This window comes from Bombina bombina, chromosome 3, assembly GCF_027579735.1.
Source record: "Bombina bombina isolate aBomBom1 chromosome 3, aBomBom1.pri, whole genome shotgun sequence".
Lineage (NCBI taxonomy): Eukaryota > Metazoa > Chordata > Amphibia > Anura > Bombinatoridae > Bombina > Bombina bombina.
In genome coordinates, this window is record NC_069501.1 from 474,379,176 (window position 1) to 474,451,264 (window position 72,089).

At 36.9% G+C, this 72,089-nt stretch overlaps 1 protein-coding gene across 2 annotated transcripts; it reads left to right on the plus strand.

Annotated features, from left to right (window-relative positions):
- The first annotated feature begins 16,588 nt into the window (after positions 1-16,588).
- On the plus strand, positions 16,589-46,130 carry LOC128653467 (uncharacterized). 2 transcript variants are annotated; one of them, XM_053706781.1, is made up of 10 exons: positions 16,589-17,063; positions 20,977-21,090; positions 21,203-21,265; positions 32,173-32,349; positions 35,567-35,726; positions 36,724-37,587; positions 37,909-38,033; positions 42,960-43,015; positions 43,190-43,226; positions 44,133-46,130. In XM_053706781.1, exons 1-9 carry the CDS (start codon positions 17,016-17,018, stop codon positions 43,221-43,223), a joined length of 1,641 nt encoding a protein of 546 aa, XP_053562756.1. In that variant the 5' UTR covers positions 16,589-17,015; the 3' UTR covers positions 43,224-43,226; positions 44,133-46,130. The 2 variants fall into 2 exon arrangements, with proteins under 2 accessions (XP_053562756.1, XP_053562755.1); XM_053706780.1 differs by having other exon boundaries at positions 36,724-38,033.
- The last annotated feature ends 25,959 nt before the right edge of the window (positions 46,131-72,089 follow it).

A 72,089-nucleotide genomic window follows, 5' to 3' on the forward strand; every position in this document is an offset into this window, starting at 1 on the left:
AGTAAAAGGTTTTGAGCCAGGAGACCCAGGTTTGAATCCAAGAAGAATCAAATTTCGCTCTTACTGCCCAAAACTTTTTGTTATTTACAATAAACAATACCGTTTTACATTTTTCATAGGACGAGTTACATTAGACTGTAGTTAAGATAATCATAATTATATATGTTATTGCATAAACATATGTTTATAATATGTTCAGTACTTTCACCTCTTTAAGATGACAAATCCAAATCAACCGCGTTGTTTATTTTTATTGAGAGCTTGCCAAGTCTTGTTATTAGTAATAAAGATTAATACATTCAAAACAGGCCCAACCCAAGTGCTGAAATACCAAAGAGCAGATAATACAGAGCAACACCTCATGAACGAATGTTTCATGTATAGAAAAATCGAAATACTGTATATAAATTTGTTTAATTATACCAATGCACAATTTATCTTATAAAAAATATACTACACTTTAATGGGGGATGTTATATACATTGTATCAATATAAATAAAGGACTTACAATAGTATCAGCATTATGAGCAAGAGAAAAATAGACATACAAAGCTTATCTATTAGAGTAATGTCTATGTAACTTGTGGAATTGTTTGTATTGCAATGTAAATTATCTATATGCAATAAACTAGTTCCATTTTAATAAAAGGGTATAATATAATTAAAAAAAAAAAAAAAAAAATTGTTTTCTGTTTTGGAATATTCCATAAACCTTTTACCTGCTCAGTGGCATATTGTTAATTTCACCTCTTTGGTACTGGGAATTTCAGAGAAAAACTTGCCCAAAATAGAACCTTTGTTTTTTTAATTACCTATGAAAACTATATGCATTTTTTTTTTTGTTTTCCGAGGATGACAGTTTCCACTAGCTATTTATTCACCGATATCATAAATTATTGTAAATTACACAAAAAAAGTAAAAAAAGAAATATCTAAAAATATTAATTATTACATTTCACAAAAGTTTTCTAACTGTAGGGAAAATATGTTCATTAGCATCCTCTGATTCATCTAAGACCAAATGTATATATTTTTTAGTATTTTCGATAATTTATAGTCTTTTTCTGCAGCTATATCTAAAGTGATGCAATGGGCTAACTCTCATTTGGTATAACAGAACTGCCCAAATTCTCAAAATTAACCCCCCAAACTATATATATTTCTAAAGTAAACAACCCAAGGTGTTGATGTAGGCCCGTGTTTGGTATATTTGATGCCACTATTTGGATGCCAGATACGATCATATAAAAAACGTTGCGCTTCTCACTGAAATTATTTACACACAACTACTGCAGTCATAAGACAAATGGTTGTAAAAGCTTCCCTGGGGTCTCCTTTGTTCAGAAACAGCAGACATGCATGGCTTTTCCATTGTTTTTGGCAATTAGACGGCCGCAACACACTTGTGAAATTCCCAGCAGTGAAGGTGTTAATCAAGTAGCTTGTAAGATTAATTTTAGCTGTAGTGTAGAGATTACCCTCCCACCTGATACTTCCCACCCCCTGATCCCTACCTGATCCCTCCCAAATAGCTCTCTTCCCTTCCTCACCCACCACTGGTCACCACCATCTTAAAGTGATATGAAACTCAATTTTGTTTATTTTGTGATTCGGATAGAGTTTGTGATTTTAAGCAAGTTTCCAATGTATTTCTGTTATCTAATTTGTGTTGTTCTCTTGGAATCCTTTGTTGAAAATGATACCTAGGTAGGCTCAGGAGCTGCTGATTGGTGACTGCACAAATATGACTTGTGTTATTGACTCACCCAATGTATTAACAAAGGATGCCAAGAGTATGAAGCAAATTAGATAATAGAACTAAATTGAAAAGTTGTTTAAAATGTTTTGCTCTATTTGAATCATGAAAGAAAAAAAAATTGGATTTCATGTCGCTTTCAAGGCAAGTGCAAACATTGACACCAATATTAAGGGCTTTTTGTATACACTGCAACCAATGTCTACATCTGCAGGGCTACCTGAAAATCTAACAATAAATGCTCATGTGCTGGACAAAGTATTGCAGGGTCAATAGTCTTAAAATTACACACAGATTAGAGCATGTCATTTTTAGACTATAATGGCCTTTAAAGGGACAGTATACACCAATTTTCATATAACTGCATGTAATAGACATTACTATAAAGAATAAGATGCACAGATACTGATATAAAAATCCAGTATAAAACTGTTTAAAAACTTACTTAGAAGCTCTCAGTTTAGCTCTGTTGAAAAGGTAGCTGAAAAGCCCACTGCAAGTGGGAAATAAGACACTCCCCTCCTCCCCCTTCTTTTGCATATGAAAAGACCCTTTACACCAGCAGTCGTCAACCAGTGGTCCATGGACCACTGATGGTTCACAAGAAGATGTTGGTGGTCCTTGACATCATCAAGCAGGAATTAATCTCCTCTGATGGTGTCACCCCCATCGCGCTGCAACTCCCTACAGTGCCTGGCTGGACATCAGTGAAAACCGGCGGAGGAGGAGTTAAATTACAATCTCCCTACGCATGTGGAAGATTCTTCCATTTTAAAGCCAGCAGAGGTTGGTATAGTCTTGGCATGAAATAGTGGAATTAAAAAATATAAAAAAAAGAAAATCTTTAAAAAAAAAATCTCTCTTATATTTCATTTATTTTTTTCCCTTTACCTGTCTCTTTGTAGTAGTTTTCCTTCAGATTGACTTACATCACTTCCTCCCCTCAATCTTCTTTATTAAATATGAATTATTTTTCATTCTAATAATTTTCCCTCACACAAAGTCATTTCACCTGAATTCAAGTAATTGCCAACCAGCAGATCAGCCATATCCCACAAATATTATAGTAATTGCCAGTAACATCACTTGTGATTAGCTCACATCCATATTGAGATCTTTCTGATAAACTTAATTTATCACTCCAATGTTTGTCCATGATCATAAGTAGTTTTGAATAATTCCTAACTGGGGAGGTAACTTGGAAGTCTTGTGGTCCTTTTAAACATTATTCTTTTTCCCACTTTCTGCCTGTTTCCAGCTCAAAAGTTGGCACTCACCCTCCATCTGTCATTTGGAAGTATTCTCTCAGTTCTGTCATTCAGTTAGTTAATTCCAAAATAAATCTTAAAAATGTGTAAATATATACATAATGTAAATTTAGCAATGGTTATACTAGTTATGTACAGTATATGTGTATATATATAATGTGTGTGTGTGTATATATATATATATATATATATATATATATATATACACACACACATTATAGAGGGTTATACCTTTTATAACTTTTAAAAAAAATCATGTTAGTGGTCCACGGGATTCAAAATTGTGAGTTTAGTGGTCCGAAAGGTTGGAGACCCCTGCTTTACACAAACAGGAGCAAACTGGAGTAGGTATCTGTCGGTATTCTCCTAACACGTTGGGGCTTGGTTAGGAGTCTGAAAATCAGAGCAATGTTATTTAAAAATAGGCAAAATTATACATTCTTTTTAAAAAAAACTTTATTGGCTATATAAAAAGTTAATCTACAAAACATTTATGCAAGGAAAAAAATAGTGTATAATGTCCCTTTAAGTGTCTTTTTATTCATTGGGCTCACATTTAAAACTCTCATGTATATCCCAAACAGCCAAATGTGTAACTTCACTACGTTTATTACCTTCCAAAGTCTGGATTTGAGGAATTGCTGGGGTTACACACAACTCATGAATTTTGATTAAAGGGATACTGAACCCAAATTTTTTGTTGCATGATTCAGATAGAGCATGCAATTTAAATAGGGTGACCATATTGATGCTTTAAAAGGGGACACATATGAAAAATACAAATGTCAGGGTTCTTATAATGGACCATTATTCAAAACATTTCTTTAAAAAGCCCTGACATGTATTTTTCATATATGTCCATTTTTAAAGCGGCAATATGGTCACCTAGCAACTTTCTAATCGAACATTTGATAATAGGAGTAAATTAGAAAGTTGCTTAAAATTGCATGCTCTATCTGAATCATGAAAGAAAAAGTTGGGTTCAGTATCCCTTTAAGCTATAATGACATGCTACAATTAAAACAATAAAAGCTGTCTTTTCATGCAGATATCAACTAATGTAAAAAGATTGTAACTTTTTTTGCCATAATAAAGGGCTTTATGGTATCTAAAATACTATATTTGCAGAAATGTTTATAAATGTTAACAAAGGAAGAAACAAACCAAGCAATAAGAATAAAGTTAAGTACTTGTGAATAATATATCAGCAACATAAATAAAAACATTTCCTTAAAGGGACATTCTAGTGTAAAAATAAAATATTATATTTCATTAGAAGATGTTTTGCTATGTGTCTAGATCCCAATTTCCAAATAAATCCAATCAATAGCAGCAGCATGTCCTCCAATTACAGTCCATTTAATAGTCTTAAAGGGATATGAAACTAAAAAATTATCCTTTGTGATTAAGACAGAGCATACAATTTTCAAACAGTTTCCAATTTACATCTATTATCAAATTTGATATGATCTTATGTTATTCTCTGGTGAAGAGATACCTAGGTAGGTGCCTGGATCACTACATGGCAGGAAATAGTGCTGCCATCTAGTGCTCTTGTAAATGGATAACATTCTTGCAAAACTGCTGCCATTTAGTGCTCCAGACACAGGCACACCCCTGAGCTTACCTCCCTTCTTTTTAACAAAATATATGAAGGGAACAAAGAAAATTTTATAATAGAAGTAAATTAGAAAGTTGTTATAAAAGCACATGCTCTATCTGAATCATGAAATATTTTTTTTAAATTTCTATAGTGTAGGGAACTCTCCTCACCCATCCACCTCCCTGTTTCCCCCCAAACAGCACTCTAGCCACCATCTTTGTTACTGGCATACTGCCAGTAACAAATTAACTCTTTTTTTTATGTAGTGTAGTGGCCCCCCTACCAATCGCGCCTCCAAGATCCACTTTTCCTGTAGTTTAGGGTCCCCCTCCCTCCTCCAGCTGAGTTAGCTTAATCAAATAGGGACCATCCCTCTCTCTCCCTTCACAATTATCTTTCCGTAGTGTAGGGAATCCTGTCCCCTCCTGCCTCCCTCCTTCCCTCCCACCACTATAACTTGGCACCAACGATGATCATTACAAAGAGTGACACTAAAAGTGTCACTCTGAGTAATGATTGTGATCAGACTTCATATAGAAAGGGAGCCCTATCAGATGCCTCCTGCCCCCGCCTGCAGTCTCCCCTGCCTAAGCTGTCAGTGGGAACCACAACATGATCCACAGTGTTGGACGTAGGTATTACATCAACACAGCACGCTGAGCAAAGTACTGTCTGACTGAGTACCTATGTCCGATTGGCGCAATCGGTTCAAGGGACATGAAACCCCAAATTGTGTTAGCAAACAATTTTAAAATACGTTTCCAATGTACTTCTATTGTCCAATTTGCTTTGTTCTCATGATATTCTTAGTTGAAGAGATACCTAGGTAGGCAGTGTGAACATGTCTGAAGCACTGCATAGCAGGAACAAGTGCTGCCATCTAGTGCTTTTGCAAATGTATTACATTCTTACCTTTTTTGCTTTTCAACAAAGAATACCAAGAGAATACCGAAAATTTGAGAAAAGAACTAAATTAGAAATCCATTCAAAATTATATGCTCTTAAATATTAAAAGTTCTGATTTTAATATAATTTTTCTTATCATTATGTGTAATATATGTATGAAGCAATGGAATTCTTGACACTTTTTGTTTTGCAGCCAAAGGGTTAATTAACTAAGGAAAAAAGCTGAAATATTTAATTAGCATCCATTTTTGGAAAATTCCCTTTTTTATTGCTTTATTGTCTTGCTCCAGTTTTATATATCTGTGATGTTGGATTTACAATTATTCAAGGACGAACTGTTGTGAGTCAAAACTCTGTTGCAAAGTCTGCAACAGAAAACGGTGTTTTGCTAAAGGAATAATGCGAGTATTACATAATTTAACCCCTTAAAGACCAGCGACGTACCCTGTATGTTGCTGGTCATTCTACAGGGGGGTACATTTTAATAGCGACAAGAATGCGCTATTTTAACAAGCCTGCAGGAGGGAAGGAGGGTCTAATAGCGGAGTCTTGCCGCTCGCAGCAAGACCTGCGCTATAGCAACCAGGCAAACCCTTAACAAACGTCGATGTACAGGGTACGTTGCGGTCTTCAAGAGGTTAATTGATTAGAGAATGTGCCTTTTGCATTATTGAGCCTAGCTAACTATTGCATAGGTTACAAGTGAAGTGCAACATTATTGTGCTCTCAGTCCATTAGAGCAATCAATAACGCTTGATCAGATTACAAGTTGTAGGTTAAAATGTTTACCAAAGTATTATAACAAATCAGATACATATATATATATGTATATGTATATGTAGATAGATAGATAGATAGATAGATAGATAGATAGATAGATATAGATATATATATATATAGTGTTGCTCATACTTTTAATGGATGTGCAAAGCTGTAGTAGGATGCTAATGGCGCTTCTATTGCAAGTTAAATACATTTTGCGATTGCGCAAATCTATTCTTATTTTTTGAAAACCTGGTATTTAAGGAAAAGAATAGTCAAAAAATGACATACTCTAATCCTTTAGGGCATGTAATTTTATGACTATTGAGGCTGCTCTACTATGTATAGAGGGCTTGAAGTTTCTTCTTGGGAAGTTGCAGTGGGCAAGTAAAAAAACAAAAACAATGATAAATAGATAGATAGATAGATAGATAGATAGATAGATAGATAGATAGATAGATACATAGAAAGATAGATAGATAGATAGATAGATAGATAGATAGATAGATAGATAGATAGATAGATAGATAGATAGATAGATAGATAGATAGATAGATAGATAGATAGATAGATAGATAGATAGATAGATAGAGACACACACATACATAAATGCCCAAATATAGATTTCTAAAATCCAAGCTTTTGAATTAGTATTATTAACCCTTTAAGGACACAGCTTTCAGTTTGCTCAATTGTTTTATGACGGAAAAATTCCGTCATATGTCCTTAAGAGGTTAAAAAAAATAATAATAATTTGTTTTTACCTCCTATAAGACACAATCTTTTCTGCCCGTGTCTTTGTTTCTGTTTTTTGTTATTCTAAAATGCAAATAGCCTATATTTATTTAAAACAAGAAATATTAGCTTTCTGATTGCAGTACTGTACTATCTTTCTGAGGGTACTATGTATACAAAAGTATTAAAATGCTATAAAATGACCTTAAGCTGACAGGTAGAAACTGTATTATGACATGTAAATATTAACTAAATGACATTGATATTGTTGTTTGCACTTGGTTCCATCCCCTCACCAAACTGTACCATTTTACAGAAGCAACTATTCCAAAATCCAAACTATTCGGAAATCCAAACCTCTTCCAGTCCCTAGCAGTTTGGATAAAGGTTTTTTTTTTTACCTGTAAATAAAGCAATTAAAGGGACATGAAACACAAAATTTGTATTTCTTAATTCAGATAAAGCATACCATTTCAAATAACTTTCCAATTTATTTCTTTTATTTATTAATGTATTATTTTGTTTCATTCTTTGTGTAACCTTTGCTGAAAAGTATACAGAAGCTGCTGATTGGTGACTGCACATATAGGCCTCTTGTGATTGGCTTTCAGCTAGCTCCCGGTAGTGCATTACTGCTCCTTCAACAAAGGATACCAAAAGAATAAAGCAACTAATTTAAGTAAATTGGAAAGTTGTTAAAAGTGGAATGATCTATCTGAATGAGGAAAGAAAAAAATTGAGTTCCATGTCCCTTTAAGTACTGGATTTCAAAAGACAAACTATATGCCTAAACAACATTTATAACTGTCACTTTTTTTAATTATTCCTAAAGCTAATTGATTATAAAATCTGGTGAATATATTTACATTCTCTTGTGAATTCTGACAAGTTATAGGTAACTTTTATACATTTGCCCCCTGTTCTGGTATGATGTGTAGGTTAGCTGATTAAAGGGATACTAAACCCAAATTATTTATTTCATGGTTCAGATAGAACATGCAATTTTAAGCAAATTTGTATCTTACTCCTATTATCAATTTTTCTGCGTTCTCTTTCTATCTTTGTTTGAAAAGCAGGAATCTAAGCTAAAAAGCCAGCCAATTTTCAGATCAGCACCTGGGTAGTGCTTCCTGATTGGTGGCTAAATGTAGCCACCAATCAGCAAATGCTACCCAGCGGTCTGAAACAAAAATTGAACAAAGAAAAATTGATAACAGGAGCAAATTAGAATGTTGCTTAAAATTGCATGCTCTATCTGAATCATGAAAGAAAAAAAATTGGGTTTAGTATCCCTTTAAGGGATTTTGAATGGAGCCTAATCAGGCTAAATAAATAATGAATGTCTATTACATTTTTTAACCATACATAGTTAAACAATTTATATTTACAATCTCAGAATTGATGATCTTTGAATGCTAAGTAGGGTTGCAGTACATTGCTATGCAATGCTTTGCAGATCTCTGGCAGATAAGGGGTAAAAAATGTTCTAGCTTGTTTTACATTATTTTGCTTTTTTTCTTTTTTTCAATCCAAAAGACACCAGCTAATAAATGTGAAGCCTAGAGGTAAAGTGCTGGTGCATGGGACTTTCCTTTTTTACTAAAATGTTGTCTCTACATTAAGACTACATGTCAGCTGATTTTGTTGAACTCACCTGTCACATACATGATCTAACATGTCACTATAGAAAATGTACTCTCTGTGCCTGAGGGGGCACCACAAATAGACTGAGTGTGTAATAGGGAATCCCAGTGCCATGTCAATTATTTGAATAGTGCTGTAAAACACCATATTTACCCTGCTGATGTTTGTCCAACTAGGGGACTAAAAGAGAATAATTGACAAATAATTCTGAACTTGTTTTATAGCCTGAAAAATAAAAGGAATTGTGCAACAGAAGCAAGACTTTCCTGGGGAGCCAATAGAGCTTGGCATAACTCCTGTCAAAGGGTTTTGGCTCCCTAACTATGAGCCAGATTACAAGTTGAGCGCAAAATATTGCTTACGCTAATGGGATATTTGCACTCAACTGAGTAATACCAGCGCACCTCGCGTTCACATATCACGGAAGCATTGCGCTCACGAGAGCGCGCTTCCATAGGCTCCAATGGAGCCTCGTTCTGATACCGTCATACACAGCACAGAACTCAAGCGCAGCGAAGGAGGCAGCAATTTTAAATATATATGTATACGAATATATACATATATATTTATTTGTTAATATGTTTATATATACATATTAACACATAAATATATATGTATCTAAGCATATACATATATATTTACTTGGAACACACAGTTCCCATAGACCGCAATGTAAAGGCACTTTTCAGTGCGTTTTTTTTTCTAACACCCCACACTCGCCAATCTTTAACCCTCTAAAACTGACTAGTGCAGTATTTATTTAATTTAAAAATGCTACTTTTTTATTCATAAAAAAAAAATTAAAGATCCTATATTTTGGGGGGCATTTGGGGTACGTTTAGAAAATTTAGATCTGATATCTGGCTTATTTTCTTAACGCGCTAATTGCTACCGCAAGTTTGCTGTAGCAAAAACCAGCCACTTGTAATGGCAAGTTATTTATTGCACGTCCGCAAATGGGCACATTTTCCTGTTTGCGGGCGAGTGATAGAATAGCGCTCCACTTGTAATCTAGCCCTATATGTTAAAGCTTTTTCCTAGATTAAAGGGACATTAAACGCTAAATAAATGTTGTAAGCATATTACTGAGGTTGAAATCTGGCGTTCATTGCATGTGCAGACACCTCTCTATCAGATACCTGCAGTGTAATCTAGGTTCCAAAATGGCAGCACCCAGTATAAGAGGGAGTTGCATAAAATCTAGTGTTTTAGGTATCTTTAAAGGGACAGTATACACCAATTTTCATATAACTGGATGTATTAGACACTACTATAAAGAATAATATGCATGGATACTGATATAAAAATCCAGTATAAAACAGTTTAAAAACTTACTTAGAAGCTCCCAGTTTAGCACTGTTAAATAGGTTAGCTGGAACACCCACTGAAAAAAAGACTGGAGTAGGTATACATCAGTATTCTCCTAAAACTTTGGGGCTTAGTTAGGAGTCTGAAAATTATTGCAATGTTATTTAAAAATAAGCAAAACTATACTTTAAAAAAAAAAAAGCTGTATGGGCTATATAAATGGATCATCTACAAAACATTTATGCAAAACAAATCTAGTGTTTAATGTCCCTTTAAGCACATAGCAAGGCACACCAATCCAAAAATAGCATATCATTTGATTATTGCATTGGTGTGTTGTTTTACAATATGAACAATCCTGAGTCTCTTGGTCAAACCCTGGAAATTCCCAGGTCTGGATATTATTATGCAATACTTTGGCTTAATTACAGCAATTTCTAAAACAAAGCTAGAATTTTTAAGCTAGTCTTTTGAACACAAATGCATACATGTTGTAATCAGGTAGTAATATCTTAAAATAAAATAATAATATTGATTATTCTAGACTAAAGTGCATCAGTTCTGCTTATGTTCTAAAATCTTGTATCAATATTTGGAAAGGAAAACACATACTCAGTAATCAGGGTTTAGCAATTGGCTACTGATAAAGGAGCACCAGTCTGTGCTATTTAGTGATTTCCTCTGTGCAGTGAAAGGGCTACAGAAAGGGTTGGGCATCCAATAACATCCACATTTTTTTTTTTAGACTGTAGCATGATAATAACAAAATAACAATGGGTATATTAGTGTTAGCGCTCACCATACATTTGAAATCACACAGTTACATAGCAAACTGGCAAATGTGAAAAAGGTCACAGCTTTCAGTTCTGCAAGGAAATAATATGGTCACAATAAAGTGATAATAAGGTAATAAAAGGATTAGGAACCAGCAGGCAGGATTTTAATTATACCGTATTACAGTCTGTGAAACAACTTCTAGTATGTGTAGTCAGGGCTTTGAGTTTGCATGGGGCTGCAGAATTAAACTTTACAAACAATTTCATTTTAAATGTTATGGCATTAAAGTTATTTTCTGTATATGCATAGTATATATCAGTAATTAAGGGACATACTAATGCTAAAATTATATTCCCTTAAAGGGATACTAAACCCAATTTTTTTCTTTATTGATTCAAATAGAGCATGCAAATTTAAGCAACTTTCTAATTACTCCTATTATCAATGTTTCTTTGTTCTCTTGTTATCTTTATTTAAAAAGCAGGAATGCAAATCTTAGGAGCCGGACCATTTTTGGTTCAGAACCTGGGTTATGCTTGCTTGTCAGTGCCTAAATGTAGCCACCAATAAGCAAGCGCTTTCAAGGGTGCTGAACCTAAAATTAACCTAAGCTTTACATTCCTGCTTTTAAAATAAAGATATCAAGAGAACGAAGAACATTTGATAAAAGAAGTAAATTAGAGAGGTTTTAAAATTCCATTCTCTCTTTGAATCAGGAAATATTTTCTTTTGGTTTCATGCCCCTTTAAAGGGACAGTCAACCCCAAAATTGCTTTTGTTTAAAAAGATAGATAACGCCTTTACTACCCATTCCCCAGATTTGCACAACCAACATTGTTATATTAACATACTTTATAACATTTAAACCTCTAAATTTAAGCCTGTTTCTAATTCACTAAAGACAGCCTCTTATCACATTACTTTGTATTTTCTTTTCACAACAGGGGAGTGCTAGCTCATGTGAGCCATACAGATAACATTGTGCTCACGTCCGTGGGTTGTTGCATACACTGCACTAATTGAATAAAATGCAAGTCAATAGATAATAAATAAAAAGTCATGTGATCAGGGGGCTGTCAGAAAAGGCTAAGATACAAGGTAATCACAGAGGTAAAAAGTATATTAATATAACCGTGTTGGTTATGCAAAACTGGGGAATGGGTAATAAAGGGATTATCTATCTTTTTAAACAATAAAAATTTGAAATGACTGTCCCTTTAATATCTTGCAAAAGTGGTAGCAACTTTTCCTGTTTACAATAGTGGGCTTTACAAAGTTTGTACTCTGTAAAATCAGGGTTTTTGAAAACTTGCGAGATTTCTGACATTGAAACTATTAACCCAATTCATGCCAAATTGTTAATTCTCACTGTACAGAGTGGGGTTTATTTGCAGGATAAAAGGATTGAATTACTGATTGTTAAAGTGACACTTTGTTGATCCCTGAGTGCATTACGTGCTTGTTCACATTTGCCCCTAAAGTAGTGAGGTCCCAAGAGGCCAAGAATGTCCCCCTGGTGGAGTTTATATTCCTGTGTTGTCATTGGGTGGTAAAGGCAACCAGAAGCATATGTTATACATATGTCATACATCATATAATGGAATAGAAGCATATCCAGCCTATGTTCACTGTCACTGTCAGATTCCAGCATCAATAGGGACACAGAAATATATTCTACTTTACGAAACTGAAAGTAAATAGGTTAAAGGGACACTGAACCCAAAAATTTTCTTGCATGACTCAAATAGAGCATGACATTTTAATCAGCTTTCTAATTGACTCCTATTATCAATTTTTCTTCGTTCTCTTGCTATCTTTATTTTAAAAGCAGGAATGTAACTCTTAGCAGCCAGCCCATTTTAGGTTCAGCACCATTGATAGCGCTTGCTTATTGGAGGCTTATATTTACCCACTAATAAGCAATCATAACCCAGGTTCTCAACCAAAAATGTGCCATCTCCTATGCATCACATTCCTGCTTTTTAAATAAAGATAGCAAGAAAACTAATAAAAATTGATAATAGGAGTAGATTAGAAAGTCATGAAAGAAACAAAAAATTGGATTTAGTGTCCCTTTAAGAAGTTTATTTTATTTTTATATTGTGTGCCTAGGTTTTTGTATCTGCCTACTAATAATAACAGATACATTATGTTGTCTGAAATGTGAAACTGAGATAGATTAAGATGCCTAATTTGCATTTTTGTCAAAAGTATATAAAACGGCAGTTTTTTTAGAACAATTCTTCACAACAAGACAGCATAAACTAGGAGTGTGGATGCATCAATGGTTTCCTGTGTGTTTTAGATTAACTGACATAATTTAGTTCACTTTTTTTAGTTATAGCCTGCAAAAATGGGGAGGCATTTGTGCTTATAACTATTTTGGCCAAAAGCTGTAAAAAATAACATCCACTTTGGCTTTCAATGTAATAGACACTACAACAAAACAGTTAATACAGGCTCTCCTTTTGTCTGTATAAAGTGGTGATTAAAGGGACATGAAACCCAAATATTTTCCCACATGATTCAGAAAGAGCATGTGATTTTAAACAACTTTAAATTTTACTTAAATTATTTAATTTGCTTTCTTTTGTTGAAAAGCATACCAAGGTTTGGCTCAGGAGCAGCAATGCACATAAATGCCTCTTATCATTAGTTCACCAGTTGTGTTCAGCTAGCTCCCGGTATTGCATAGCTGCTTTTCCAGCAAATTATAAGAGAATGAAGCAAATCTGATAATAAAAGTAAATTGGAAAGTTGTTTAAAATCACATGTGCTATCTGAATCATAAAAAGGCACATTTTCGTTTTCATGATCCTTTAAAGGGATAGTAAACCCCAAAATTGTATTTTATGATTCAGATAGAACATACCATTTTAAACAACTTTCCAATTTAATTCTATTATCAAATTTTCTTCATTCTCTTCCATTGCTGAAGGAACAGCATTGCACTACTTACAGGAAGCTGAAAATATCTATTTAGCCAATCACAAGAGACAAATGTGTGCAGGTGAAAACGGCAATCTGACGTCACTTCCGGTGAGTCTTCTATTTTAATATCTGTTTTGCCTCTGTCTGGGAGGCGCACCGCCAATCCTCTGGCATACACCCCAAGTAAACCTTGGAAAGTGACATCTTGAACCCCCCAGGCGGAGGCAAAATAGATAGTGAAGATAGGCGATTACAGTGCCCATCTGATTGGTTGTGAATCCTGACAGTAACTGGACACGGACCATTCAGATGTATGGAATTACCAGAAGTGACATCAGATTGCAGTTTTCCATGAATTGCAGTTCTCAACAGAACACAGGCAATTAGCAGCAGCTCCCACTAGTATATGATATGTGCGTATTCATTTTTTAACAAGGGATACTAAGAGAATGAAGCACAAGACACTTTTGAAAATAGAAGTGAATTTAAAAGTGTCTTAAAGGGACATTCAACACTTCCCTTACCATTATTTGCGCTAGAAATATAAGAACCGAAGATCCTCGCGTGCAATTTCTGTCCTAGGACTGCATTCTGATTTGATGATGATTTGAAGAAGAAGGCAGCTACGTAACGGTGGGGGGAGTCCGGCTGCCATATTTACCCGGTATTACACAAGTTACGAAAGTGATTACTACAGAAGCAAAGCGGTATGGCAGGAGGGATATACTGCAGGCGGATCTTCAGTTCTTATATTTCTAGCGCAAATAATATTAAAGGGACACTGTACCCAAATTTTTTCTTTATTGATTCAGATAGAGCATGACATTTTAAGCAACTTTCTAATTTACTGCTATTATCAACTTTTCTTCATTCTCTTTGTATCTTTATTTGAAATGCAAGAAAGTAAGTTTAGATGCCGGCCCATTTTTGGTGATCAACCTGGGTTGTTCTTGCTGATTGGTGGATAAACTCATCCACCAATAAAAAAGTGCTGTCCAGAGTTCTGAATAATAAAAAAAAGCATAGATGTCTTCTTTTTAAAATAAAGATAGCAAGAGAACAAAGAAAAATTGATAATAGGAATAAATTAGAAAGTAGCTTAAAATTGCATGCTCTATCTGAATCATGAAAGAAAAAAATTGGGTTCAGTGTCCCTTTAAGGGAAGTGTTGAATGTCCCTTTAAATTACGTGCTCTATCTGAATCATGCAGGTTTAATTTTGACATTCCTATCCCTTTAAGTTATTTGAAATGTCCCAATGTTTATTTAATTGAAATGTTTGTTTGTTTGTTTTTTTTTGTATCTTCTTTGTTGCCTAAATGTGTGAGTTTATTCTAATCACATTTTGTTTGTACTTGTGGTTAGTGGAGTTTGCTCCCATTCTGCTCTGGGGAAGCAGCGCATGCCAGGAGATAGGAACCTAGCTTGTTCTGAAAGTACTGCCCAAGTAAGAAATGACATCAGGCTCAGACTGTGATTGTACTGCAGCCCATAAAAAAAGAATATATGGTCAAGGTCTGTGTTTCTATACTTTAATTTGTTCCTACTATGGGAAATAAGACTAGACATTTCACATTTACATAAACTGTGAGAGATTAATTATTCAAGAGTTGAAACTGAATTATTGCTTTGCACTTCCCAGGTAATACACACACATTTCTCTGTTTTTGTGCACTACTTCCTTGTTCTAACAGCTTTTATGAGGTTTAAGTGGTTACAGAGTGACATGTGGCTAGTTGTCTGCATCTTTATTCCTCATTAATTTACATTGCACATGCTTATATTAAATGTGTCATACTATGCTCTCACTGTTGATCAGTTTATGCATTTTACTTGAATAATAAAATAAATCTGCTTTAAATTGCTAAATTCATTCTTATGATACTTCTAATTCATTCTGCGTCATGATACTTGTCAGTTTTGGAGATAAATACATTTTATGAAGTACAACCACAGATAGTCAGATACTTGTGATATCAAAACCGCACCAGATACACACAGGCTGCTCTGCACCACTTGCTAATGTATATTGTCCTGCATAGATCAAACCTGCATGTCAGACACTGCATACCAATCTAGACCTTGCATAGTATTAATGATTTATATTGCTCTATATTTAAAAAGTACATTATAGACACTGGCTGCTCTGCACCAGGTATCTGATACCTTTTTTTGCATATAAGACTGAGAAGGCACAGTTTATACTTTTGATATATGGTTTTGCATAAAAGAACACACGTGATCTATTCAGCACCATTTTTCATGCATGTTTGTTACTTTGGGTAAGATTATATGCACTTTATCACAGACACCTATTGCTCTGCAGCATGTTCTGTTGCACTCATATTACACTCAGTTACAGTTCTGTATACACAGGTGCCTCTATTGCGTTGCACTATTTTACTAATGCAGATAATGTTGCATATCTCTAGAAGGCGACACAGATTGAGTTGTACCATTGACTGTTTTCAATATATCAATGCAAGTCTAATTTGATATATATATATATATATATATATATATATATATATATATATATATATATATATATATATACCGTATATATATATATACATATATATATATATATACCGTATATATATATATATTGATTCAAGACAGATGTTTAATAAACTAACATGCATTTGACAGTGTAGTTAATCTATAGGTATTCGGTACTATGATCAATTATGACAAATCATATAATTGTGAATGTGGTGGGGGTACCCTGTGTATTGAGGCATGTTGCGGTTAAAGAGTTGGGGGGAGAGAGTTGCTTCTTGGCCTTGTTCCATCTTCGGTGGTTTCCCAGAAAGCACATGTTCATAGAGGGTGGGAGGGTTGAGGCTAAACTTTATAAATAGGACCGCGGTCTATCACAGAGCGCAGCAGATCAGCTCAGGCACCGATCAGAGAGGAAGCGTAGGGATCTCTGTAGCCAGGTGTGATAAGGCAGCAGCATAGGACAGGGGCAGAACTAGACACTGGCAATAAAGGGACTAAGTGACAAGACCGGAGAGACCAGGAAGGGGATTTGATATCTGAGAATAAACAATACAGAGGAACCTCTGATCTCAAGAGTGACACAGCAGGAACAAGACACCGAGGGGGACTGAGCAAAAGTGACATAAGGCAAAGGAAGACAAGGGAATATCCAGAAAACAGGAGTTATACCAGGGAACGCAGGAGAGAGATAGGGGGAGCACAAGCAGGAAGATTCTGCACAAACAAAACTCTAATAAAAGGAGAGGGCTGTGTCAGAGCCACAGTGCATAGAACTCTGCTTCTTGTTCCATTTGCTGCCCTGTACGGAATATCAGAACCATGCAGGGAAACCGAGGATTTATGGATCTGATTCTGCACATAACAAAGGTAGGTTCTGAATCAAGCCCCGGGTGCGATTTTATGTGGTGGGAGAGAGATAAGGCACGGGAAGGCTCCGATTATGAAAGTTAGTCCCATAACACATGTGCACTGCAAACCCAATGCAATAATTTACATTATGGTCTGGAATAGACTGCTGAGCTGACGCCCCGTGGCTTCTATTGTGATTATCCTGCAGCGTTAAAAGGCTTGTGACGAAGAGTGAAAGTCAATAAAATCATTTAGATAAGGCTGACGGATCTTCAAATGTTATTGGCTCTCTTATCATTGTATATATGTTTGGATAGCTAAATTAATACAAACATAAAATACCCTTATGATAGATTAATATATAGCAATATTGCTATAGGTAGATATGTAAACGAAACGTGCAACAAGAAAATGTTCTATTGTGTTAGAGCATTTTTATCATTGTACACTTGATTGCATATAACAAAGTTAAACACATAATTAAATTCAGCTCCAGAGCAGCAATGAACTTGTTGGAACTAGCTGAAAACATGTGAGACAATGAAAAGAGGCACTCAGTCTATCTAAGTATGCTTTTAAACCAATGATACCAAGGGAACCGAGTATTTTTTGTTTTTTAAAGTCTCTTAAAATGGCATGCACTATCTGAACCATAACCGTTTAATTTTGACTTTAATGTCCCCTTTAAACATGCATGTCACTTTAAGATGTCTAGCCAGGTGCCAAGAATATGATAAAACCCGATGTATTGTAACTTTTACTTATTGTAGGTAATTACATTTGCAACATGACTCAATTATTTGGTTTTATCTATTACCTTTACAGTATTTGGGAATAGAAGCTGAGGGTAGGGGGTTATCTATTACCTTTACAGTATTTGGCAATAGAAGCTGAGGGTAGGGGGTTATCTATTACCTTTACAGTATTTGGCAATAGAAGCTGAGGGTAGGGGGTTATCTATTAACTTTACAGTATTTGGCAATAGAAGCTGAGGGTAGGGGGTTATCTATTAACTTTACAGACTTTACAGTATTTGGCAAAAGAAGCTGAGGGTAGGGGGTTATCTATTACCTTTACAGTATTTTGCAATAGAAGCTGAGGGTAGGGGGTTATCTATTACCTTTACAGTATTTGGCAATAGAAGCTGAGGGTAGGGGGTTATCTATTAACTTTACAGACTTTACAGTATTTGGCAAAAGAAGCTGAGGGTAGGGGGTTATCTATTACCTTTACAGTATTTTGCAATAGAAGCTGAGGGTAGGGGGTTATCTATTACCTTTACAGTATTTTGCAATAGAAGCTGAGGGTAGGGGGTTACCTATTACCTTTACAGTATTTTGCAATAGAAGCTGAGGGTAGGGGGTTATCTATTTCCTTTACAGTATTTGGCAATAGAAGCTGAGGGTAGGGGGTTATCTATTACCTTTACAGTATTTGGCAATAGAAGCTGAGGGTAGGGGGTTATCTATTACCTTTACAGTATTTGGCAATAGAAGCTGAGGGTAGGGGGTTATATATTACCTTTACAGTATTTGGCAATAGAAGCTGAGGGTAGGGGGTTATCTATTACCTTTACAGTATTTGGCAATAGAAGCTGAGGGTAGGGGGTTATCTATTACCTTTACAGTATTTGGCAATAGAAGCTGAGGGTAGGGGGTTATCTATTACCATTACAGTATTTGGCAATAGAAGCTGAGGGTAGGGGGTTATCTATTACCTTTACAGTATTTGGCAATAGAAGCTGAGGGTAGGGGGTTATCTATTTCCTTTACAGTATTTGGCAATAGAAGCTGAGGGTAGGGGGTTATCTATTACCTTTACAGTATTTGGCAATAGAAGCTGAGGGTAGGGGGTTATCTATTACCTTTACAGTATTTGGCAATAGAAGCTGAGGGTAGGGGGTTATCTATTACCTTTACAGTATTTGGCAATAGAAGCTGAGGGTAGGGGGTTATCTATTTCCTTTACAGTATTTGGCAATAGAAGCTGAGGGTAGGGGGTTATCTATTACCTTTACAGTATTTGGCAATAGAAGCTGAGGGTAGGGGGTTATCTATTTCCTTTACAGTATTTGGCAATAGAAGCTGAGGGTAGGGGGTTATCTATTACCTTTACAGTATTTGGCAATAGAAGCTGAGGGTAGGGGGTTATCTATTACCTTTACAGTATTTGGCAATAGAAGCTGAGGGTAGGGGGTTATCTATTACCTTTACAGTATTTGGCAATAGAAGCTGAGGGTAGGGGGTTATCTATTACCTTTACAGTATTTGGCAATAGAAGCTGAGGGTAGGGGTTATCTATTACCTTTACAGACTTTACAGTATTTGGCAATAGAAGCTGAGGGTAGGGGGTTATCTATTAACTTTACAGACTTTACAGTATTTGGCAATAGAAGCTGAGGGTAGGGGGTTATCTATTACCTTTACAGTATTTGGCAATAGAAGCTGAGGGTAGGGGGTTATCTATTACCTTTACAGTATTTGGCAATAGAAGCTGAGGGTAGGGGGTTATCTATTACCTTTACAGTATTTGGCAATAGAAGCTGAGGGTAGGGGGTTATCTATTACCTTTACAGACTTTACAGTATTTGGCAATAGAAGCTGAGGGTAGGGGGTTATCTATTAACTTTACAGACTTTACAGTATTTGGCAATAGAAGCTGAGGGTAGGGGGTTATCTATTACCTTTACAGTAGTTAGCAATAGAAGCAGAGGGTGGTGCCAATGTCCTATATCCCCTAGGTAAACAATAAACCTTAAAATACAAGGCTGGTATTGGTATACTGTGATTTCCCCAGTGATTTAAAACTCAGGCATTCCCCAGTACCCTAAGAAGTCACATTCATTCAAAAGAAATAAATAGTGGCTGAATATGACAATAAATGATGAAATATGGAATATACATCAGCTGGGATGGATACAAGGGATTTCATACACACACTAGTGCTTTGATTTTCAGCCAGGATTTCAGAATGCATTAATGTTTCCAGCCTGAAGGTGTCACTGAGAATTATCACTGGAGATATTGAGTGCCAGTACTTGATAAAATGATTTCTAACAGTAACATAATTGATTGAATAGTCAATATACTTTATCATTTCTTTGGGTATATGTTACACCCTCTTATGGTTAACATATATTTTTTATCCATTTGTACAATATATAAGGCTATTTGGGAGAGTCACCTAAATATAAAAATTGAAGAGTAACAAAATAAAATTCCTTGAGAAAAGTTCCACAAGTGTCAAAAAGACCATAAATCACATTTGGTTAAAGTTGGTTTACTCATTTGCATGACATTTGTAAAACTGGGGCTACAGGTGTCTAAATATCACTTGGGGCCTTGGTGACCTAATGGTAGCTGATGTTTTTCTTGGGCAAAGAGGTTACAGTGGCCCTGTATCCTAATTTGTGGTGTTGGTTGTATAACATAGCTGTTAGGGGCTGCACTGGTCATGCATCTGTGATCTCATGTGTTAATAGGGCATTGTGAGTGATGCAGGGGCTATGCATTTGAGCTGAACTTTCATTTGGGCACACAGTTGGCAGATAAAATGGTTATGCCTCTATATCCTTTAGATAAGATGTATATGCGTTAGCTAAATAAATGAAAAGTTACGAAAACGAAGTTACCACTAAAATGTAAGCTCTCTTATTATACCCATAGAATATCACCTCCTTGGGCAACATCTCTCATTACATACCTGTATAATACTTCTAAAATAACTGTAAGCTTCTTACACATATAGTCACAAAAAAGTGCTGCCCTCTTTAATCTGCTGCCCTAGGCAAGTGGCTTGTTTGCCTAGGCCAAAATATGCCCCTGATTTATAGTCACAGTCCATACACATTTATAATCATAGATAGAGAAAATGAGAGAATATTTAAAAATGTGACAAACCAGATCAACATCTTCCTTTCTCTATCTCTTAGGTCTTCATGTGGTGTTTTTTAATGAACCTTTTTTTGGCTACGGGTACTGAACAAACGGATGAAAAATGTAAGGGCATTACTTTGAAAAGAAATATTGATCACCTACAGGATTTGGTAAGAAAACAGATTGTTATTGGGCATCTATCATGGGATGGAAATGACTGCTGTGTACAAGGTTCCAAGCTTTTACACGTGATTTTCTGATGAGCTTTTATCTGTTTTACAGATTGACAGCGCACCTATACTTGATTGTCACATGCAAGTTAAATGGATAGCGAAAGGCAGCGTGGTAAGTGACCCAAATACATAGTTCTTTATCTGTCTGTGTCTGTCAGTTCTGAATCTTATTTTGTTTTCAACTTGGCTTTTAAAATGTTGAGTTGTCTGTATAGTTTGTAGATCTAGTTCAAATGACATGCTGATTATGAAACTGTCTAGTTTTTTACCTTAGACTACACAATATAATCATCAGAAATTCTACATTCTGGCTAATAAACTTATGTTTAGCTTTCAGTGTAAATTCTACTCTACCTGCTATTGTGATTGTGAAATGTTTTAGTTTTTAAGTCTAGCTCTTGACTAGATAAACTAATAATTTAAAGAGCTTGTGCATTTAGATTTTTTCCAGTTCACGTGTTTTCCAGTGGAACATTCACAAACAGTGAATTTGCCTCACTGGAGAGCTTTTAAATTAGTTCATAGTGGTTATATATGTTATTAACATTTACTTAGATTACGAGTTTTGCGCTAAACGGTGCAAAACTAATGCCAAAAAAGTTGCATTATTTCATTCTCCATATCGCTGCCATTACGAGTTACTGAAAAGCCTCCTTGTGCGTGCGATATGGTGGTGTTAAGATACATACCGCACAAAAGCCAAGGGCTGCTTTGATGTGCTTGTGCACGCTTTCCGCCATAGATATCAATGGGGAGAGAGTGTTAGAAAAAAAACTAACACCTGCAATTGCGGAAGTAAAAATCTCCATAACGCAGCCCCGTTGATGTCTATGGGGAAAAAAAAGTTGTGTTTAAATCTAACACCCTAACCTAAACCCCAAGTCTAAACACCCCTAATCTGCCGCCCTGACATTGCAGACACTAATCAGTTATTAACCCCTATTCCGCTGCTTCCCGACATTGCCGCCACTAAATAAACCTATTAACCTCTAAACCTAACACCCCCTAACTTTAAATTAAAATTACAATATAACTATATTTAAATAAACATAAACTTACCTGTGAAATAAAAATAAACCTAACATTAAACTATAAATTAACCTAACCTTACTATTCTAATAAAATACAAAAATACTACCACTTAAAAAATCTAAATTTAAAATTTAAAAAAACCTAACACTACGAGAAAAATTAAAATATCTAAAATTACAAAAAATAATAAGCACTAAATTACGAAAAATAAAAAACCCACTAAACTTACAAAATTAATAAAATAAATTATTGAGAAAAAAACAATTACACCTAATCTAATAGCCCTATAACAATAAAAAAGCTCCTCAAAATAAAAACACCCCCTAGCCCACAATAAACTACCAATAGCCCTTAAAAGTACCCTTCAGTGTACGGCGGGGACCATATAAAGGTTACACTCCGTGCTGGATGTCTTCGCCGCTCCACTGGGGTGAAGATAGAAGACGCCCCCGCGATGGATGAAGATGTCACCACCTGGTTGAAGACTTCTTGCCACATGTATGGAGATGGATGTCCGGACTTCAGGAACCGTGAGTAGATATTCTGGGGTTAGTGTTAAGTAGGTAGGGGTGTTTTTTTTTTTTTTTTCAGATTAGGGTTTGGGCCATTTGAAAAGGAGCTGAATGCCCATACAAATGCCCCTTTAGGGGGAATGGGTAGTTTAGGATTTTTTTAGAGTTAGGTTTTTTTATTTTGGGGGGTTGGTTGGGTGGTGAGTTTACTGTTGGGGGGGACTTTGTATTTTTTTTACAGGTAAAAGAGCTGTTTAACTTAGGGCAATGCCCTACAAAAGGGTACTTTTAAGGGCTATTGGTAGTTTATTGTAGGCTAGGGGGTGTTTTTATTTTGGGGGGGGGGGTTATTTTTAAAGGACTATTAGCTTAGGTGTAATTGTTTTATTTTTGAAAATTTCTTTTATTATTTTTTGTAAGTTTAGTGTTTTTTATTTTTCGTAATTTAGTGTTTATTATTTTTTGTAATTTAAATTTTTTTAATTTTTCTCATAGTGTTAGGTTTTTTTAAATTTTTAATTTAGATTTTTTTTAATTGGTAGTTTTTTAGTTTTATTAGAATAGTAAGGTTAGGTTAATTTATACTTTAATGTAAAGTTTATTTTTATTTCACAGGTAAGTTTTTATTTATTTAAATATAGTTATATTGTAATTTAAAGTTAGGGGAGTGTTAAGTTTAGGGGTTAATAGTTTAATTTAGTGTTTTGTGATGTGGGGTGCCGGCAGTTTAGGGGTTAATAGGTTTATTTAGTTGCGAGATGTGGGAGGTCGGAGGTTTAGGGTTTAATAACTTTATTATAGTGTCGGGGAGCGGCATATTAGGGCTTAATAGCTTTATTTTGGTGTCAGCGGTGTTGAGGGCGGCAGATTAGGGGTTAATTATTTTATTTATTATCGCGACTTGCGATGTGGGTGGGCAGTGGATTAGGGGTTAATAGGTAGTTTATGGGTGTTAGTGTACTTTGTAACATTTTAGTTATGAGTTTTGTGAAATATTTTTGTTACACAAAACTCATAACTACTGCTCTCAGGTAGCGCGGTATGGATCGTGTCGGTATAGGCTGTAACGCAAGCATTTTAGTTTCACAGCACAACCTGTAATACCTAGCTGGTATTACAGGTTGTGCTGTGAAACTAAAATTTTCATATAACTGCATGTAATTTTCATATAACTGCATGTAATAAACACTACTATAAAGAATAAGATGCACAGATACTGATATACAAATCCAGTTTAAAACCGTTTAAAAACTTACTTAGAAGATCCCAATTTAGCACTGTTAAAAAGGACTTTAGCGCACAGTTACAATCGGCGGTGTCTGCGGCCCTGAGTGCCTTACCTCGCTCTAACAAATGCAAGAGAAAGGTTAAACATATTTCTCCTGACCTAGAGTGATCTAAATTTTTGTCAGATTTAGCTACTATATCCCAGCTATCCGAGGATGAGTTAACCTCTGTAGCTTCAGAGGGGGAACTTTCTGAGTCGGAGACTTCAGTTACTAAACCTCCTTCAGCGGAGGAACCCTCCTTTAGATTTAAAATTGTGCATCTGCGTTTTTAATTAAAGGAGGTTCTGTCAACTCTAGAGGTTCCAGAGGCTACACTCCCTGAGGAGCCTAAGATCCCTAAATTAGACAGGGTTTACGAAGATAGGCAGATTCCTCTGACTTTTCCTGTGCCAGTTAAGATGGCAAACTGTCGGCTAGATTACGCTAACGCTCAGTTCCAGCTCACCGCTCACCTACAAACAACGCTGGTATTACAGGTTTTTTTCAACCCGGCGTTAGCCTCTAAAAAGTGAGCGTTGAGCAAAATTTAGCTCCACATCTCACCTCAATACCAGCGTTGCTTATGGTAGCGGTGAGCTGGAAAAGCGTGCTCGTGCACAATTTCCCCATAGGAAACAATGGGGCAGATTCGGCTGAAAAAAAACCTAACACCTGCAAAAAAGCAGCGTTCAGCTCCTAACACAGCCCCATTGTTTCCTATGGGGAAAGTAAATTTATGTCTACACCTAACACCCTAACATGAACCCCGAGTCTAAACACCCCTAATCCCCTAATCTTACACTTATTACACTGCCGCCCCCGACATCACCGAACCCTACATTATATTAATTAACTACTAATCTGCTGCTCCGGACACCGCCGCCACCTACATTATACCTATGAACCCCTAATCTGTCGCCCCCAACATCGCCGACACCTACATTATAGTTATTAACCCCTAATCTGCCGCCCCCAACGTCGCTGCAACTATATTAAATGTATTAACCCCTAATCTGCCGCCGCCAACGTCGCCACCCTAATAGTTATTAACCCCTAAACCTAAGTCTAACCCTAACACCCCCCTAACTTAAATATAATTTAAATACATCTAAATAAATTTACTAGTATTAACTAAATTATTCCTATTTAAAACTAAATACTTACCTATAAATTAAACCCTAAGCTAGCTACAATATAACTAATAGTTACATTGTAGCTATCTTAGGGTTTATATTTATTTTACAGGCAACTTTGTATTTATTTTAACTAGGTACAATAGTTATTAAATAGTTATTAACTATTTAATAACTACCTAGATAAAATAAATACAAATTTACCTGTAAAATAAAAATAAACCCTAAGATGGCTACACTGTAACTATTAGTTATATTGTAGCTAGCTTAGTTTTTTTTTATAGGTATTTAGTTTTAAATAGGATTAATTTATTTAATTGTAGTAATTTTATTTTGTTTTATTTAAATTATATTTAAGTTACATCTATTTAAGTGGCTGCGATGTCCGGTCGGCAGATTAGGGATAAAAACTTTATTTAAGTGTTTGCGATGTGGGGGGGGGGCTCGGTTTAGGGGTTAATAGGTAGTTTATGGGTGTTAGTGTATTTTTTAGCACTTTAGTTAAGAGTTTTATGTTACAGCGTTAGCCCATAAAACTCTTAACTACTGACTTTTAAATTTGGTAGGAGTCTTGACAGGAGAGGGTGTACCGCTCACTTTTTCCAGCAATCGTAATACCGGCGTTAGGAAAATCCCATAGAAAAGATAGGATACGCAATTGACGTAAGAGGATTTGCGGTATGTTAAAATCGCGGAAAAAAAGTGAGCGGTACACCTGTACCTGTCAGACTCGTAATACCAGCGGGCGTTAAAAAGCAGCGTTGGGACTTCTCAACGCTGCTTTTTAAGGCTAACGCAAGACTCGTAATCTAGGTGATTATTAGTAACGAATGGGAAAGAGTAGGAACTTCTTTTTCCCCCTTGTTTACTTTTAAAAAATTATTCCCGGTCCCTGACTCTCAATTAGATTTGTAGGGCTCCATGCCGAAGGCTAAGCATACTACTATCCCATTGGAGGATAGTTCTTCTTTTAGAGAGCCTATGGATAAAAAAATGGAAACTTTTCAACATACAGGGCTTTATTTCAACCGGCGGCAGCTGTAGCCGCAGTTGCTGGAGCAGCTACCTACTGGTGCAACACTCTGTTGGAGCTAATTGAGGTGGAGACTCCCCTTGCATATTCAGGAGAGAATTAAGGCACTGAGAATTGCTAACTCCTTCATCTGTGACGCGAATATGCAGATTATTCACATAAATGCAAAGGCTGCTGGCTCTGCGGTTCTAGCCCGCCAGGCTCTCTGTTTGAAGTCTTGATCTGCGGATATGACTTCTAAATCTAGACTTCTTTCTCTTCCCTTCAAGGGGAAGATTTTATTCTGTCCAGGGCTGGACTCCATTATCTCTACGGTTACCAGAGGGAAAGGCGCCTTCCTACCGCAATATAAGAATAGGCCTAAGGCACGGCAACTGTCTAATTTTCGTTCCTTTTGTGCTGACAAGTTGCAACGACAGCAGTCCTCTTCCAAGTCCGAGCACCCCAAGAGTACTTGGAAGCCCGCTCACTCCTAGAATACGTCCAAATAGACTAAGAAGCCCACCGAGAACAAATCGGCATGAAGGGGTGGCCCCCGATTTGGGATCGGATCGAGTATGGGGTAGACTGTCTTTTTTTTCAGACGCTTGGTTCCAGGATGTACAGGATCCTTGGGTCCTGGAGTTAGTATCTCAAGGATACAGGATAGGATTGAAGTCTCATCCGCCCAGGGGCAGATTCCTGCTCTCCAGTCTTTCAGCAAGACTAGGAGGGCTGCCTTCTTAGGTTGCGTACGGTATCTCTCCTCTCTAGGAGTAATTGTCCCGGTATCTACAACAGATAGAGATTTGGGGTTTTATTCAAACCTTTTCGTGGTTCTAAAGAAGGAGGGAACTTTTTCGTCCAATTCTGGACATAAAGTTCCTAAACAAGTTTCTGAGCGTTCCCGCTTTCAAGATGGATACAATAGGTCAATCCTTCCTCTGGTTAAGGAAGTACAGTTTATTACCACAATAGACCTGAAGGATGCATTTCTTCATGTTCCGATTCACAGGGAACATTTTCAGTTCCTGAGGTTTGCTTTTCTGGATCAGGATATTTACAAAGGTTCTGGGGGCTCTTCTAGCCATTGACAGAACACAAGGTATTGCAGTAGCACTTTACCTGGAAGATATCTTGGTACATGCACCATCTTTTTGTTTAGCGGAAGAAAATTCGGAGTCCCCTCTCAGTCTTTGATTACATGGATGGAAGATAAACTTAGAAAAGAGTTCTTACTCCAAGTAGAAGGGTGAATTTCCTGGGAACTATAATAGACTCCATATCCATGAGAATATTCCTCACAGATCAGACTATGCAAGCTAACTTCTGCATGTCTTGCCCTCCAGGCCTACTCGAGACCCTGAGTGGCTCAGTGTATGGAGGTAATCGGACTCATGGTGTCCTGCATGGACATCATTCCTTTTGCCATATTCCATCTCAGACCCTTACCACTATGCATGCTGACACAATGGAACGGCGACCATTCAGATCTGTCTCAACAGATTGTGCTGGACCGCCTGTCTAAAGACTCGCTCTCCTGGTGGTTCTTTCCAGATCATCTGTCCCAAGGCATGTGCTTTTTGAGACCATCCTGGGAGATTGTGACTAAGGACGCACGCCTTTCCGGCTGGGGAGCCGTCTGGGGTGCCAAGAAGGCACAAGGTCTGTGGACTCAGGAGTCCTCCCTTCCGATCAATATTTTAGTACTTTGCCCCTTCTGGGTTCGTCCCAGTTTATCAGTTTCCAATCAGACAATATAACCTCAGTTGCCTATATCAACCATCAAGGGGAAATGAGAAGTTCCTTGGCGATGAGAGAAGTATCTCAGATACTAGAGTGTGCGGAGACTAACAAATGTACACTGTCAGTGATCCACATTCCGGGTGTGGACAACTGGGAAGCGGACTTCCTCATCAGGATATCCTTTCACCCAGGGGAGTGGTCTCTTCATCCCGAGGTGTTTGCAGAGATATGCAGCAAGTGGGGGACGTCGTAGATGGATCTCATGGCATCCCGCCTCAATACCAAGCTACCCAGTTACGGGTCGAGGGATCCTCAGGCGGAATTGATAGATGCCCTATCAGTACCATGGAGATTCAGACTCCTATATCTTTTTCCTCCATTACCGATTCTCCCTCATGTGGGGGCTCGCACCAAGCAGAAGCGAGCATCTGTGATGCTGATTGCTCCGTCGTTGCCGCAAAGGACATGGTTTGCGGATCTGGTGGGGATGTCCTCATCTCTTCAGTGGAGGTTACCTTGTCGCAGAGATCTGCTGGTACAGGGTCTCTTTGTTCATCGAAATCTAGATTCTCTGAGGCTGACTGCGTGGAGATTGGAATGCTTAGGCTTAGCCAAGAGAGGGTTTTCTGAGAGTTATCGACACACTGGTTCAAGCTCATAAGCCAGTTACTCGTCCTATCTACCATAAAGTGTGGAGGACTTATACTGGTGTCAAGAGTGACTTTTCCTGGCATAAGGTTAAGGTTGCCAGAATTTTATCTTTTCTCCAGGATGGACTGGAGAAGTGCCCATCTGCTAGTTCCCTGAAGGTACAGATATCGGCCCCGTCGGTGTTACTGCACAAAAGATTGGCTGAGCTTCCGTATGTGCAGTTCTTAAGGCTCTGTGTTTAGATCTGGGGCTCCGCCTTGGAGCCTCAATCTTGTTCTTAGTGTTTTGCAGCAGGCTCCGTTTGAGCCTATGCATACTGTTGACATTAAATTGTTATCTTGGAAGGTTCTTTTTTTGTTGGCTATTGCCTCTGCGCGCAGAGTTTCTGAGATTTCTGCTTTGCAATGTGATCTCCCTTATCTGGTTTTTCATGTTGATAAGGCGGTTTTACGCACTACATTAGGGTTCCTCCCTAAGGTGGTGTCGAATCGTAACATTAATCAAGAAATTTTTGTTCCTTCCTTGTGTCCTAATCCTTCCTCAGCGAAGTAACGTTTGCTTCATAATCTAGATGTGGTTCGTACCTTGAAGTTCTATCTTCAGGCTACTAAGGAATTCAGACAATCTTCCTCTTTGTTTGTCATCTATACGGGGAAGCGTAAGGGGCAGAAGGCTACTACGACTTCTCTATCTTTCTGGTTGAGTAGTGTCATCCGCTTAGCTTATGAAACAGCGGGACGACAGCCTCCTGAGAGGATAACGGCTCATTCCACTAGATCAGTGGCTTCCTCTTGGGATTTTAAGAACAAAGCCTCAATGGATCAGATTTGTAAGGCGCTACCTGTTCTTCCTTACACACTTTTTTTAAATTTTACAAGTTTGATGTGTTTGCTTCTGCTGAAGCAGCTTTTGGGAGAAAAGTTTTGCAGGCTGTGGTGCCCTCAGTTATTCATTCAGTGCCCTCTGGAGTTTGGGTATAGTTTTTCCAACAGTAAGGAATTAAGTCGTGCTTACCAGATAAATTCCTTTTCTTCCTGGTAGGGAGAGTCCACGACCCCGCCGTAATTTTTTTTATTTTTTATGGGCGGCACCTAATCTGAGTCCTTTTGAAGATTTATCACCCCTTGTCCTGTTCTGTGACTTTGAAGCTTTATGACATTTGATTTTCTGTCCTCAGGAAGGAGAGCAGGTCTCACTTGTCTTATCTACATGGGATGGTAGCCTTTGATCTTTCTGTACAGGCCTTGGTGGTTGAGTTGCTTGATATCTTCTCTTGGAAGGGTTCAGCTTTCCTTACTATAGCAAAATGTTATTTTTTAGTTATGCCATTATTACAGCTCCCTTTTTATATATTTTCTTATGGCACCTTTTATACCCTGATGTTTCTCCTACTTTTCCTTGGTCCCTCTGTAAAATGACTGGGGGATAAGGGAAGTTGGAGGGATATTGATCAGGGTCATTTGGGTAGTTTCTGTTGTCATTATGATTTAAAAAGAGTAAACACAGTTGATTGATAATAAATGGCTTCAGCCAAACACTAACCATGAGTGAAAGAAAAGTTTTTGTGTTATCATTTATATTCTCTGAAAAATGGCCAAGAAATCATAAATTCTGCCAGGGTATGTAAACTTATGAGCACAACTGTGTGTGTATATATATATATATATATATATATACACACAGTTTATATATATATATATATATATATATATATATATATATATATATATATATATATATATATATATATATATATATATATATATATATACAGTTTATATATATATATATATATATATATATATATATATATACACACACAGTATCTCACAAAAGTGAGTTCACCCCTTACATTTTTGTAAATATTTTATTATATCTTTTCATGTGACAACACTGAAGAAATGACACTTTGCTACAATGTTAAGTAGTGAATGTACAGCTTGTATAACATTGTACATTTGCTGTCCCCTCAAAATAACACAACACACAGCCATTAATGTTTAAACCATTGACAACAAAAATGAATACACCAAATTGGGCCCAAAGTGTCAATATTTTGTGTGGCCACCATTATTTTCCAGCACTGCCTTAACCCTCTTGGGCATGGAGTTCACCAGAGCTTCACAGGTTGCCACTAGAGTGCTCTTCCACTCATCCATGACGACATCAAGGAGCTGGTGGATGTTAGAGACCTTGCTCTCCCCCACCTTCCGTTTGAGGATGCCCACAGATGCTCAATAGGGTTTAGGTCTGGAGACATGCTTGGCCAGTCCATCACATTTACCCTCAGCTTCTTTAGCTGTCGTTTATCATGTTGGAATTCTGCCTTGCGGCCCATTCTCTGAAGGGAGGGGATTATGTTCTGCTTCAGTATGTCACAGTACATGTTGGCATTCATGGTTCCCTCAAGGAACTGTAGCTCCCCAGTGCCGGCAGCACTCATGCAGGCCCAGACCATGACACTCCTACCACCATGCTTGACTGTAGACAAGATACACTTGTCTTTGTACTCCTCACCTGGTTGCCGCCACACACGCTTGACACTATTTGAACCAAATAAGTTTATATTGGTCTCATCGGACCACAGAACATGGTTCCAGTAATCCATGTCCTTAGTCTGCTTGTCTTCAGCAAACTGTTTGCGGGCGTTCTTGTGCATCATCTTTAGAAGAGGATTCCTTCTGGGACGACAGCCATGCAGACCAATTTGATGCAGTGTGCGGTATATGGTCTGAGCACTGACAGGCTGACCCCCCACCCCTTCAACCTCTGCAGCAATGCTGACAGCACTCATACGTCTATTTACCAAAGAGAACCTCTGGATATGATGCTGAGCACGTGCACTCAACTTCTTTGGTCGACCATGGCGAGGCTTGTTCTGAGTGGAACCTGTCCTGTGAAACCGCTGTATGGTCTTGCCCACCATGCTGCAGCTCAGTTTCAGGGTCTTGACAATCTTCTTATAGCCTAGGCCATCTTTATGTAGAGCAACAATTCTTTTTTTTCAGATCCTCAGAGTTCTTTGCCATGAGGTGCCATGTTCAACTTCCAGTGACCAGTATGAGAGAGTGTGAGAGCGATAACACCAAATTTAACACACCTGCTCCCCATTCACACTTGAAACCTTGTAACACTAACGAGTCACATGACACCGGGGAGGGAAAATGGCTACTTGGGCGCAATTTAGACATTTCCACTTAGGGGTGTACTCACTTTTGTAGCCAAAGGTTTAGACATTAATGGCTGTGTGTTGAGTTATTTTGAGGGGACAGCAAATGTACACTGTTATACAAGCTGTACACTCACTACTTTACATTGTAGCAAATTGTCATTTTTTCAGTGTTGTCACATGAAAAGATATAATAAAATATTTAAAAAATGTGAGGGGTGTACTCACTTTTGTGAGATAGTGTGTGTATGTGTATATATACAGTATATATATATATATATATATATATATATATATATATATATATATAGTGAATTTATAATAGAAAGTAAAGTTTAGACTACTGTTTATAATATCTAATGCAGGTTTAGAAATGTGATTTAATGAGTTATCATTGAATTCCTATTTAAAGTAGCAGCAGGCACAAGGATACGATTAGTGATAATGCATTTTTTATTTTGGTTCTGTTTCTAATTTTTTTTTTTTTTTTTTTCAGTCAAATTATTCCTACCTAATTGGTAATTTGTATTATCTTCCCGGAATCATTGATACGTTTATGAATTTCGCAAAAAATACCAGAAATTTTAACCATAAGGAGGATTTGAAGAAACTGTTAATAAACGGGATTGATAACTGCACACTAATGAATGAGGATGAGAGTGATTACTTAACGGTATGTGAGACTGATTTAATATAATGTTTGTATGAACCTTACATTTTATAGAAAATACACCTGTTATATTGTGTGAAAATAATGCTATTTTTAATAGTCATGTGGTACTATAAAAGGTTGGCTACAGTCAGGGCCATATTTACAAATAGGCAAAGTTGAAAACTGCCAAACCCAAGAGTCAAGAGTCACTGGCTCCTAGAATTTTACCCCTGGCTCTTTTTGGGTTATTCTTCATATAACTATATACAAATACCACTGCCTGTCTCCTAAAAGTATGTCTGGCACCTAAATATTCTTACTGGCCACTACAATTTAAAAAGATTTGTGGACCTCTGGCCTAGGGAACCTTTATATTTACAAGAACATTTCTTTTATCTTAGATTGTGTGCTTGGAACCTGGTAGTCTAGTCTAGTGCAACAAATGGACATGGAATTCAAAATTAAACTCATGAATCATATTGAACCTACAGTTAAAACCCCCCATAAAAATGGCCCAATACGCTTCTAGTATCAAATGTGAATAATCCCCCCCCCCAATTTTTTACAACTTTTTATATATTTCTTATACTTATATTATTGTATGTACCTTTAAATTTTATCATTGTTTGTTGAAAGTTAGCTGCTTTCCAAGGGAGCATATTGATGTGGGCTGAGGAGCGTGCACATTTCTGCGTCCTCTAAAACTGCTTCAGTATGCTGTCATGAAAAGGAACCACGTTTCAATAGAAGATACCAAGAGAAAGAGGTCAGTTTGCTAAAATATGTAAATTGAAAATATTCACTATTTCTGAATCTTGAACTGTTGATTTTCATGTCCTTTTAAGGGACATTGTAGGCAAAAAAGAAACCACTCTTAAAGGAACACTAAAGTCAGAATTAAAACAACTTTCCAATTCACTTTTTATTATAATATGCAGTCTTTTTATATGCATACTTTTTGAGGTTCCAGCTCCTACTGAGCATGTGCAAGAATTTACAGAATATAAAATATATTAATTTTGTGATTAGCCGATGGCTGTCACATGATGCAGTGGGAAATTAAACTAATTTTGAAACTTGACAGAAAAAAAATTAATACTCGTGAAATTCAAAATAAGTGCTTCTACATTGTCTTTTTATTATGAATGTATTGCTTATGCCATTCTACTGTGTTTAATGGTCTAAGTGATTATTTAGTATGCTTTGTATACATGTTCTTACTTTAAAGACTAAACCCAACATTTTTCTTTCATGATTCAGATAGAGCATGCAATTTTAAGAAATTTTCTAATTTACTCCTATTATCAATTTTTCTTAGTTCTCTTGCTATCTTTATTTAAAAAGCAGGAATGTGATGCATAGGAGCCGGACCATTTTTGGTTGAAAACCTGGGTTATGCTTGTTTATTGGTGGGTAAATGTAAGTCTCCAATAAGCAAACGCTATCCATGGTGCTGAACCTAAAATGGGCTGGCCCCTAAGATTTACATTCCTGCTTTTAAAATAAAGATAGCAAGAGAACGAAAAAAATTGATAATAGAAGTAAATTAAAAAGTTGCTTAAAATTTCATGCTCTATCTGAATCATGAAAGAAAAAATGTGGGTTCAGTGTCCCTTTTAAGTCTTAAAATAGCACATTGAACTTTAGTTCCCCAGCAACCAATCGTTGCAACTTGCATACCCTTTCTCAATGACCAGTTAACCCTTTAAAAATATGGATAGTTAGCACATCAAAGACCAAAGTATTTTTTTCACTATTGCCACATTTTTACTTTTACAACCAGCCTGAATGATTTAGGGGACTAGACGGATGGCTCACAGTTTAATATGTAGATGGTTAGCTCTGTTCTCATGCCATAAAATGTCTGTGCTTAAAGGTCTGTTCTCTTCAGACCTTTAGAACATGTATAGACATCAAGATGGTCCTTAACGTCCAGGACAATTTTAATTATATAGATGTCTAGATGGTCCTTAACATGATACCCAAATGTTAAACGCTTGAAAGTGATGCAGCATAGCTGTAAAATGCTGACTAGAAAATATCACCTAAACATCTCTATGTAAATAAGAAAAATATTTTAACTCAACATTTACTCAGTGGCCACATGCATTTGTAAATACTTATAGCAGCCAATCAGGATGATAGTCCCAGGACTTGCAAGAGAGCATGCATCTGGCATGTGCAAGCACCGTCATGTTATTTCCCTCCTCATTTTAAGGAAGCTTACTATGAAATCTCATGAGATTTGAGTGAAATCTCACAAAATCACAGTAAAGCAAATTGTAACATGAACACTGAAGTTCATTGGCTGTTTTTTTCAACATGCAAGTGACAGTAGCTGAAGAATAACTGTTCCCAGAGCACTTACTCTGGTGAGCGGAAAGAATTTTGAAGTAAAACGTCTTCCTTATTTTACACAAAGATGTTGAGGTAATATTTTATTGTCCGCTTTTTACAGTTTCAAGTAAATTAACTTTACGTACAGGCTGCATACACTTATGCCTTTTAAATTAGAAGACCAAGGACTTAGGCCTTTTAATTTACAAGGCCAATGGGTATGGACATTTCCTAACCTTAATATGTAGCTTACAATTATGAGCATATCCAAACATTTTAAAGGGACAGTAAACTTACAGAATAATGTTATATAATTCTGCACATAGTTCAGAATTATATATATTTTCTTAGCGGCAAATTCATAAATTAAAAACATTGCAAGTTTTTTTAGTATAAAGTTGGACTTCACACCAGGCTCAGTAGAGTGGGTCTTGGATTTCAAAAGTGCTTTGTGGACCCGCCGGCTAGTCAGTTTGTGCCCGACCGCGCCATTGGACTTAATGTAGCACGCTCTGGTCTGGTAGCGAGCTAAATTCAGTCCAATAGCGCGATCAAGCTCGCTGTGACTAGCCAGCATGTGGTCAAATCGCTTTTGGAATCCAAGACCCGCTCAGTAGAGCCTGGAGTGAAGGTCCAACTTTACACTAAAATATCTCGGAATGCTTTTAATTTATAAAGTTGCTGCTAAGATAATGTCCTATAATTCTGCATTATGTGCAGAATTATATAACATTCTGTAAGTTTACTGTCCCTTTTAACTGAGAAAAATGAGTGTTCTAATGCTCTGAAGCAGTTTATTTTCTAACTTCCAAATCTGTTTAAATAATCCAAATCTAGAGCTATGTATAATGCTATATGATCTCTTAACTAAACATACACTTTATGTTGACTCTCATCCCAGAAAGAGGATCTAAAGCTCTGTCGCCCCGAACAATCTTTGACTTATATAGAAATATTGCAGATGATAAAGGATCTCTTAATACAAACACAAGAATTTCTTAAAAACCCAATTAAACAAAAACTAGATGAAATGGAATGTAATGAAGAAGAAACATCCTCAGGTGAGATATGTGTGTCCTGTGCTTTTTGCAAATGTCACGTTTTCTGCAAATTTTTTAAAGGGACATGAAACCCAATATTTTTCTTTCATGATATCGATAGAGCATACAATTATAAAAAACTTTTCATTTTACTTCTTTTATTAAATTTGCTTCATTTTGGTATCTTTTGTTGAAGGAGCAGCAATGCACTGCTGGAAACTATCTGAAACATCATGTGAGCCAATGACAAGCATAATATATGTGCAGCCACCAATCAGCAGCAAGCTCACAGTAGTGCATTGGTTCTCCTTAGCCTACCAAGGTACTTTTCAACAAGGGATAATAGAATTGGAAAGTTGTTTAAAATTGCATTCCTATATCTGAATCATGAAAGTTTAAAGTGATGGTACTCTTTTCAAATGTTAGTCTGAATCTATAGATTAAATTAAATAGGCCCTTAATTCATGAAGCCTAGTCATACGGCAGTCAGCCATTGAATGCCGTATGGCTAGCACAGCTATTGGATAAGATGTGGAAATGTCCCCTCATGAAGAGAGAAATAGTTTTGCAGTAGTTGGCCAGAGGGGTGTTATTTAAGTAGAATGCTATACAAAATAAAAGTATATTTTAGCTTATATTAGCATTTAGCATATTCTATAGATTTAGGCATTTGAAAAGAGCTAAAATTTACTTTATTGTCCCTTTAAGCATGCATGTCACAATGCACACACACTATGCATTTGGACTTTAAGTCACTTTTGGTATATTATTTGATTACTTACTACTGTGGTCTGCTCACTGTGCTAAATGCTTATGTTCACAGAGTAACATTAATATGTCACTTGTTTGTCATAAATGTAAACATTTGGATGTTGCCTAGAATATGTCAAAAAAGATTGAGCTTGCAGCTATGTCCCGTCAGCTAACTTACTAACCGGGCACATGCTTCTGTGTCATGTGTGTATAAAGTCAGACATGTCTATATCTAGGCCTTTTCCTTTCTTTCTGAATCTTGCAGGTTCCTCTCAGTGTGACTGTCCTTCCCCAATCCCCCCCATCCATCACACCACTCCTCAGCTAAAGCCGCCAGAAACCCCTAACAGCTCAGAACAACCAGGCTCTCATCCCAACACTGCTCACTCTACTATGGACACAAGCGTGAGTGTTCCTGCTAACGCACAACATAGGTTAACAAGGCCTCAGCAGACACTGCAAAGTCCAGACGTGTTACCTATCACCTTTACAGAGATGTCAACTGAATCATATACCAGGCTAAATCTTCTACAGTCATGTATGAATTTATTGGCCAACACAGCTTCTCCATACGATTCTAAGGGGGTTCCACAACCTGACATGGATGTTGAAAAAGTTGGCTCGGAAACTCTGCTTGGTATTGCTACACTTTTGCGTGGTACTGTTGAGCCAGCACTAGCAAAAACAGAAGATCAACAGGCAACTACAAACCAGTTACTTTCTAATACAAAAGTAGTAGATACTGATATTTTAATCACAAAAACAGTGACTCTTTCAAATGAAAACTCGGCATATACTAATAAAGTAACAAATAAAGAGACATTACTCAATACAACAGAGTCTCCACTTATTAGCACTGATTACACAGCTGAAAAAACTTTTGAGGAAACATCTGAAGTAACAGGAAGTTATGTTTCTCATACTGGAGCTGAGAACACTTGGGAGACGGAGACAAAGATGTCTGACCTTGGATGGGCATCTTCTTACTACACTGTCACAAAGATACGCAGATCTTTACCAACTTCAAATGAAATATCACAAATTCAGATGACTGCTACCCACCCTCCTACTAGCAGTGATTTGGGGACATCCTCTGCTGGTTCACCTGATATCAACACAAGATCAAATAGTGAGTTTTGGGTCAGTTCTGTGTCTTCTAGATCTGTGCCTTGGGGGGAGAGGAAAAAGGACAGTGACCTTGGATCTGCAGCCTCTACATTTTCAGTTACCAAACATACTCAGACTTCTTTAGATGCTTATCTTCTGTCTCCTACTGACTCTGTATCCCAAACCTCAATTTCAAAAGTCTCTCTTTACCAAGACAGTTTGGTACATGACAGGTCTCCTATGCATAGACAGGGAGAGATAGCAGCCGTCATATCAAAGGACAGGGAGTATGGTGCCTGGGGTCCAAATTATGACTCTAACCAGTTCCCTATCATTGACACAGAGAAACAAAATCCAGGAAAATATGGGGACAGACAGAATACCAGCAATTTGTACATCGTCATCCCTTTCACCGTAATCTTCCTACTGTGTTTGTGCGGTTTTCTCTACTACTTTCACAACTATAGGGTGAGTAATGCAATTTATTTATTAAATCGACCTTTGGTATAAAATCCGAGAGGTCTATTGGGCAGTTTAATACTGATTGTGACTAAAACTGCTGTTGGAGCAGATTGGTCACGAGAAAAAAGAATGCTTCTATGCACTGTTATACTAATTATTTCTATATTTCATTTGAATTACTGTGACTTGATCGTCTTGGAAGATATTGTACGTTAAAATTTAACTTTTATTGATTATTGGTTTAAAAAGACAGCTTTAGTGGATGATAATACTGCCCTAAAGAATTTAAAAACACACTCACTGTGCTGCGTGACAAAACAGCATGTTATATTTGTGCTGCAAAGGTAGAACTAGTAATGCTGAAAGCAGTAATACTTAAGCTGTGAATATGCACAGAGCTCTATAGTCTCTTGTTCTTTATTTCTTACTGTAGTTTCTATATTATTTAAGTCATATATATGTCATAGATTCTATATATAGTAAGAAATATATTTGCTTTGTGTTGTTGTCCTTTTTTGGGCCTAGCAATTAGTACTGCTTATATATGTTGGTGCTACTAGTGTAAGATCAGGCTAGGGTGGCAGCCGGCACTAGATAACTATAATAATCTAGGTACTTGAAGTTGTTTGTTGTATCACCTGGTGGTAGCAATTGGGTACTCAAACAGTTATCTGAAGATTAAACGCTTTATTTAAAGGCTGTCTCCTTAATAAAATGTCATACGTTATACTATGGCTTCTTTCAGTTATATAACGTTATATTTATGGGATACTGCCTAAGGAGTAATCTTAGCCTTGCAGGGTGTACTGTGTATTTTATACAAAGAGCCAGTGTGTGTAAACACCTCTGCTGTACCGTGCTACTGATTAAGTAGCTTCTATATAATATCAAAGTGAGATTTCCTTGTATTACGGTTTCATGCAACTTGTATTCTTATCGTCTGAAACACTGTGTTGCTAGGTATGTTATACTTATGATTAAACAACTGGTTCTTAGAAGCGTTGCTAGTTAGCCATTAATAGTAGCCAGAGAAAGGCTGTCACCTGAGGCTATAAACAATTACCACTGCATGGACCTACGTAGCTTATTGTTTGCTAAGTACCAAGTACCTATTCAGTATTCTATTGTATTATATATCCTGAATGTGCTATGTTTGGCAAGAAGAACCGTGCCTAATATGAGACAACACCGCCCCCCAAAAGTTAGCCGTAATAAACGTTAGCACCTTCAATAGTACAACTAGTTCTACGTTTACAGATTTATAAATTTTTAAGTATTTTTAGTTTTTTCTAACATGCTGTTATATTAAAGTATAAGGCAACTAGTGAGGCCAGTTAAAAATAGAGGAGACCCCTCTGAGGAAGCGTTAGTGAAACGCCGCGTCAGGGGTCTCCTCTATTTTTAACTGGCCTCACTAGTTGCCTTATACTTTAATATAACAGCATGTTAGAAAAAACTAAAAATACTTAAAAATTTATAAATCTGTAAACGTAGAACTAGTTGTACTATTGAAGGTGCTAACGTTTATTACGGCTAACTTTTGGGGGGCGGTGTTGTCTCATATTAGGCACGGTTCTTCTTGCCAAACATAGCACATTCAGGATATATAATACAATAGAATACTGAATAGGTACTTGGTACTTAGCAAACAATAAGCTACGTAGGTCCATGCAGTGGTAATTGTTTATAGCCTCAGGTGACAGCCTTTCTCTGGCTACTATTAATGGCTAACTAGCAACGCTTCTAAGAACCAGTTGTTTAATCATAAGTATAACATACCTAGCAACACAGTGTTTCAGACGATAAGAATACAAGTTGCATGAAACCGTAATACAAGGAAATCTCACTTTGATATTATATAGAAGCTACTTAATCAGTAGCACGGTACAGCAGAGGTGTTTACACACACTGGCTCTTTGTATAAAATACACAGTACACCCTGCAAGGCTAAGATTACTCCTTAGGCAGTATCCCATAAATATAACGTTATATAACTGAAAGAAGCCATAGTATAACGTATGACATTTTATTAAGGAGACAGCCTTTAAATAAAGCGTTTAATCTTCAGATAACTGTTTGAGTACCCAATTGCTACCACCAGGTGATACAACAAACAACTTCAAGTACCTAGATTATTATAGTTATCTAGTGCCGGCTGCCACCCTAGCCTGATCTTACACTAGTAGCACCAACATATATAAGCAGTACTAATTGCTAGGCCCAAAAAAGGACAACAACACAAAGCAAATATATTTCTTACTATATATAGAATCTATGACATATATATGACTTAAATAATATAGAAACTACAGTAAGAAATAAAGAACAAGAGACTATAGAGCTCTGTGCATATTCACAGCTTAAGTATTACTGCTTTCAGCATTACTAGTTCTACCTTTGCAGCACAAATATAACATGCTGTTTTGTCACGCAGCACAGTGAGTGTGTTTTTAAATTCTTTAGGGCAGTATTATCATCCACTAAAGCTGTCTTTTTAAACCAATAATCAATAAAAGTTAAATTTTAACGTACAATATCTTCCAAGACGATCAAGTCACAGTAATTCAAATGAAATATAGAAATAATTAGTATAACAGTGCATAGAAGCATTCTTTTTTCTCGTGACCAATCTGCTCCAACAGCAGTTTTAGTCACAATCAGTATTAAATTGTATTCCTATGCTTACGCACTGCTCCTATAGTGTTTAACATGATTTATTGATAAATATAACAGATAATATTACAAAACACTATAAGAGAAACTACTTATTACCATCAAAACAAAAAGGTTCTATAACTCTTTTTTCTGTTTGTCTATTGGGCAGTGTATAAAGCATGGAAACTAAAGCATTATATAAGAAAAGTCAAATTTAATTCTGTCACTTTAAAGAGACTTTCATCCAAAAAAGGGCTAGATTACGAATGGGGCGCGTTTTCTCACTTCCGCCCGCATATTAACTCTGCTAAAAGTTTTTTGCAAGCTTTGGTTGCACGCGTATTACAAATTGAAAGTAAAAAGCCAAAGTTAGAATATCGCAACCGTGTTAATGTATTCCTCCATAGACTTCAATAGAGTGTGAAAAGTGGAAAAAAAACTAACATCCAACAAGCCACTCAAACTCGATCACGATTAACCAGATGTGTAACCCGACATTAAATATTAATATTTCCAATTCCAATGCTCTTCACGTAGAAGAATATGTTCTATTTATTCATAAATACATATATCTAATGTTTTTTTTGGTAATATATATACGGTATATATATATATATATATATATATATATATATATATATATATATTTATAGAAAGGGAAAAGATATATACAGATATAAATATAAAGGAATGTCTATTTATAAATACATAAAACATATTCCCTTATGTGAAGAACAGTGGAATGTGAAATATTTACAGTAAGTACACAGTTTAACTCTTTAATAAATATGAATATTGAATAAATATGCCTTTTCATGTTTTCAGCTGTTGACTGCAAAGGGCTCCAATGCACTTGTGTGTGTATGTATGTATATATTTATGTATGCATGCATATATATGTATGTAAATATGTGTGTGTGTGAATATATATATATATACATATATATATACATACATATGTACACACATATAAACATATATTTATATAATATATATATATATATATATATATATATACATATTTAGACATGCATATGTATGTATCTCTATGTTAAAGCCCTTTTTTTCTAACTCCTGAGACCTTGTATCTTTGAGCCCATATAACTTTTTGTTGTAATTTAAAAAAAATAAAAAAAATTTAGTGTTATTATGAGTGCAACTGTACTTTGAAATGTAATTTTAATGTGTTTTGTGCAACTTTTTAGTCTAGCACAAAAATTAACTCGAGCTCTGAAGTCACGATATCCCGATGCACGTTAAATTTAATTGCGCTCAAGCAATGCATTTACTTTCAACTTGTAATACGCCCACTACTTCCGAGGAGCGCAAAGAGCCACGATAAACCTCTTATCGCTAGCACGCAACAGCTGGGGCACCACTCGTTATCTAGCCCAAATCAAATAATGGCCATTAAAAATGGTCTGCACATTTTTATATTTACAACAAATTCATTCTTGAGTGATTTGATATATTGATGAATTGCTCTTTATTCTGTGGTGACCAAAAATTGTGTACTCTGGTGTGCTTTCTGTCATGCATAATGAGAAACCAACGAGCAAATAGTTTACAGTATATTGCACACATTATTTGCTGTAAGTGCCATTATAATCAAACAATGACACGCTCTAATTTGTTAGAGCATGTAATTTTAATACTATTGACCCTACACTACAGTTTAACCCCCCCACCCCCACCCCCCCGTGTTTGTGGGGTTAAAGATACCGTAGTCTTGTGTTGTTTGTCTTAAAATGAAATGCAGAGTTTGCATTCAATTTTTCATTTATAAACATTTATAAATAAGAATTGTCTTTTTATATTTGAAGACTAAGCCACAAAATCATATAAAACAGACATTTTCTTTAGCCAATCAGGGCCCAAACAATGTTTCAAGCAAATCATTACTTGGCCCTAAATCATGTCTCATTTTATGAATGTTGTGGCTGGACTGGCTTGTATATGAATAGGGGCTTGGTGATCCCTGTCCATGCCTATAATTGAAGATTAAAAGTCCATTATACCGGTCTGGAACAGCAGTTCACTGCGACTCCCGAGTGGGTATTTTAACTGTTTATCAACTCTGCTGGGGGGTTAAACTGATAGAGATGCAGGATTGCTAGTGCTAAAAATGACATGATTTAACATATTAGAGTAAGGTTGGTGATGTTTCTAATTTGTTTGGATTTTTGATGTTTGAAGGGATTAGGAAGTAGGCACGTAATCATTAGAGGGAGCATATTCCTCTCCAAATGCATTACAAGATGGTTTGCTTCCTTTCAGAAACTAAAAAGGCAGCAACGGATGAATAGGCGGGCCTCAGAGTTGATAGAGGAAAGGTAAGATAATTAGATATTTATTTTCACTACTATTATCTCAGTTGAATGATTCACATAAACCTGTATAATCCAATTTTCACCACAACTAGACTGTATCTTCTCTCAAATGAGTGTTTTTCTTTCACTCTCCCTTCTAAACTAATTCACTTAATTTCTTCTTTTTCTTTTGTTTAGGCCCCTGCAAGAGTTGGAGCTCGAAGAAGTTTAGTTGGTAAGCAAACTTTTTTTTAGGATAAAGGGGAGTTGTTTTATTTAGGTACCACCCACACTTTAAAGGGACAGAAAACCCAAACTTTTGATTTCATGATTCAGATAGATCAAACAATTTTAAACAACTTTCCATTATACTCATATTGGCAGATTTGCTTCATTCTTTTCATATCCTTTGTTAAGGAGCAGCAATGACAAGAGGCATATGTGTGAAGCCACCAATCGGCAGCTAGCCCCCAGTAGTGCATTGTTGCTCCTGAACCTACCGAGGTATGTTTTTCAACAGTGGATATCAAAAGAACAGAGCAAATGAGATAATAGAAGTAAATTGCAGTTGTTTAACATTGCATGCTCTATCTGAATCATGAAGCAAGAAAAATGTTGGATTTTATATCACTCTAAAAGGACGCTAGTACCATAAAAGTTTCTCCACTTTAATGTGTTCCCCAGCTGGAGTGTGTATAATTGTTTACAGATAGCTACTTTTTTTTACCACCAACTTTACTGAAAATTTTAAAACTGCTGTACAGGCTAAATATATCCATGTTACAAGGAGTCAGCAACAGAAATCAACCTCTCAGTGGGGGTGTATATGTGTGTGTATATATATATATATGCACTATGTGTGTGTGTATGTATGTATATATACCTACACATAACCAACATATATACTGTATGTACAAAACATGAGTATCCCTTTTTATTCAACTTGGTAAATGGATTTTACAGAAAGTAAATAAGTGAAAGACGCTGCAAATCATTTACTACTTGCTTAGAGAGGGTGGGGCATCTTATTGCCTACTTCATAAGCGGAAGGCTTAGTACGACTGTTTACTTAGTAAGCAAGGTTAACAGTTACTGCTCCTTTTTGATCTCTAACAATTATTTCTGGCTTTTATTTTTCTAGAGCTGATGACTCAGAGTTCTGAACTGGAGTAGGAAGCCAGAGTTGTTGAAATAACACTGTGTGTGTGTTGACAATTGCATACGGTCACTTTATTGTTGCTTCTTGTACGTTACTGTAACTGCAAAAATGGATGCACTAAACCTGGCAAAGCTTGCATTACATACAGCCAGAAGAGTCTTGCTTGCTTTACCAGTAGGAAATATACCTGGAAAACTATATTCCCCAGCCTTGGATCTCCGTCCATACAGTTACAGATCACGTGCGAGAAAAATAAACCTCTGCCAAGAACACGTTGCTTCTGAAGAATGGATTTTTGGAGACTGTGGTGAACATGGATTTCAAGGAAATCTTAGAATAATGTCTCAGATTAATACACTTGAAGGTTGTTGTGGAATTGTATATATTTTAGACAAAAAAAAACTTTTTTATATAAATATATATATTTTTTTGTATGTTTTTTTTTGCACTTCGGGTATGCATAAGGCAATAAAAAAGGTACAAGCTGTACGCCAATTTTAGATTGGGTGGCCAAGTTGATACAAGACTGATGAGGAAACAAAAAATAGAGATATCTTTTGGGCCTTAAAATAACTCACAGGGAGCCAGTAAGATGACATGAAAATGTTCCGAGGAATAAATAAACTTTTTGCCAGATTCAGTATTGTTTATTGGACATTTTGGGCTCTCTGCATAGGACTTTTCATTTCATGTGGTGTCAAACAACCGTGCGATATTTTTTGTATTTTACTTCATAGATTCTCTAATAAGGAAATGGAGTGCGCAAATTATTCTGTGGATTTCACTTTTTGTTCCCTCCAGTAATGTTAACCGTCCAGCTTTCTATGAACTGTTTATTTTTTCTCTCACAAATTTGATGTATGGTAACTCTGTGCCTTTTGCTTGGATTACTAACTTATCTGTGAATGTGGTCTTTTTTTTTTTTTTTTTTTTTTTTTTTTTTTGAGATTCTTAGTTTTGGTATTTGTATAGGATTAAAATTATTAGTGCTTTTGTTTCTTAAAGGGACAGTCTCCACCAAAATTGTTATTGTTTAATAAGGTAGATAACGCCTTTATTACCCATTCCCCAGCTTTGCACAACCAACATTATTATATTAATATACTTTATAACAATTAAACCTCTAAATTTTTGCCTGTTTCTAAGCCACTACAGACTGCCTATTATAATATTGTCTTTTCACAAACAAGAGACTGCTAATTTTTGTGTAGCATATAGATAACATTGTGCTCTCTCCTGTGGAGTTGTGCATGATACAGCCCTAATTGGCTAAAATACAAGTCAATAGATAATAATTAGTCATGCAAAACTGGGGAATGGGTATTAAAGGGATTATCTATATTCTTAAAGAATAATTTTTTTGGAGTATACTGTCCCTTTAAGGTATGTTTATAGAATGCTATGGGCTCTTTTTAACAAGTTCTGTATGGAGCTTAATGGCCCCTGTTTCTGGCAAATCTTCAGACTCGCCAGAAACAGCAGTTATGAAGCAGCGGTCACAAAGACCGCTGCTCCATAACACTGTCAGCCAGCTCTGAGCAGGCGGACAGACCGCCGGAAATCAACCCGATCGAGTACGATCGGGTTGATTGACACCCCCTGCTGGCGGCCCGTTGGCCGCGAGTCTGCAGGGGGCGGCGTTGCACCAGCAGCTCTTGTGAGCTGCTGGTGCAATGCTGAATACGGCGACAGACATTGATAAATATGGGCCTTTGTGTCTCAAAACTTCTTGCCTTGTTTCTGTGCTGGACGCAGAAAACCGAAAAGTTTTTTTTTTTAATTTGTTTTAGAATATTTTTTTTTTAAATGTATTTTTATACTTTAACATCATAACTGTGCATTGTTTATTTTTAAATAATTATTTAAAAAAGATGGAAAAATTGTGTATATTTAAAAAATGTTTTTTTATATATATGTGTATTTGTACAGTGTCTGCATTATTTATATTAATAAAAAAAGAATATTAGAAAGAATACACAATATGATAAGTTTTATTTGTGGCAGGGGTGCCATAGAATGTGGGGTTAACTGTACTCTGTTTTCATTGTGATATAATTATGGGGTTCATTTATCTTTGACCTCCCTTTGTCAAATAACCCCAACATGTTTTACCGTGTGTCAGCCATATTCATCAACTCTTTACCACCCACACAGCATAAAGTACAAACAATACAAAACCGCTACAAAAATCCCGCATATTGCAGGATTGTCACAATTAAGGAGATCTGTCCCCTTTGCGCTCCTGCAGTTTTTCCTTCAGGGCTAATGATCTGGTTTCCATGATTAAACCAGGGACTGTTCCTTATCTACCTACCTAAGCCTACATCCCGCTTAGGCTCCACTCATGATTACAACCAACCATGGCCACTGTACACCCTTCCAATCACAACTCGCCCACAAAACGCACGTGGCCTCCCTAACCTCCCAGTCCTGAAACCCCTCTGGGAAATATTGGAAGGTTTGCCTTATCTGTTCTTTCTGCTACTGAACACCTGTAACTGGTTGATAGTGACCTGGATTTGAGCCAATCAGATTTCCCACCCAAAAACATCATAGAAAAAAGTTTTTTGTTTTTTTTTTTGCTTAAAGGGACATTAAACCCTTCAAGATAATAATATAAATTGTTAAATTACATATAGTAAAACAACTTTGCAATATACTTTCATTATTTTGTTCTCTTTTCCTGTAATTTATTTCTAATATTGTGTTCTTTCCAATTTATGTTAAACGGAAATGCAGACACAGCTATATTCCACAGTCATTGGTTGCACACACTAGTAAGCTATTTATACCCATTTGTAATTGGCCTCAGCAGATAAGGAAACCTAAGTTACAATATGGTGTCACATACTACTTTAGGGACATTAACTTTACCCTTATTTTTTCAATATTTAAACAACTAATATATTTTTTTAAATGTATGTACAAATTACTCGGGCTAATCTTTCTCTGAATACTTAATTGAAGCAATTGTTTTATTCAGTGTTTAATGTCCCTTTTAATATTCTAATAATATTGTAAGCCATTGATGCCTAACTTCTTAACACACACAGGCTGCAGGTTAACCTTTTAAAAGCCTTAAAGGAACAGTTTACCCGAAAATGCTCTCCTTTAATTTGTTTCCAATTATCTATTTTACATTCTGGAGTGTATTAAAGTGTTTACAAATAGCTCTTTAACCTTTATATTGGCATTTGAAATAGCTGATTTAGCCTGTAGTATCTCTACCTATACTAAAAATGTTTCTATACCTAGGTATAGGCTATTGACAAACTATGTAATCACAGGCAGCAGAATAAATTACACTAACAGTGGGAGGTGGAAGAGATAAAGCTCTAGATTATTTGTTTTCAATTGTTCTTTCGAAGTGTTGTACAGAGACAGAGAAATAAAAGGGTAGCATTTGAGTGATAACATAAGATCTGATCTGTCAGCAAGTCAAGCCTAATTTGATGGGATGTGGTTTCAAAGAGGCAAAACCAGCTATTTCTTTTGCAAAAAGAAGCATAAATTAGCAATTTCTCATACATTTTATACGCTGCAGCTGGTATAAGAAGCCACGGGGAACACATTCAGGGAAAAACTATTTTACAGTGAACTGTCCCTTTAAGGGCAGCATACACATTTATGGCTATTATACATACAGACACACAAATATACACACATACATTGACAGACAAACACATACACAGTCACACACATATAGCACAAAACTAGACACACACCTATTCACACAAGCATGCACAATACAAATACAGAATCACACACATAGAGACACAACAATATAGACAACACACATATATTTACACCCATAAAGGCATACACATACTTAAAGTGAAGGTAAAGTTTTTCCACTTTGAACACATCAATGCATTTGCTAAAATGAACAGAAGCTAATCGCTAACTTATTTTATCTATTACTTTCGAATTTTTCAGAAAAAAAAAAAAAAATATATATATATATATATATATCCCTACTGTTCCGATACTGACTGCTCCCAATCTCTATTTCCTGGGTTTCTGCCATCTGACATATAGAGCGGTCCCACAAACTCTCTTTGTCTCTGAAAAGCGCGTTCATGATGCTAAGATTAACTGAGCATGCGCTAATAGGCGATCTATAATGGAAATTATACTAAATTTTAGGAAGTCAAGTGATGGGCTTGTCTGAATCGGTGCCTTCAGTATTATGCCGATGATGTATTGGAATTCCTAAACAATACCAACACGCATGCGCGAAACGGGAGCGAGCGTGGATTCCTAGCTTCCCAAAAACGTAATATTGCATGCGTATATGAGAAAGGAGGCAGATGACGTGAAGTGACGGCCGCCTAACGGCCAGATTTTCAATTGGATCACAGAAAAAGGTGATCAAGCCAGAAAAAAAAAAAAAAACGGTTGATTTTCGGGACCTTCAGAAATAGATTAAAAACAGTAATAACCTTCTTTACAAGCAAATTGATAAAAATTCATGAATGAAAGTCATATTTATTTTGAAAAATTAATAATATAATATATCGACATGAAGGTAACTTTACCTTAACTTTAATGATAGTGGTGTCAGCAACTTACTGCTCTACAATTTATACAGAGATAGCAGCAGGAATGTTGTTAGAGCAATGCTTGACAAATGTATTCAACATATAGGAGCCAGCTTACAAATTTAAGGGCCAGCGTTTTTTGAATGCCTTGTGGCCACATGAGATATACATGTATATATGTGTGTGTATGTATGTATATAATAATTAAGAACATATACCTAGTACTCCCCAATAACAAATTCTAAAAAAAAAAACTTCTGTGTCAATTACAAATGTAGACAGACAAAAATAAATAAATAGAATACCTGCTCAATGGACTGACACAAAATAAATAATTGCACAGATAAGTGTTGTAGAATTATTAATATTGATAGTGGATGTTGTACTATAGTGCAGACAAACTCCCAAGCTTCAATTCATTTTGTGTATCAGAATGATTGTAGCACATAGGGTTAAGTAAGTTACAAACCGTACAAATGGTGATTGTGGCTCAAGCTCTCAGCATTCCTTATTACCACCAGTCACAGAAAAGCAGCATATATGGTAAAAGAAAACATATCTATAAAATTTGATCCACAGAAATAGACATAATGTTATTTATATCCAAAAGTGTTTGGTATATTTGCAATTAATACCCTTTGTAAGCTTCTCAAAAAATAAAATGTGACAGACTCTGAAACTTTCATATGAATGTATCAAACTGTTCAATTGGCCACAAATCCCGATACACTAGCCATCAACACATGTGCTACCTGGGTGCTTATATGGGATCTAGGGTAAAACAGTACAAACAAGGTCGGCACCAACTGACGATCAGATTTACACTTGAAACTCATTTGACACAGGATCATAAAAACCTTCAAACCCTTTAATCTGCAATCCTCAATTCACAATATTACTCCAATGTACTTCAGCTTCTAGAGGGGCCAGCATTTGTGAACATTAGTGGGATTGGGGAAGACACTTCATTTTTTTGCCCCTTGAGCCAACGCTGCAATTTCCGCAAATAGTTTTTCCGGCTGCTTTTGCTTCTTTGTACTTTGCTCCTCCTTAGCCCAATTTCACTATGAATGTTGTGGGCGTGCCGTGGGGCTTGCAAAGTTGCGCTTAGAGCCTAAACCTGCCTGCCTATCTGTGCTCACTGCTCAATGACGTGTGGAGCAGTGGAGTGGGATGTCTCTCTAAACGGGAACTGGGAAATTATGAGGGGGATGCCTGGCACCTGACCGCATGACTGTCTGACACTGTCTCTAAAGTGAAGGAGCTACTTATGATGCCCACCAGACCGGTACGGTTATGGTACACTAAGTGCACACTGAAGATGTAGGAGGGGAAGGCGGACAGGGGTCTGGGGGTGGGCAGAGAGCAGAGGTGCTTGGCCATAAGAAGCGGTAGGCACGCGCTGTGCACTGACAGACTTGGAACAGAGTCAGAGAGCAGAATTTTCATAGTTTGCACGCCTAAACCTTTTCTTTAGTGATTTATTTTTAAAATGCTCCATTTATCTTTCAATTGATGCTCTGCTGAGCCAGGGAGCAGCTCTAGGCATGAGCTTTATAATTAATGCAGTGCAGTTTACATATTTTGTGTGTGTGTCTGAGTTTTTGTGTGTGTGTGTGTGTGTGTGTGTATGTGTGCCTGAGTGTTTTTGTGTGTGTGTGTGTGTGTGTCTGAGTGTTTTTGTGTGTGTGCCTGAGTGTTTTTGTGTGTGTGTGTGTGTGTGTCTGAGTGTTTCTGTGTGTGTGCCTGAATGTTTTTGTGTGTGTGTGTGTCTGAGTGTTTTTTTTTTGTGTGTGTGTTTCCGAGTGTTTGTGTGTGCATCTGAGTGTGTTTTTAAGTGTGTCTGAGTGTTTGTATGTGTGTGTGCCTGTGTTTTTGTGTTTGTGTGTGTCTGCTTTCTGGGGGGGGTGACACCATAACTTACCGCACTGGGTGACACCAACCCTAGTGACGCCACTGGCAGCATGTAAACAAAATAGTAGTGAAATTTACCAGTGTAAATTGCAGAGATAGCTCTTCTCAGGAATGTGCTTAAAGGGACAGTCAACTCCAGAATTTGTATTGTTTAAAAATATAGATAATCTCTTTATTACCCATTCCCCAGTTTTACAATACCAACACTGTTATATTAATATGCTTTTCTCTTGTAAGGTATATCCAGTCCACAGATTCATCCATTACTTGTGGAATATTCTCCTTCCCAACAGGAAGCTGCAAGAGGATCACCCACAGCAGAGCTGTCTATATAGCTCCTCCCCTAACTGCCACCTCCCAGTCATTCTCTTGCAGCTCTCGACAAAGGAAGTAGCTAGAGAGATGTGGTGTATTAATGTAGTTTATCTTCAATCAAAAGATTTTCGACAAACATCTGCATTGTTTGTTGTCTACTCTGGACAGAGGAAAGGCCAAACGGCTTCTGCAACTTCTCTTTCCTTTTGGTTAAGAAGTATAATCCGCTTAGCTTATGAGACTGCTGGCCAGCAGCCTCCTGTAAGAATTACAGCTCATTCCACTAGAGCAGTGGCTTCCACATGGGCTTTTAAAAATGAGGCTTCCGTTGAACAGATTTGTAAGGCGGCGACTTGGTCTTCGCTCCATACTTTTTCTAAATTCTACAAATTTGATACTTTTGCTTCTTCAGAGGCTGTTTTTGGGAGAAAGGTCTTACATGCAGTGGTGCCTTCCGTTTAAGCACCTGCCTTGTCCCTCCCTTCATCCGTGTCCTATAGCTTTGGTATTGGTATCCCACAAGTAATGGATGAATCCGTGGACTGGATACACCTTACAAGAGAAAACAAAATTTATGCTTACCTGATAAATTTATTTCTCTTGTGGTGTATCCAGTCCACGGCCCGCCCTGTCATTTTAAGGCAGGTGTGTTTTAACTTTTTAAACTACAGTCACCACTGCACCCTATAGTTTCTCCTTTCTCTTGCTTGTCTTCGGTCGAATGACTGGGAGGTGGCAGTTAGGGGATGGGCTATATAGACAGCTCTGCTGTGGGTGATCCTCTTGCAGCTTCCTGTTGGGAAGGAGAATATCCCACAAGTAATGGATGAATCCGTGGACTGGATATACCACAAGAGAAATAAATTTATCAGGTAAGCATAATTTTTGTTTTTACCTCTGTGATTACCTTGTATCTAAGCCTCTGCAAACGGCCCTCTTTACTCAATTCTTTTGACAGACATGCATTTTAGCCAATCAGTGCTGACCCATACATAACTCCCACGGGGCGAGCACAATGTTGTCTATATAGAACACATGAACTAGCACTGTTTAGTTGTGAAAAACTGTCAAAATGCACTAGAGATAATAGGCGGCCTTCAACGGTTTATAAACTATTTATGAGCCTACCTAGATTTAGCTTTCAACAAAAGAATACCAAGAAACCAAAGCACATTTGATGATAAAAGTAAATTGGAAAGTTGTTTAAAATTGCATATCCTGGGGCCAATTTACCAAGCGGTCAATCACCCCAATGCTTCTAATTCTGTGCGAGCCTTCATGCTTCCTGGAATCAGGAGTTAAGAAGCAGCGGTCTTAAGACTGCTGCTCCTTAACTCATCGCCAGCTCTGAGGCTGCAGACATCAATCTGCCCGATCGTGTACGAATGGGTTGATTGACACCACCTGCTAGCAGCCGATTGGCCGCGAATCTGCAGGGGGCGGCACTGCACAAGCAGTTCACCAGAACTGCTTGTGCAACATTCAGCGATGTCTGCGGATCATGTCCACCAGACATTGATAAATCTTCCCCCCTGTCTGAATCATGACTAAACTGTCCCTTTAATTGGAGTTATAAGAGGACATTAATCCCATGAGCCCCCAGTAGGTCATCACTGTTCTAAACCATTCCAAACCATAAGAGAAACCCTATCAAATGAAACAGAAAAATCTAGTTAGTCAAAAAAGCTATTGAAGGGTTTTCAAGTGTTTTTTTTTTCCCTCACAAGAATTTTCACTGACCTTCATACAAGCAAAATAGAACAATTTGAAGTAAAAACCTTTTGAAAATGTGTTGTTGGTAAGTGTTCAAATGGGCTGGAATGGCTTTGAATTTGGAAGCCACACAAAGAAGACATAGGGGCCAATTTATCATGGACCGAATGGGGCCAAATACCCCAGTTTCCGTGCGAGCCTTCAGGCTCGCCAGAAACAGGAGTTAAAAAGCAGCGGTCTTAAGACCACTGCTCCTTAACTCGTCCGCTGCCTCTAAAGCTGCGGACATCAATCGCATACAATTGGGTTGATTGACACCCCCTGCTTCCTTTTTATCAACATTTAATTGTCCAAAACAAATGTCCACAGGACTATTCTTTCTACCAAACAAATTGCACTTTCAGCACATTTGCCGATCCCTAGTAAACAATGCAGCATTGCAGCAAGTAAAGCCAGTAGAATTCTTTGTTGTATAGATAAAGGTATTTGCAGCAGAAATAGTAAGGCTCTTATGCCACTTTACAGATCTTGAGTTAGGCCTCATCTTGAGTATTGTGTGCAATTCTGGAGGCCATATCTACAGAAGGATATAAACAAACTGAAATCTGTTCAAAGGAGGGCCACTAAAATGGCACATGGTCTAAAAAATAAATCTTAAAGGGACATGAAACACAACATTTTTTTTTCATGATCTATATAGAACATACAATTTTAAACAACTTTCCAGTTTTCTTCTATTATCAAATGTGTTTCATTCACTTGATATCATTTGTTGAAGGAGAAGCAATGCACTACTGGATTCTAACTGAACACATGGGTGTCACGTGAGTCAATGACAATCCGTATATATATGCAGCCACCAATTAGCAGCTTTTCTGCTCCTGAACTTACCTAGATAAACCTTTCAGCAAAGGATAACAAGTGAAGGAAGCAAAATAAATCATAGAAGTGAATTGGAAAGTTGTTTAAAATTGTATTCTCTATCTGAATCATGAAAGAACATTTTTGGGTTTCCGGTCCCTTTAACCCCTTAATGACAATAGACGTACCTGGTACGTCAGTTGTCTAACTGAGTGCTGGAAGCGATCGCAATCGCTTCCAGCAGCTCTCAGGGTATTGCAGTGATGCCTCGATATGGAGGCATCCTGCAATACCCTTTTACAAGCCTCCGATGCAGAGAGAGCCACTCTGTGGCCCCCTCTGCACCGGTAGCGATGGTGCCGTTTGTTGGTGGGTGGGAGCTTAGCAGGGAGGCGGTTGGGCGGCCAATCTCTACCCGGCATCCGGTTCCTGTAAGTGCAATGTGCACGCCGGGGGCGCGCGCGTGTGTGAGTGCGCGTGCGCTCGCGCAGCAACCACTGCCACCAATGAATGTTAAATTGAGAGGGAGAGAGGAAATAAAAAAATAAAATGATTAAATCTAAAAGGATCTAGGAGGGGGTGGGGGTATTGAGGGGGGCAGCTACACTATAGAAAACGCTATGCTCTTTTTTTTAAAAAAAAACTTTGTTTTTGGGGGCATACTGGGTACTGGCAGACAGCTGCCAGTATCCAAGATGGGGGCAAATAGGTAGCGGGGGAGGGTTAGAGAGCTGTTTGGGGGGGATCAGGGAGGTTAGGGGCTAAGGCAGGGGTCCATCAGAGATTAATAAATATTTCTGCCAGTACTTAAGATGGCGGGGACAATTGTGGGGTGGGGGAGGGAAGAGAGCTGTTTGGGAGGGATCAGGGGGTGTGATGTGTCAGGTGGGAGGCTGATCTCTACATTAAAGCTACAATTAACCCTGCAAACTCCCTACAAGCTACCCAATTAACCCCTTCACTGCTGGGCATAATTCATGTGTGGTGCGCAGCAGCATTTAGCGGCCTTCTAATTACCAAAAAGCAACGCCAAAGCCATATAAGTCTGCTATTTCTGAACAAAAGGGATCTCAGAGAAGCATTTACAACAATTTGTGCCATAATTGCACAAGCTGTTTATAAATAATTTCAGTGAGAAACCTAAAGTTTGTGACAAAATTTGTGAAAAAGTGAAAAAAATTTTTATTTGATTGCATTTGGCGGTGAAATAGTGGCATGAAATATACCAAAATGGGCCTAGATCAATACTTTGGGTTGTCTTTTAAAAAAAAATGTATACATGTCAAGGGATATTCAGCGATTCTTGACAGATATCAGTGTTCTCAAAGAAAGTGTGGAAAACAGCACCAAGAGATATGTGGCTTGTGGGGCACGGAACCCAGGATCTGCCTTATCCTGCAAGCACTCCAAACAATAAAATAATTTGTTCCAGCCAACAGTAGTTTAAAAGACCTTTATTCTTTCATCAGCTAGGGTCCTAGACAAAAATACAACGTTTCAGGCCTGCTATAGGCCCTTACATGACTAAGGGCCTATAGCAGGCCTGAAACGTTGTATTTTTGTCTAAGACCCTAGCTGATGAAAGAATAAAGGTCTTTTAAACTACTGGTGGCTGGAACAAATTATTTTATTGTTTGGAGATATCAGTGTTCCAATGTAACTAGCGCTAATTGGGGAAAAAGTGGTTTGCAAATTGCAAAGTGCTACTTGTATTTATTGCCCTATAACTTGCAAAAAAAGAAAAGAACACGCAAACATTGGGTATTTCTAAATTCAGGACAAAATTTAGAAACTATTTAGCATGGGTGTTTTTTAGCGGTTGTAGATGTGTAACAGATTTTGGGGGTCAAATTTAGAAAAAGTGTGTTTTTTCCATTTTTTCCTCATATTTTATAAAACTTTTTATAGTAAATTATAAGATATGATGAAAATAATGGTATCTTTAGAAAGTCCATTTAATGGCGAGAAAAACGGTATATAATATATGTGGGTACAGTAAATGAGTAAGAAGACAATTACAGCTAAACACAAACACTACAGAAATGTATAAATAACCCTTGTCCTTAAAGGGACCTATAACACCTTCAGAAAATCCTTTAAACTAACTTATACTGATTAATAATAACACACTACGCATGTACGCATGAATCTCTGCTCCTCAGGGTCAGTTTACCTCAAACAGTTCAATTAGAGTGTCTTCAATCAAACTGCTGATCCAGCACTTGGTAAAGCTATGTATGCCGCCATATTGCCACACGGTCACAGCAGTCATGTGATGAACATGGCATATACTTTTATTAATCATGTCAGAGGATTATCAGAACCCTCCGTCACTGTGGAGCTGAGCGAGTGCTACATTAGCTGTATATATTATTATATTTATCTTATGTGCCTCATATAAAAACATTCAGTTTGTGAAGGCATTATAATAAAAGCACTGAAACTTTTTTGCATTATAAATACATCTGCACTATTGACTGCAGCACAGCTCCAGGAATGCACAGTCACACCTCTGTGAATGGTTGTAATTTCTCTTAGAAAACTACGGAGGGGGAGAAGGGGAGGGGGCATGTTCCGTTGGAAGATAGCAGCTCTGCTGAATAAGTGAATAACTAATGTATTCACTGTTAGTTTTCCAGCTGCTATCTTCCAACGGAGCATGCCCCCTCCCCTAATACAACACACAGAGAAAGTTCAGCACTCACTTGCAATCTCTCAGCTAAGATTAAAAGCAAAAATGGAAGGGTTAGTTACTGCAATTGGCCAAATGGGATAAGCCCAGGTCCCACGTCAAGGTCTCTTCCAAAAACCTGGAACCCTAAAACAGCCACACAATGCAAGCTCTCAATCCAACAAACTGGGAACAAGTGAAGGATGCACAGGTTTATGTAATCACCCCAGACATATTCAAAACACGGTAGGGGACTGCACTCTCATACCGGACCGGGTACACATCCCATGATCCTGCAACATGCACAGCCCTGGGTGCTCACTGGCACTCACAGGAAGCTGTGCTGTCCCCAGAGTCACAGGCAGTTAACCCCAGACAGGTCTGGGTGCAAGAACCATAGGGAAAATTTCAAAACAAATTAATACAACACACAGAGAAAGTCCAGCAATCACTTACAAGCTCTCAGCTAAGATTTAAAAGAAAAATTGAAAGGTTAGTTATCGCATCTGGCCAAATGGGACAAGCTCAGGTACCACGTCTAGGTCCTCTCCAATACCTGAGACCCTAAAACAGCCACACAATGCAAGCTCTCAATCCAACAAACTGGGAACAAGTGAAGGGTGCACAGGCTTATGTAATCACCCTAGACATATACAAAACACGGAAAGGGACTTAACTCTGAGATCGGACTGCCTGAGTGCAGTCCCCTTCCACATAGGCACGCCCTTCAGCCCGCAATCCCATTTACCAAGCTGCTATGGCTTCAGGACAACCAAACGGCTAAGACATTCCATGCTATCCTAATGGCGCTAAAGCCCAGCGCAGTTAGGACGGCATTGAACATCCTAACAGCTGTAAGGGGTTAATGGGTCATTAAACAAATGACATATATCAGTATTGCACTGCAAAATAAATGTTTTAAAATCATTTAGCACTGCCATTTTGTTAGCGCAATTTACAGAGTTTTCCAAATCAAGATCACTCTAGAGCAATAGTTTTCAAACCTCTCCTCAGGCCTCCCCAACAGACCAGGTTTTCAGGATTACCTTGGATGACAGCAGGTAAAATAACCAGGTTTACAAATCAACTGATTATTTCACCTGTGCTCTAGTTCAGATATCCTCAAAATACGGCCTGTTAGGGAGGCCTGTGGATAGATTTGAAAAACAGTGCTCTAGGGATAGTCATATTGAAAAATCTGGGCTTGTTTGTTTTATTGTTTAATGTAATTTTAACTGTTGTTTCAAATAAGCAAGAAAAGTTGAGTAGTTGAGTGTGGCTGCGACTTGATAGCTTGGTGACCACAAAGGAAATTAGCTGCACATCAAGCTCAGATATCAAACACTTAGCATCTATTAATTGATGGGGGGGAGGGGTTCTCATAGAATGCATGATTTAACCCTGTTATGCTGGGAACAAATGCTTAACACCTGAACAAATATATATATATATATATATATCCACACAGTATATATATATATATATATATATATATATATATATATATATATATATATATATATATATATATACTGTATATATATATATATATATATATATATATATATATATATATATATATATATATATATATATTAATATAAACCCTATGGTTAACTATTAACTATTAACCATACATAATTTTCAGCACAGACTCAATAAAAAAATAAATTTTGTGAGTGGAAATTTAAATTTCTGAGTACAGCTGCATCTTAAAGTAATATAGGAAAGATGTGGGAAATCCTCTTCTAATATGCAATATATAGATGCAAGTGCAAAGTGCATACAGGTGAATACTGTTGTGTCCGGGACTTACCCTTAAGGAGCCTAACCGCCCCCGGATTCAGTGTATACCTTGTAGTACCTCAGACAGGAACTCAAGCATGCCGGGGGACCTCCGCGGTCAAACCGAAATCGATTCGGTGGGCTGTCTGCTCCAAACCAGCCGGCGTGATGTGAGAAACTCCAGCAGCGCTTCAGGCTAAACACAGGTGCGCTGCGATGTCTGTTTGTGACGTAGCAGGATCTCCTGTAGGGGGGGCGGTGCTCTTGCTTCACCCGGATTTTACAACAGTATACTTTGTATGTAAGGGCTTTGAGCTGATCCAAGCTGGTGCGATAAAGACAATCAAAGAAGTAGGGTCGGATCCAGCTTTATGCAAATAAAATCCATCTTTATTGGCAAAGTTAAAACGCCAAGAGTGGCTCAGCGAACAGCATACAGAAAAACCAGTGTGTGAGCGTGACACCACGGCTTACATGTTTCGGCACTCAGCCGTAATCATAGCCATAGGTGTCATACAGGTGAATACTAGTTTAAAAAACTGTGTTACAATTGTGATTGGTTAAAAACATTAAATACAAAACACGCCCACACCAGGTAAAGGGTAGTTTGATTAACCCTTAGTATCCAAACTACGCTACAGCAAGAGTACACACACTACAGTATATATAAAATTCGATAATTAGAAATATGAACAAATTTCTAAAATAGAAATTTCTAAAATAGAAAACTGCTAAGAGTAATTTGAGAACATTGAGGAAAGATTGCCCTGACTTTCACAAATTATTTTTGCGCTAAATATCATTATCGTTAGCAAGCACTGGAACATCATATGTATATTTGCAGAATTCTAAATGGCATAATTTAAACTTGGGTTGAGTAGTAATAATATCAGTAGACTGAAATAGGTTCTCTTACAGTATTATCTCTCCAAGGTATGTACCCCAAAAAGGGATATGGTTATATACGCGCAAGTAAAAATACACATACATTAATACAGGCTATATACGTATATATGTTCATACAGCTAGCGGGGCAGGCTTAGAATGTAACCCTCAATACGTATGGAAGGATTGTTCAGAGAGATATTTAGAGAGTGAGACACATCTAAAATATATCTAGAAGTGTTAAAAAAGGGTTAAAGAAATAGGACAAAGGGATGGAATATAATAGAATAACAGTACCTGTAAATAAATAATATGTATATATGTATGTATATGAGGTAATCTTGAATATGAATATTGATATTGATATTTTAAAGTTATTTTGAAGTTATTCCCAGAAGTTGATCAAATCATATCTTGAGTTTAAACCCAATGGTAATCTGGTTTTTAGGGTGTATATCCAATATACTTCCCTTTTGGCAAGTATGTTATCCAGATTACCACCTCTCTTGGGCACTTTAGCTTGTTCTATTGCTGCCCATTTAAATGAATTTAGGCTACTATGATGTTTTGTGGCAAAGTGTTGCACAAGTGGTGTGCTAGATGTACCCTTTGTAATAGTCGAAAAGTGTTCTCTAATCCGGGAATTTATATCCCTAGAGGTTAACCCTATGTATTGAATATTACATAGGGTACATGTAATGATATATATAACATTAGTGCTTTGACAATTTAAGCAAGATTTAATGGGATATGTCTGTCCTGTTATTGCTGAAGTGAATTCTTTAATAACCCATGCAAAATCACATGGTTTGCATTTCTTATGGCCACACTTGAACATGCCCAGATGATGTAACCATGAGCTAGTATGACTTGGAATCTGTTTTAGTTCTGTGGGAGACAAAATAGAAGCCAAAGTAGGGCTCTTCTTGTAAGAACATCTAACACCTTGTTTTACAGTTTCAACCAACTTCTCGTCAGCTGCTAATAGCGGGAAATGTTTCCTGACTATGTCGCAGATTTGGGAATATTGTGTGCTAAAAGTTGTTACAAAATGAACACCTAAAAAATCCCTATGTGTATTAGCAGGTTTATCTACCAAAAGTTGGTCTCTGTCCAGTTGGTCAACAGCTAATCTAGCCTGTCTAATATGGCTGCGGGTATATTTTCTCTCTTTTAGTCTCTTCTCTAGACAAACAGCCTCCTGCATATAGTCCTCATTCTTGCTACAATTTCTTTTAAGCCGGGTAAACTGGCCTTTGGCAACAGCGTATGAAGTATTTTTAGGGTGGCAACTAGAGGCGTGCAGGAGGGTGTTGCCCGAGATGGGTTTACGGTATACTTTTGATACAATATTGCCACTTCTGTCACCTATAAGGCACAAGTCTAGATAATTGATGAAATGGCTGTCAGTGGTGTATGTAAAGCTCAAGTTTAAATTATTTTTGTTTATCATGTCAATGAAATTCTTAATGTCTGCAGGGGGACCTGACCATATAAGCAGTAGGTCATCAATATAGCGTTTAAAGAAACAAATGTGGGACCTGAATGTGTTACTGTGGTCAAAGATGTTTTCTAGCTCCCATTTGCCAAGAAATAAATTGGCATACGAGGGGGCGTATTTCGCCCCCATGGCTGTGCCACATCTTTGTACATAGTATTTGCCTTCAAAAGTAAAAAAGTTATGAGTCAATAAGAACTCCAGAATTCTCAAAATATATTTTTGAAAATCTGATGTATATTCCGTATGTGTTGCCAAATAATATTTAACTGCTTCAATACCCTTATTGTGTGGGATCCTAGAGTAAAGTGAGACTACATCAACTGAGAGCCAATGGTAGTTAGTTTGCCATTTTATGTTGGTTAGAAGATTTAGTATGTGTTTTGAATCCCTCGTATATGAAGGTAGTAGGTGGACTAATGGCTGCAAAATAGCATCAAGCCACTGGGACAATCTTTCAAAGATGGAATCTATGCCGCTAACTATAGGGCGGCCTTGTACGTTATGAAGGGATTTGTGAACCTTAGGGAACATATGAAAAACTGGGATTCTTGGGTATTTTACATAGAGGTAGTCAGCTGTGTTTTCATCTAAGAAACCATGTTCAATGCCATCATCTAGTATATCAAAAAGGAGCTTCTTATACTCATTTGTTGGATTTCTGGGAAGAATAGAGTAGTCAGTAGGGATGTTGAGTTGTCTGTGTGCCTCTGATATGTAGTCCTGCCTATCAAGTACCACAACGGTACCCCCCTTATCTGATGGGCGGATTACTAAGTCTGATCTTAGCTGTAAAGACTTGAGTGCTTCTGTCTGTTTTTCGGTAAGATTTTTAGTTGTTCGTTCAGTGGTCTCTTTTAGTTTATGCAAATCTGATTCTACTCGTGCATGGAAAGTTTCAATTATAGGTCCTCTGTTTTGTATTGGATAAAAAGTAGATTTATTTCTAAATGAGTGTGCCCTATTGAGTGTTCCTGTTATTGTGTTGCTCTCAATTGCTAAATTTTGTAGGGATATGAGATCACATGTTTCTGAAAAGGTATTTATGCCTGTGGTAGGTGTGGTGCAGAAGCTATCTGGTTCCAAAATGAATGTCTCCTGAACAGTATCTGCAAAATATTTTTTTAAAGTGATGTTTCTGACGAATTTGTTGATATCAATGAGTGTCTGAAATATATCAAAGTTAGTAGTGGGTGCAAACCCTAAGCCTAAAGATAGTACATCTATTTGATCTTGAGTGAGAGTAGCTGAAGATAAATTAACTACACTGTTCATTTGTATTTGGTCAGTGTGCGGTTCCCCCTTACTGGATATCTCTCTTGGTTGTTGGCCTGCCTCCCCCCTATACCCTCTGTTTGGGGGTCCATAGGAAAAACCTGGTTCAATAATGACATTTCCTGTGTTCCTGTGTCTACTGCAAATGTACTAGCTCGTTCATCTAGTCTATTGGTAGCAGTATATTTGGAGACAGTGTTTTTATCTTTAGGTTTCACTACTCTAGGTGCAGAATTAGTGCCTATAGTGTTAGGTACAACGGAAGTATTAGAAATATTGGACATATTAGAAATGTTAGGGGCAATAGGAGGCTTTAGAATGCCTTGTTGTGAATTAGAGATAGTGTTGATCTGTGTCTCTATGTCCATTTCACCACCTGATGTATATTCATCGGACGATCTGTCTGTATCACTGTCAGAAAAGCTGACCTGTTTTTGGTTACCCCTTCTATGTCTACGATTGCCCCTATGTTTGTTATGTTTGTTCTGTGGCAAGCTCCTTCTATAGTTGGAACGTTGTTTTTTGTTCCAAATATATACTGAATTTTTCTGATAATCGGTTTTATCCCGAATAAACTTGATGTGTTTATTTTCCATTATGACTTGCTTGCCACGGGCCAAAGACTCTTGTAGTATTTTATCAAATTTTGCAAAGTTAGGGTCAGCACTACGGTTATTTAACTCTATCTGAATAGTGTCTATCTCTTGCTTAATTAAATTAAGTTGCTGAGTTCTATATTGGATTAACAATAGCATTAATTGACATGAACATTCAGATAGTGCTGCATTCCATTTATCAACAAACTCAATGTCCGTTGTATCAACATCAAAGGTAGGAAATTTAAAAATCCTTAGTCCTCTTGGGATCATTTGTGCTTTAAGATAGGATTGAAATGTCCAAATATCCCATTGTGCTTTGGTCTCTTTAAATAACAAAGTCTCCACTGCATCGAATAAAGTGCTAAGTGAAAATGTCCCCTTGTCCTCTGAAAATATTTTTTCACATTCTGTTGAGAAATTACTCCGTGCTGTAGCGGGTCTCAGAGAAAAGTATTGTGGTGGTGCTGTTTCTTCCATTGTTATAATGGTTCAGTATTCGTTGCCAAAATGGATACTCAAAATAGAGATGTGGAAGCCCTTATAATAATAGATAACAGCGAAAAGTTTCCCAAGGTATCACCAGTAATACCCAAATATTAAAGTAATATAGGAAAGATGTGGGAAATCCTCTTCTAATATGCAATATATAGATGCAAGTGCAAAGTGCATACAGGTGAATACTGTTGTGTCCGGGACTTACCCTTAAGGAGCCTAACCGCCCCCGGATTCAGTGTATACCTTGTAGTACCTCAGACAGGAACTCAAGCATGCCGGGGGACCTCCGCGGTCAAACCGAAATCGATTCGGTGGGCTGTCTGCTCCAAACCAGCCGGCGTGATGTGAGAAACTCCAGCAGCGCTTCAGGCTAAACACAGGTGCGCTGCGATGTCTGTTTGTGACGTAGCAGGATCTCCTGTAGGGGGGGCGGTGCTCTTGCTTCACCCGGATTTTACAACAGTATACTTTGTATGTAAGGGCTTTGAGCTGATCCAAGCTGGTGCGATAAAGACAATCAAAGAAGTAGGGTCGGATCCAGCTTTATGCAAATAAAATCCATCTTTATTGGCAAAGTTAAAACGCCAAGAGTGGCTCAGCGAACAGCATACAGAAAAACCAGTGTGTGAGCGTGACACCACGGCTTACATGTTTCGGCACTCAGCCGTAATCATAGCCATAGGTGTCATACAGGTGAATACAAGTTTAAAAAACTGTGTTACAATTGTGATTGGTTAAAAACATTAAATACAAAACACGCCCACACCAGGTAAAGGGTAGTTTGATTAACCCTTAGTATCCAAACTACGCTACAGCAAGAGTACACACACTACAGTATATATAAAATTCGATAATTAGAAATATGAACAAATTTCTAAAATAGAAATTTCTAAAATAGAAAACTGCTAAGAGTAATTTGAGAACATTGAGGAAAGATTGCCCTGACTTTCACAAATTATTTTTGCGCTAAATATCATTATCGTTAGCAAGCACTGGAACATCATATGTATATTTGCAGAATTCTAAATGGCATAATTTAAACTTGGGTTGAGTAGTAATAATATCAGTAGACTGAAATAGGTTCTCTTACAGTATTATCTCTCCAAGGTATGTACCCCAAAAAGGGATATGGTTATATACGCGCAAGTAAAAATACACATACATTAATACAGGCTATATACGTATATATGTTCATACAGCTAGCGGGGCAGGCTTAGAATGTAACCCTCAATACGTATGGAAGGATTGTTCAGAGAGATATTTAGAGAGTGAGACACATCTAAAATATATCTAGAAGTGTTAAAAAAGGGTTAAAGAAATAGGACAAAGGGATGGAATATAATAGAATAACAGTACCTGTAAATAAATAATATGTATATATGTATGTATATGAGGTAATCTTGAATATGAATATTGATATTGATATTTTAAAGTTGGTTGAAACTGTAAAACAAGGTGTTAGATGTTCTTACAAGAAGAGCCCTACTTTGGCTTCTATTTTGTCTCCCACAGAACTAAAACAGATTCCAAGTCATACTAGCTCATGGTTACATCATCTGGGCATGTTCAAGTGTGGCCATAAGAAATGCAAACCATGTGATTTTGCATGGGTTATTAAAGAATTCACTTCAGCAATAACAGGACAGACATATCCCATTAAATCTTGCTTAAATTGTCAAAGCACTAATGTTATATATATCATTACATGTACCCTATGTAATATTCAATACATAGGGTTAACCTCTAGGGATATAAATTCCCGGATTAGAGAACACTTTTCGACTATTACAAAGGGTACATCTAGCACACCACTTGTGCAACACTTTGCCACAAAACATCATAGTAGCCTAAATTCATTTAAATGGGCAGCAATAGAACAAGCTAAAGTGCCCAAGAGAGGTGGTAATCTGGATAACATACTTGCCAAAAGGGAAGTATATTGGATATACACCCTAAAAACCAGATTACCATTGGGTTTAAACTCAAGATATGATTTGATCAACTTCTGGGAATAACTTCAAAATAACTTTAAAATATCAATATCAATATTCATATTCAAGATTACCTCATATACATACATATATACATATTATTTATTTACAGGTACTGTTATTCTATTATATTCCATCCCTTTGTCCTATTTCTTTAACCCTTTTTTAACACTTCTAGATATATTTTAGATGTGTCTCACTCTCTAAATATCTCTCTGAACAATCCTTCCATACGTATTGAGGGTTACATTCTAAGCCTGCCCCGCTAGCTGTATGAACATATATACGTATATAGCCTGTATTAATGTATGTGTATTTTTACTTGCGCGTATATAACCATATCCCTTTTTGGGGTACATACCTTGGAGAGATAATACTGTAAGAGAACCTATTTCAGTCTACTGATATTATTACTACTCAACCCAAGTTTAAATTATGCCATTTAGAATTCTGCAAATATACATATGATGTTCCAGTGCTTGCTAACGATAATGATATTTAGCGCAAAAATAATTTGTGAAAGTCAGGGCAATCTTTCCTCAATGTTCTCAAATTACTCTTAGCAGTTTTCTATTTTAGAAATTTCTATTTTAGAAATTTGTTCATATTTCTAATTATCGAATTTTATATATACTGTAGTGTGTGTACTCTTGCTGTAGCGTAGTTTGGATACTAAGGGTTAATCAAACTACCCTTTACCTGGTGTGGGCGTGTTTTGTATTTAATGTTTTTAACCAATCACAATTGTAACACAGTTTTTTAAACTTGTATTCACCTGTATGACACCTATGGCTATGATTACGGCTGAGTGCCGAAACATGTAAGCCGTGGTGTCACGCTCACACACTGGTTTTTCTGTATGCTGTTCGCTGAGCCACTCTTGGCGTTTTAACTTTGCCAATAAAGATGGATTTTATTTGCATAAAGCTGGATCCGACCCTACTTCTTTGATTGTCTACAGCTGCATCTTCTCATAGATTGTTCAAAATATTTCTCAAACATTGATTTATTGGTAAACTCAAGTTTAATTAACTTTGTAGTTATTTATAAATGAAAGGATATGTTGTAATTTGCTAATGGGAAACTAAAGCAATGTATTTGCAAGATAACTCTGTTGTCTTGCAATAGAAAAACATAATAGCCAAGAATAAATATTTTTAAAACAAATATTCTTGTTTCTTGTTTGTTGCAATTGTTTTTCAGGAGCCAAATTCCACCCACCACTTCCCTTATTCGGAGCAGCCAATCAGGGATTGCTTATGGATAAAATAATGTTAGCCACATTATGGGCTAGATTACGAATGGAGTGCCAACTGTTGCGCACAAGCAAAAAGGGGTTTATCGCTGCTCTTTGGGCTCTTTCATTGGAAGTCTTGGACATATTACAGGTTGAAAGTGAACCAGTTCACTTGAGCACAATAGAATTTAATGTGCTTTGGGATAGTGCAAATTCAAAGCTCTGGTTAACTGTTATACTCGACAAAAAAGTTGCCCAAAACACATCAAAATTATATCTAAAACATTGCAATAAAAAGTTATAAGGGCTCCTCAAAGATATGAGGTCTCAGGTGTTAGAAAAACATAAGGGCTGGACTTGCGGACAAGAACATTAGCTTTTTTGAAAGATGGTTCGAATATTTACAATTAGCACACTTTCTCTCCCACCATAAAGACAAGCATAACCTGGTAAGAAACCTAAATCCATTCGAAACACTATGCCACTCCACATTATTAGCGCAGGGCACTCACTCTAAGATATATAAAATCCTAATCACTCTACACTCCAAAAACCTTCCATCATATACAAAAGCATGGGAAGCCGAGCTAGGCCATGAGATCCCCTCTGAGACGTGGGACATTATATTTCAACAAATGGGGAAGGCCCCCTCCTCAATGGGAATCACTGAGACGAACATAAAACTCTTAGAAAGATGGTACCTTTTCCCCAGCAGACTCGCTAAGATTTACCCTCACACAGACCCACTATGTTGGAGAGACTGCAAACAAGTTGGTACACTCCTCCACATCTGGTGGGATTGCCCCACACTTCAGCCTTTCTGGCTGGACATCCACAGAGAAATCCAAAAGGTACTCAATACATCTATCCCCTTCAATCCTTTGACGCTATTATTTAACAAACCCCCTAAGATCAAATGCAAATACCGACAGGTCTTATTGTACATCATGCTTAGTGGGGCTAAGCAACTGATCCCTAGACTGTGGAAACAGCGACACATTCCTACTCAAAAAGACTGGGTACATAATGTCACTCTTCTCCTTTCCCTGGAAAGGTTTCACTACCAGAAAACAAAAAGGATGGATTTCTACTGCGCCATGTCCTTTTATTGGGAAACATACACTCACACACTCTCTAGACCTCTGCCATAACTACCTAATAATTCTTAGACACTCCGACACCTTATACAGCCACATCACCCCCCGTAGCACATCTCAAAACTAGGACGCACCTGACTCATCTGGAAATTCACCCTGGAGCCATACTTCCTCCGTACTGGTTCTCTAGACCTTATACCCTATCACTTAACTAACTCCTTGAAGACTGCAACTTATTTCTCACGTATATCAACATCAGTAAGACCTTTCTATCTTTTACGTAGATCTCTGTCGCATTGCTTTGCTCTGTTTAAATGTTAATGTGGAAGTTCCATCCACATGTGTTATCTTATAAAAAAGAAAAATCCACAAGCTACTATGTCCATGGCCAGAACTTTATGTGGGACTCAACAAATGCTTGGATCCTTGGACTTACATACAATGGTCATTACTGGTCTTGCCCTTTGTATATCTCACTTTCATTGTTTTTTTGTCTATGTCATACCACGCCGGATTGTTTCCATGGCAATTGTAAAATTATTATTTATACCAATAAAGCTTGTTGGAAAAAAAAAAAAAACAAAAAAAAAACATAAGGGCTGGAAAGGGCTTTAACATAGAGATACATATATACATGTCTATATATATATATGTGTGTGTGTGTGTACAGATGTACAGGCGTACCTCTGAGATATTGAGGGTTTGGTTCCAGACCACCGCAATAAAGTAAATATAGCAATAAAGTGAGTCACACTAATGTTTTTGTTTCCCAGTGCATATAAAACTTATATTTCCACTATACTGTAGTATATTAAAGGGACACTGAACCCAAATTTTTTCTTTCGTGATAGAGCATGCAATTTTAAGCAACTTTCTCATTTACTCCTATTATCTTTTTTTTTTTAATTCTTTTTTTATTAGTTGCAATCCAATATACAGGTACAACGTAAGACATAATAACGACAAGATAACAGGAGAGAAAAAAAACAATAAAGGATACACAGTAGACACATCTGTATATTTTGTTTATGAACTCTTTAACCTCAGAGATTCAAAATATGTCTTTAAATATGATCTTTTGGATTACCAACCTTTTTTGTACCTAAAATAATTGAAGAAAGAATAAAAGAGAAAATGGAAAGAGGGATAATAAAAAAAAAAAAAAAAAAAAAAGAATAAACTCACAGGTTCCCCCCTGTCTCCCATAGACCGAATCCTAGGTCCATACGACCTGTATCAAGAACAATGATCTTCCAGATCTTAGATGACCCTTAATAAACTTCTCTGTAAAGCGAGATCCAAGATGCTGGAAATTCACCATGTAGTACTAGTTCTGCAAAGCTATCCGAACTCAAAAAGGGATTCAATATACCCCTTTGAACTTGGGAGGGATATGTTTTAATTATGGGCAGCCATCTTATGAGAAATGTTTTAATTTTTTTTTCACCTGCTAATTGCGTATGAAAAGATTCGAATATGATTTGATTTTGTATTTCTTTAATAAAGAGTGGGAAGCTAGGGGCTATTTTTCCTTTCCATGTTTTCAGTATTAAATGTCTGGCTAGTAGTATTATTGTATTAAGTACATTTTCATGAAGAGCTTGGTTATTTGTATGATTTTTAAGAAATATAATCTCTTCTAACCCGATAGTGATCTCAACTCTAAAAGTTTTGTTAAGCCAAAAAATAATCTTTTTCCAAAAGTGATTAATCTTAGGGCAAAGCCCAAACATATGTAGGATATCTGCTTCTATATATCTACAACGTGGGCAGAGGAATGTTCGTGATGTAAACATTCTACTTAATCTAGATGGAGTGTAATAATAGTTATTTAGCAATTTCATGTGTGATTCTTTCCAATTCATTGAAATCTTACATTTACTCAGGGCTAGAAAACTTAACTTTATTTTTTCATGGTTTATATCCGGGAAATAGGGTATCCACGTATCGGATATTTTATCTAAAAGAATTTGACTTTGCTTAGCCAGCATTATGTTATATATTAATGATATTGTCGATGTTCCACCTGAGGATTTTTGTATATGTATTCTAATATCGGACCATGCACCATTTCTATCTAGAATCCAATCTTTACTACCAATAAAGTGCCTTGCTTGCAGATAAGCAAAGAAACTGTTTCTAGGAAGACCAAATTGCGTTACCAGAGATTCAAATGAGGTTACCTGCCCAGAGTCTAGTAATAATTGGTAGACATATTTCAAACCTTTTTCTTCCCAGGTTTTAAATATTACCTGGGAATTTCCAGGTAAAAATCCCGCATTACCTCTTATTGGGAGATATTCAGAGAACAAATAGTTTGCTCCAATTATATGACAGAATTTACGCCAAGCTATCAATATATTATTAAAAGATATTAGGTAACGTATACTCAGAGGGATTTCATCCGGAGAATTATGTAAAATAGCTTTAAGTGAATAAGGATAGATCATATAGCTCTCAAGATCAGTTGCAGAAAACCAATTGGTTTCTGCTAGCCAATCGAATGCAATTTTGACTAAAGTGGCCAGATTATAAAGACTAATATTTGGTAGTGCAAGGCCCGCTGTGCCACGTTTTTGAGTCAATTTGTTAAGAGACAAACGCGCTTTCTTACCATGCCATATGAACTTGTTAAACATGGCATTTATTTCATTAATATCTGATTTCTTTAGAAGTAACGGCAGATTCTGGAGAGGGTATAACAATTGTGGAAAGATAATTGTTTTTAGTAAACTGACTCTAGCTGTTATAGATAAGGGAAACGCTGTCCATATTTCTAGATTTACCTTGATTTTTTGAATAAGCTTTTGGTAATTTAAGTTATACCAGTTTTGGGGATTTTTATGCAGATGTAAACCTAGATATGTAAGCGTGTCGACAACTTTAAATGGAAGTTCCCGTGTACTAAATTTAGTTTTCTGGAGCCACATCAGTTCACTTTTAGTATAGTTTATTTTATACCCTGAAAACGAGCTGAAGAGGTTTAAGCATGTTAGGATTATGGGTATTGCCTGAGAGGTGTTATAAAGAAAAATTATAATGTCATCGGCATACAGGAGAATTTTTAGTGTTGGTGTAACTAGAGGGGTCCCTATGCATACCTGCCTTAACCGGATGGCCAGGGGTTCGAGGGCAATGTTAAATAGTAGGGGGGAAAGTGGGCAGCCCTGCCTTGTACCTTTTTTTAATGAAATTGCCTTAGTTAATATCCCATTAATCAGTAGAAAGGATATTGGATTCCTATATAAGTTATGTATAAAATGAACAAAATGATTTTTGAATCCAAATTTTTCCAATGCTTTAAAAAGATAGTCCCACTCAATCGAGTCAAAGGCCTTCTCGGCATCGAGGGTTAACAAGGCTGTATCATATTTTAAATGTTTCCCTTTAGAGTTTTTAATGTTCCATATATAATCTATAAAGGTTATTACTTTACGGATATTTTTTGAAGATTTTCTAGATGCCATGAAGCCCGTTTGATCCGAATGAATGATTCCATCGAGACAATTCATTAATCTAGCAGCCACAATTGATGTTAAAATTTTATAGTCTGCATTTAAGACCGATATCGGCCTGTATGATGATAGATCTTCGCTGTTTTTACCTTTTTTTAATATTAATGTAATGTTTGCCGCTGAAAAATAGGCTGATATTGGGTTGTTATAAATAAAGTAGCTATTAAAAAGTTTTTCTAATATTGGGCTAACCTCTTCTACCAAAATTTTCAAATATTCAACTGGCAGGCAATCTGGGCCTGCCGCTTTATTTAAATTAGCTTCATTGATTGCCTTAGTTATCTCTTGTACAGTGATCGGTAAGTTTAAGGCTGTAAGCTGTTCCTCGTTAATTCTGGGTATTGTGACTTGTGACCAGAAATTTTCTTGGTTAATCTCATTCCCGTTAGTATTTGTATATAACTTCTGATAGTAATTAAAAAATACCTGGCTAATATCTCTAGAGTCTGTGTGCCTCTGATCAGCATCTTTAATAACTGGAATAATATTTTTCTTCTTTCTATTTTTAATTATGCTAGCTAGATACTTAGCCGAGCATCCATGAAATCCTTTAAACTTGGTGCTAATCTTTTGTTCTTCTTCCTGGGATTTTTGTCTTAGGACGATATCCCTTTCCTGTCTCGCCTTATTATAATTCCCCCAATTTATATCTGATGGATTATTATATAATTTCTTATACGCATTTTTAACCTGATTAGAAAGCTGCCTTTCCCGGGCTAGTGCTTTCTTTTTCCTGGTATTCACGTAAGCCTTAATTTCTCCCCTTAACACGGCTTTAGATGCTTCCCAAAAAATTTGAACTTTATTGAGGTATGAAATGTTATGTGTACAATAATCTCTCCATTTCTGTTTTAACCAGTAGGCAAATCTCGTGTTATTATATAGATGACGTGGAAAAGGAATACTTTGAATATCAGGTTTAAGCCTATTTCCTAACTGGAGAGACAATGAGATGATTGCATGGTCCGATATCAGGATATCATTTATCAGGGGTTCAATCCTCATTAATGAAAGAGATTCAGAGACCAATAAAAAATCGATTCTCGAGAAAGATTTATATGATTTGGATTCACATGTGAAAGTATGTAAGTTAGGATTTTTAATACGCCATATATCGAGGAGCTTGAGTTTGGAACAAAGGCTCTTAAAGTATTTGGCATGTTTATTGTGAATTTTCATATTTTTTTTAGTGAATCTTTCTGCTTCTGGAAATAAGGACATGTTAAAATCACCGCCAACAATTAGATTGGCGGATGTGAATGGGAATAATTTAACCTTAATTTTTTCCCAGAATTCTTCTGAGAATTTGTTTGGAGCATAAATATTGCAAAGTACCAGTTTAACTGTATCAACCTGAATCTGTATAATCATATATCTTGCCTCTTTATCTAGTTCAATCCTACTGATTTCATAGGTTAAGTTTTTATTTAACAATATAGCAACACCTAGCTTTCTGTTAACACAAGGAGTGGCCAACACCTCACCAACCCATTTGGTTTTTAATTTAGAGATTTCAGTCTCCTTTAAATGCGTTTCCTGTAAAAGGA

What these genes read in the sequence shown, in the direction of transcription:
- LOC128653467 (XM_053706780.1), top strand. Translation starts at nt 17,016, where the DNA reads ATGCAGGGAAACCGAGGATTTATGGATCTGATTCTGCACATAACAAAG. An exon ending in GGATAGCGAAAGGCAGCGTG is followed by an intron (nt 21,266 to 32,172) that starts GTAAGTGACCCA and finishes TTTTTTTTTCAG; the next exon opens with TCAAATTATTCCTACCTAAT. An exon ending in TGAAGAAGAAACATCCTCAG is followed by an intron (nt 35,727 to 36,723) that starts GTGAGATATGTG and finishes TGAATCTTGCAG; the next exon opens with GTTCCTCTCAGTGTGACTGT.